The 60948-nt window shown below is 43.1% G+C and overlaps 3 protein-coding genes across 5 annotated transcripts in view; 1 reads left to right on the plus strand and 2 right to left on the minus strand.

Moving 5' to 3' along the window:
* The window catches only part of rftn1a (raftlin, lipid raft linker 1a), a gene marked incomplete at both ends in the record, with an annotated part of 36416 nt that extends 15654 nt beyond the window's left edge, over positions 1-20762 (plus strand). The window contains 7 exons of the mRNA XM_080442661.1: positions 12363-12471; positions 15764-16559; positions 16794-16997; positions 18791-18900; positions 19329-19432; positions 19940-20015; positions 20343-20762. Coding sequence (XP_080298787.1) covers positions 12363-12471; positions 15764-16559; positions 16794-16997; positions 18791-18900; positions 19329-19432; positions 19940-20015; positions 20343-20762 — 1819 coding nt within the window. The remainder of the gene's footprint in view (positions 1-12362; positions 12472-15763; positions 16560-16793; positions 16998-18790; positions 18901-19328; positions 19433-19939; positions 20016-20342) is intronic.
* Positions 20763-32047: 11285 nt separating this feature from the next.
* Positions 32048-50100, minus strand: oxnad1 (oxidoreductase NAD-binding domain containing 1). Its single transcript, XM_080443238.1, has 8 exons — positions 49977-50100; positions 48853-48986; positions 46395-46458; positions 46151-46254; positions 43357-43498; positions 40698-40943; positions 34873-34981; positions 32048-34182 (listed from the first exon to the last, which is right to left on the minus strand). Exons 2-8 carry the CDS (start codon positions 48969-48971, stop codon positions 34025-34027), a joined length of 942 nt encoding a protein of 313 aa, XP_080299364.1. The 5' UTR covers positions 48972-48986; positions 49977-50100; the 3' UTR covers positions 32048-34024.
* A 489-nt stretch (positions 50101-50589) lies between these two features.
* LOC308095115 (polypeptide N-acetylgalactosaminyltransferase 15-like) lies at positions 50590-60159 on the minus strand. 3 transcript variants are annotated; one of them, XM_080442057.1, is made up of 11 exons: positions 57886-58226; positions 56819-57836; positions 56068-56234; positions 55224-55428; positions 53582-53749; positions 53049-53166; positions 52052-52246; positions 51819-51950; positions 51490-51591; positions 51101-51244; positions 50590-50895 (listed from the first exon to the last, which is right to left on the minus strand). In XM_080442057.1, the coding sequence occupies exons 2-11, from the start codon at positions 57388-57390 to the stop codon at positions 50695-50697; spliced, it is 2004 nt and encodes a 667-aa protein (XP_080298183.1). In that variant the 5' UTR covers positions 57391-57836; positions 57886-58226; the 3' UTR covers positions 50590-50694. The 3 variants fall into 3 exon arrangements, with proteins under 3 accessions (XP_080298183.1, XP_080298182.1, XP_080298184.1); XM_080442056.1 differs by having other exon boundaries at positions 56819-57794; positions 57837-58226; XM_080442058.1 differs by lacking the exons at positions 56819-57836; positions 57886-58226 and adding an exon at positions 60070-60159.
* Positions 60160-60948: the final 789 nt, after the last annotated feature.

The raw sequence follows: 60948 nt of genomic DNA on the forward strand, positions 1-60948 counted from the left end.
CTCGATGCTGAATGTAAAAGAAAACAAGAAGAAGAAAAAAACATTCTGGTGACGGGGGTGGGAGTTATAGCTGGGTGTGGGTGTGAAACCCCGGGGAAGTGGGTTTTAGGCAGGTGGTCTGAGTGTATTTTACAGCCCTGACTACTGTCTAGTCTAGTGTACCTACTACTGTGATCCACTGACTGTCAGGCAAAGATTCAGCTCAGGTGAAGACAAACTCATTTGCACCCAGCTTGTGATGTCCTCTCACTCATGCTACAGTGGCACTCTGGTCTAGGAGAGTTGAGATGCTATACCGTAGGTGTGAAAGCAAGGCTCACACAGTGACAGGTACAATGTGAACACTGTTGATGTCATGTGGATTTACACTCAAATACATTATAATGTGCACAGTACGCAATCGTCGCTGTCGGGAAGAAACGGTTATTCTCCATATTTCATCTTTTTATGTTTCTTCATAAATGAATGCCCTAAGTAACAAATCTGAGTACTTCTTCTACCACTGCATATACACACACTTGCATAATATGGTATGTAAAAACATGCATGCAGAATATGTATTCACTGACAGACACACGTGCAGTGCACACATAACTGCAGTATATGAAGATGGTAATGTGATAAAAAAAAAAGCAGGACCACAAGGTGACAATACCGGAGGAAAGCTAAATTACGTTGAACCAAATGTCAGGGAAAATAAATGCCACAGTGCAAAATGTCAGAATAAATGCACTGCAAAAATCCTGAGTATATAACCCTCACAGTTAAATTAACACCCAGGGCTTTGTAGTGTGCAAAGTGGAGTGTGCAGACATAGCAATGTGAATTTGACTTCCAGATCACTGTGACACCAACTAGCTCAATTATCCGTGGCTCTACTGCAATGTTTTGTTGCACCAATTCGAGTCCTGCATGTCCACATGCATATACTTTGTCAGTATTCTTGCATCGCTTGCTCGTTTAACATTGGGTTCTCACAGCATCATGCAGTGTGCCAAAACCATCTCCTCATATGAACATCATACTTGAAAATAAAGTGTTTTTTTAGACCTGCTAGTGGCGTGGCGCTAAGGGGAAATCCTAGGCTACTACGATTTTTCTCCGCAACGTTCTGCTTTCACTATGCTCTGTTGTATTATGTTGTTGCGTTCCCGGAAATAGCTGATCTACAAGATCACAACGCGGCACATCTGCGACGCAATGTGAGATCGTAGACCGATCAGCTATTTATTTTTAGTGTGCGACACCGTAGTGCGACAAAGTATAAATCAGGCTTGAAATGGTTTAGTCTCGTTGCAAATCTTTGGTCTGCACCATGTCATGGAAAAATTATGCTAACCATGAAGGGTGAAGGCACAGTATAAGTCAAAGTTTATTGGAGGAAGATCATCACAGCAGGGCTTGGCAGCTTTGGCCTAGCCATGGGCCCTGTTGGGACGATCGTCTTCCAATAAACGTTGTCTTCTTCTTTCACCCTGCCTTCACCCTGAGTGGTTTGTATCATTAATAGAATTTGATAATTTGGCTCAAAGATGGTGACATCGGTTGGCCATTCCATCTGTCTGTCCACCATTTGAGTCCCGAAAAACATATCTCAAAAACTGCAGGATGTGATAGCAAGGCTAAGTGTACACACAGACATAAAATAACACACATGCAGAACTGCATTTGTGTGAAAGACGCGCACACACACACACACACACACACACACACACACACACACACACACACACACACACACACACACACACACAAATTGTATGAATGCAATTTTTTGCCATTTTATACCCTAACTCTAAGCCCCCAAAAATGGCCGTATTGTGAGCTTGCTGATTGGTTATTTTCGGCATGCAACACAGGCGTGCACCTAAGTATAAATGGGGCATAACGCCAACCTCTAACCTCTAAACCTAACCTCTAAACCTAACCTCTAAATGCCTCGCTCTAACCCCAACCTGAATCTTTTCCTAATTGTATAAGCCTGACTCTAGAGATCATCTTTAACCATAAAACAACCATTTATCTTGTGAGGTCCAGGAAAATGGTCCTCGCAATATCTATTTCTTAAATTCGACATACTTGTGGGGACATTTGGCCCGTATAGTAATACAAGCACACACACCGACATACGTACACACCCACACATGCACACACACACACACACACACACACACACACACACACACACACACACACACACACACACACACAGCGGTACACAGGTGGGTGCCAGGGCCGTTCTTTTGATGCCCCTCCTGCCAAGCCGTCCTGCTGCTTCCTGGCACCTGTCACCGTGGAGACCACTGATTGCATCATCAGCGTCTGCCAGAGAGGAACTGATCCGTTGAAAGAGAGAGAGAGAGAGAGAGAGAGAGAAAGAGGGAGAGGGAGAAACCATCTCTCCATCCTTTCATCTCCTCTCTTAAATCACGGCCATCCCCCTTTTCTTTTGTCCTCTCAGCCCCCCCCTCTCTCCCCCCATCCTTTTATCTTTGCATCAATGCCGTCCATTTTAATCAGAAACCCCTAAAAATGACAATTTACAATAAGAAGAATGAAAATAATCCTGGTTGATCCACCTTTTTTTTTTGTCAATGACACCCCGAGGCTTAATATGATTCTGGTCTCCCCTACTGACCTCAATCCAAATATGAGGAGACATAGAGTATCTGAATATTCCTTTTTATCATTGTGCCTTACAGTGTGAACAAAAGGACCCCCCCCCTCTCTATATCGTCGTTGTCGGGTGTAAACCTTGTATGTCCCAAAGCGTTACTTTCCAGGAAATGGGGAAAAGAACCATGTGTTTAAATGGATTTAATGTAGTTATTATTTAGTCACGCACTCTTGTTAATGGTTTTCTACTTTTTTTTAACTTTTGTGTGACACTGTAGTCTGACGAAATAGGACATTTATGAGAAAAAATAAACTAGAAAAGTGTGTGGTTGCCTGCCCAGGACCCGCAAACTTTGGGATCTGAAAAATCAAACTCATACATCTTGATCACATGACCCCAGAGATAATGTGTACCGATTGATGTGAGGTTTGGACAAAATCAGTAGGAGCAGTAGCAAAAAGTGGATTTTGCAAAGAAAAATCAAGATGGCGGAAAACTTGTCTGATGGAAATGGAAGAGTTCCGTAATGTTCCAAGGAATCCAAGGGAAAAAAGTTACACAGTTATAGGCCAAAACGTGAATCGGCCCGTTACCATGAGGCCCATTTGAAGAACGTATGGTGGCATTTCTTCCTTGGCCTAGTGGGAATGTGTGTTCACGTTTCACGGCAATCGGACGCTGCATTCATGATTTGAGGCATTTTGTACAAAACGGGCCACTCCTGCAACTTTGGAAGCCAATCTTAGCCAATCAGGACGGAATATAAAAAATCCGACAGATCTGTGACGACATGACGATAGAGATAATGTGTACCGATTTGCGAGATGTTTTGACAAAATCTGTAGGAGTAATATAACAAATTTGTTTAGCTAAAATCGTCCTCCTGGTGGCACTATAACAGGCCGATGTGAAACATTTGGGGCAGAGGTTCTGCTCTGGCCTCCAGGGAGTGTGTGTGCACAGTTTCGCGCCGATTGGTCCAATGGTGCCAGAGATTAGCTGCTCACAGACGGACGGACACACACACACACACACACACACACACACACACACACACACACACACACACACACACACACACAGACACAGACACAAGGACGGACGGACAGGGGTGAAAACATAGTCTCGGCCACGCCTTCGGCCTGTTGGAGACAAAAATAGAAATATACAACATAGAAAGTTGAAATATGGAGATACGAGGGTTCTGCCCGACAGCAACGATATTTGAATATTCCTTTTCATCATTGTGCCTTACAATGTGAACAAAAGACCCCCCTCCTGCTATATTCTCTCTCTCTCTTGCTAATAATAGGCCTATGTTGATCATGGCCAGTGATAATTACCTTTTTGTGAAGGAAAATGTCTTCCTGAACCAGAACCCACATTGTGTTATTGTGCAGACCTTGGCAGTATAATCAGAAGTGTTTGGTTGAATTCTGGACATGTCGTGTTCTAGTGTGTCTTAATTCAGTGGGCCATCTGGATGGGAGATATCCCAGTTGGTATGTGCAATAATACATCTGCTACATCAGTCAATGATAAACACAGCGTTTTTTCTTTTTTTTTACTACTTCTAAAATGAAACTGAACTCACAAACTCAACTGTCAATTCGTTTTATTTTTATTATTCTTTACAAAAACCTGCTTGTTTAAGAACTTGAAATGTAGATATGTGTGGGAGGTAGGTCATCTCATTAATTATCATGTGTAATGGTTTGAGTGTGTGACTGTACTGGTAACGTTTCTCACTGCAGACTATAATAATAATAAGACATTTTATTTCTAACGCACCTTACATTTGAAGTAAATCTTAAAGTGCTAAGACTATAGAAATACAACTATACTGCAGTGTGACATTGTCATGCGAAATTTGAAACTGCTCAATAATAATAACGGTGCAGCTTCATGTGGATCTCATGCCAGTCTATGACGCCAGTTGTCATGACATATCTATGAGTGCCTATTTGGACAAGGTTTCAACCTGATTCGACTGCCATTCACTTTTGGACAATCCAAGCCCCATTGACATCCATAAAAAAAAGTTAAAGTTAAATCCTATGTTAAAGTTGCCTAGACTCTAAACAATTTTAATGTAGGACCACCGGTCCACTGCCGGTCTACCGTCAGTCCTCCCACCCACCACGGTGGACATCACAAACGTATCATCCGGACTGTCGAGGCACACCGTTTCTCCGATCCGCACCAAACTTGGCTCAAACGCTGTTCAGGGGTCTTGTTCTGGCCCCACAGTGGTGGAATGAACTTCCCACTGATGTTAGGACAGCAGAGTCACTGCCCATATTTCGCCGCAGGCTGAAAACTCACCTCTTCAGGAAACACTACCCTTCCTCTCTGCCTGACCTACTTGTTGTTAACTAGTTGTACGAACGCTTGTTTTCTATTGCTGTATTGTTTATTGGATTATTGGATTGTTTATTGGATCTTGTTTAGTCGATACACTTATTTGTTTTAGTTCATGCTCATTTGATTTAGCTATTTTGTCTCATCTGTTTAAGGAAATAGGTAGCTGATATATTGCACTTTTACCTTAGCGCTAGGTATACTCTTGGTTGCTTGTTTTTGCAGAAAATGCACTAAAGACTTCTGGTGATTAGTAGTTTTCGTTCCCTACCTATGTTGAATACACTTATTGTAAGTCGCTTTGGATAAAAGCGTCTGCTAAATGTGTCAAGACGTTTTTCTAGTAGGACCCAAATGCACGGAAGTCAGAAACTTGAAGTGGAAGACAGAGTTTAATTGACAACTGAAAACATGAACAGACTGGAAACTCAGGATACAAACACAATAATCCAACAAAGCAACACGCCCAAACACAGGGCTTAAATACACACGAGGATAACAGGACACAGGTGAACTCAACAGACAATAAACACAGGGATTGGCTGGGGCAAACAGGACACAGGTGATACACATGAACCATAAATCAGGGAAGGTGAGACAAGACAGGTAACAAGCACAATGGAAGACAGGAAACACAAGAGCATACTTCAAAATAAGATTCAGGAACATACTTTCAAAACAACACAAGCAATGCAGATCCTGACATTACCCCCCCTCAAAGGGACGGCTACCAGACGTCCCACAAAAACAACAAACAGGAGGGGGTCCGGCGGAGGGACTGGGGCACTGCACCGGGGAACAGGACTGAACTGGCAGGGACAGGGCAGGACAGAGCAAACAGAAGAAGCGCACAGGACTCTTACGGGGCAGGGCAAGAACAGGACGACAGAGCAAAACTGGCTCGGGGCAGGGTAGTTAAGGACTGGGGAAACTGACCAAGTACGAGGAGAAGGACTGAGGACACCGGCAGGGAAAAGGTGACAAGAAACGCGCAGAAAAGAGACAAGACAGAGAACAGGAAACAAGCACACAGGCCTACAAGAAGACACACAAGGACAAGCACAATAAACCAGACAAAGAGACAGAACACAGACGAGCCAACAGGCAGACGGCTATCTGTAATGCTGATAAACTGGACAGAGAACAAGGAAACACTGACAGACAGACGAGAGGAAAACCAAGACATAGACAGTGGAGCAGACAGACAGGAATAGACAGAGACTACACACAACCAACGAGACTGACTGAGACCGACAGAAGGACGAACAAACATACCAGCAGAATCACACAGAAAGGCAGGTCGGCAGACACACAGACAGACATGCAGAAAGGCACATAGATAAACACATAGGCACAAGTTGAGACAGACCAAGTGACAAACAAATCAATTGACAGACAGACAGGCATGTGGAAAAACAAGTGGACTGACACATTAACAGGCGGAAAAACAAGTCAGAGGGAAGACTGAAGGACTGGGGAGTAGACAGACGGACGAAAAGACTTGCAGACAAACTAGCAGACAAGCAGAGAGGGAGACAGGCAGACAAACAGAAAGGGAGAGCGGCTAACGGGCTGGTTGGCTTCACCAAAAGACAGGACATTCCAGAGCGGAGCGTAGCAGAGGGGGGCCGGGGAGAGAGAGTAGCCTGGGGAAACTGAGGGACAGAGACCTGGGGAACAAAGGGGCTGACATTCTGAGAAACAGGGGTGCAAGGCTGAAAAACTGGGGGGACAGAACAGGGGTCAGGTGGCTTAACAGCCATCCCGGGGTCCGGCGACTGGAGTGCAAGCCCAGAACTCGGCAACTGAAGTGCCGGCCCGGGGTCCAATTGCTGGAGTGCAGGCCCGGGGTCCAACCACTGGAGTGCAGACCCAAGACCCGACGACTTGGGTATGGGACCAGGGTCCAATGGCTGGAGTGCTGAGTTGGGTTCAGCAGTGACAACCAGTGGCAGTTCAGAAAGTTCAACGGGGGTGTCAGTGGGGGAAACGGACAAGGGTCCCGGCAGACTGTCAGTAGGGACAGCCGACAGGACATCTGCTCGGGCATCGGCATAGTCCACTGACAAAGTCTCTGGCAGGGCGTCGGTGGGGGCAGCCGACGGGGGTTCAGGTGAGACGTCGGCGAGGCCAACCAACAAGGAAACAGGTGGGACACAGGCGGGGGCAGCCGGCGAGTACACAGACGGGACACAAGCGGGGACAGACAACGAGGACACAGGCTGGACACAGACGGGGACAGACAACGAGGACACAGGCTGGACACAGGCGGGGACAGACAACAAGGACACAGACAGGACACAGGCGGGGACAGACAACGAGGACTCAGACAGGACGCAGGTGGGGACAGCCAACGAGGTATCTGGCAAGACAGGCAGGGTGTTGGCGGGAACAGCCAACAAGATCACAGGCAAGACTGGGGGCGGAGTAACTGTAGCGCTGGGCAGCAGTGGAGCCTTGTGAACGATGGGTAGCGAGACACACTGGACACCGGGCAGCAAGGACTCCAAGGCGCTGGGCAGCGGGGACTCCAGGGCGCTGGGCAACAGGGAGTGTTGGGGGTGTCGGGAACCATGGCGATCACGCCCCCTTCTGGAGGACCCACGGATTCCCCTGAACACGACCAAACGAGACCCCTCAAATGGGTCTTGGGCTGGAGTCGGCTCAGGACAGACAGGTGCGGAGTCAGGACAGACAGGATCAGGGAACATCATGGAACAGGCAGGTGTAGGGACAGCCAACGAGGGTTCATCAGTACTAAGCAGCAGAGTGTCAGCAGCACTGGGCAGCAAGGTGCCGGGCGGCGGAGGGCCGGGCAGCAGGATGCCGGGCGGCGGAGAGCCGGACGGCAGGGTGCCGGGCATCAGGGTGCCGGGCATCAGGGTGCCGGGCGGCGGACGGCCGGGCGGCAGGGGGCCGGGCGGCAGAGGGCCTGGCGGCGAGCTGGGCGGCGGCGAGCAGGGCGGCGGTGAGCAGGCCGGCGGCGAGCTCAGCGGCGGCGAGCTCAGCAGCGGCGAGCAGGGCTGCAGCGAGCAGGGCTGCGGCGTGCTGGGCTGCGGCGTGCTGGGCTGCGGCGAGCAGGGCAGTGACGAGCAGGGCTGCGGCGTGCAGGGCGGCGGCGAGCAGGGCGGCGGCGAGCAGGGCGGCGGCGTGCAGGGCGGCGGCGTGCAGGGCGGCGGCGAGCAGGGCGGCGGCGACCTGGGCGGCGGCGTGCTGGGCGGCGGCGTGCTGGGCAGCGGCGTGCTGGGCAGCGGCGTGCTGGGCAGCGGCGTGCTGGGCAGCACAGGCTCTGTGATGCTGGGCAGCATGGGCTCTGTGGTGCTGGGCAGCATGGGCTCTGTGGTGCTGGGCAGCATGGGCTCTGTGGTGCTGGGCAGCACGGGCTCTGTGGCGCTGGGCAGCACGGGCTCTGTGGTACTGGGCAGCACAGGCTCTTGAACGCTGGGCACTGGAGAACCAAAAACTCTCTTCAGCTCTGCTGTGAAAGAGTAGTAACAGGAGCAAAACTCCCTTTCCTCCTCCCACACATCAATAGCCCAGGACAGGGCCTCTCCTGTGAGCATGTACCTCACATAAGTCAGGCGGGAATGTTCAGTGGAAAAGGCAGGTGCCTGGTCCTCAAAAACTGCCGAACACTGGGCAATGAAAGAGTCACAGGTCTCAGGATCACCTCCATAACGCTCAGGATGAGGAACGTGGGGCCCCTGGGTGGGCATGGCATGGGCAGGAGACGGCAGAGTGCAGGCAAGTGTCAAAGGTGTGTGCACAGACAGACCTGGACCCACTAGGTCCATTAGCAGCTTGCTCCAAACTGCTGGCATCTTGAATAAAACAAAAAACTAAACAAAAACTCTTCCTGCTGGGTCCAATAGTGGTTGGATTATTATGTCAAGACGTTTTTCTAGTAGGACCCAAATGCACGGAAGTCAGAAACTTGAAGTGGAAGACAGAGTTTAATTGACAACTGAAAACATGAACAGACTGGAAACTCAGGATACAAACACAATAATCCAACAAAGCAACACGCCCAAACACAGGGCTTAAATACACACGAGGATAACAGGACACAGGTGAACTCAACAGACAATAAACACAGGGATTGGCTGGGGCAAACAGGACACAGGTGATACACATGAACCATAAATCAGGGAAGGTGAGACAAGACAGGTAACAAGCACAATGGAAGACAGGAAACACAAGAGCATACTTCAAAATAAGATTCAGGAACATACTTTCAAAACAACACAAGCAATGCAGATCCTGACAAAATGACTGTAATGTAATGTAATGTAATGTAATGTCTTCCATGAATATAGCCACACCAGGGTTCACGTGTGCCCCCCCCCCCCCCCCATCAGGGGCCCCTGGGTGCCCTGGGTGCTTTCGGCACAGTTTTCACACTACTCGGCACCGGTACTATTTTTGGCCATGCTTTTGGTGCCCCCCGGAGCTTGGTGCCCAGGGCTGCAGCCCCTATAGCCTGTGCATTAAACCAGGGCTGAATATACAATATGTGAACAAAGATTTGTCCAATTCTGCATTAGCCTAGTGACCGTGTACACAAGAAATTTGACATTGATCGGTCCAGCGGTCTGTGAGATTAGCTCTGGACAGGCAGACAGAGAGACAATCATACACACACACACACACACACACACACAGACCCTCTTATATATGTCTACCACTTTCAGAGCCACGCAATAAAAGTGAGTAGAAGTACAGTCGACTGTTATTTCTCTCATACCAAATGGTGTACAACTGAAACGAAATGTTTTATGTGACAAAATATAAGTAGTAATGTAACAAAGGACTTATGACAAGGCAAAGACCAGTAATGAAGATGGTAATGTGATGAAACAAGAACAGCAGACCATAAGCTGACAATACAGGAGGAAAGACCCAAATGTCTTTGAAAATAAATGCCACGGTGCAAAATGTCAGAATAAATTCACTGGCAAGTATTCATTTAACCCTGTGAGTTAGGATATCGTGGTGTACAAAGTGGAGTGTGCAGCACATAGGAATGTTCATTTGACTTCCAGATCAGGGTACACCGTGACACCAACCAGCTCAATTATCCATGGATGTACAGCACTGCAATGTTGGGCTGCACCAATTTCAGTCCACTATGTCCATGTACTTTGTGAGTAGTCTTGCATCACTTGCTTGTTTAACCCATTCAATCCGGGAACGCATCTACAATGTCTTCTAGATCCTAACTGGTTTCTGAAAAACGTATGTTGCTATAATATCAGTGCAGTGTTTCCCCTAGCCAGAAGCTGAAGGTGTGGGGGAGGATGCGTGGCGTGCGCGCACGCCGAAGCACGCACGCCGAAGCGCGCACGCAAAAAGCGCGCCGAAGCACGCACGCCGAAATTTTTGGGGTTCTCAAAATACATATTTGTGCTCAAACACGAAGACATAGTACATGTGCACAGTAATGAGCAGGAAAAAATCTGTATAGTTTACATATGAATTGTCTCCAGATTTAGGAAAATATACTTTTATTAGACCTAGTATAGACAAACTGTCATACATAACAAAAAAGAGTGGTGGAGGAAGTACTCACACTTCTTACTTAACACATTACCTGCCAATCACGGATATGTCCATGATTTAAAAAAAAGAAAAAAACGTTTTTTTTTTGTTGAAAAAAATCATACTGTGGCGGCCAGATTTAAGGCGTGGCGGCCCGCCACTGCTTAATGCATATAGGGGAAACACTGCAGTGGTGCTCAAACATTACAGTTGGCCACGGACCCCCATCTCAAAATATTTAGTTTCAGGGCCTCCCCTCCCCCAGAAGCAAAGATTTGAGTACAAATGTTCGCTTTAAAACATATATATATATTCATACATATCAGATTTGCACACATTTTCACGATTCTTTTGAATAGCCAAAGAAATCTTGACACAGATGCATTCCCGGTCTTAATGGATTAAAGGGATATTTCACTTTCAAAAAAATTTTGGGTCATTTTATCGTCTACTCAGGCTTTTGTGAGCCCCCCAGACCGTTTTTAATTTGCTTGATTCAGTATTTAGACATTTGATATTCATTTTATCAGACACGCCCCCTTCCAATACAAACCCATTATAACTTCAAACTCCATTTTTAACCTGTTAGATTCATCAAAAACACCCGTCCTTGGTTCTGGTGACTCACCCTGCCCTCCTAATACGCGAGGGGGCCGTGTTTCTTCGATTACTTTTTTCATTGATTGATTTTTTTTTTTTTTTTCATATTCCAATTTATTATTTTTTTATAAATGGAAAAAGTTATTGAATAAACACGGCCCCCTCGCTTATTAGGAGGGCAGGGTGAGTCCCCAGAACCAAGGACGGGTGTTTTTGATGAATCCAACATGTTAAAAATGGAGTTTGAAGTTATAATGGGTTTGTATAGGAAGGGGGCGTGTCTGATAAAATTTATATCGAATATCTAAATACTGAATCAAGCAAATTAAAAACTGTCTGGGTGGCTCGCAAAAGCCTGAGTAGATGATAAAATGACCCAAAGTTTTTTTGAAAGTGAAATATCCCTTTAACATTGGGTTCTCACAGCATCATACAGTATGCAAAAAAAAAACTATTTTTTAGCCCTGTTAGCGGCGAGGCTCTAAGGATGGTGACCTCGGTCATCAGTCCATCTGTCCATCCATCACTTTGGTCCCAAATAACATATCGTTGCTGTCGGGTGGGAACCTTATGTCTAAAACTGTTACTTTTCAGAATTCAAATAAAAACAAAAACAGCAAAAATATCATATCTACATGCTCAAAACGTGTCGTTTGGAGCTTGCAGATCTGCTATTTTTGCTACTTGTGTGTGACACTGTGGTATGATGAAGGGCATTCATTTACGGGGGGAAAATATGGAGATACAAGGTTTCTGCCCGACAGCAACAATATCTTGAAAACTATTGGCTGGTTTACTGATTAATGGCCTTTCCCTAGCACCAGCCTCAGGCCAAAATATCAACTTGGTGACCCCGTGGCCTTTCCTCTAGCACCACCTTTAGGTCAACATTTTCACTTGCATACAAGTTATCTACAAATCTATTACCGGTAGTCAGATGAAATTAAATGATCTTCTGCAGTGATTATACAATACACCATACTGTGTTTTCTTTACTGTAATGGCTGAGGAAGTAAAATTGCCTTAGAGATGTGAAGGTTTAAACAAAGCAGGAGTCTCTCAGTTGCTCTCAGTAGGTTACAGATCTCTCTTAGCCATGCTGGCAAATATCGATTGAACATCTTTCTGTAGATCAGAGGAATGAAGTGTGTATATGTATAACTCTGCTCCATGGCTAATCTCTTGGGCTTAATGATCTCTCTCATTCCATTCTGCCTGGCCCTCTTTTCATTCTCTCCATCCGTAGCTCAGATAAGGGTCAGCTAAAGTGGGCCGGGCGCCGCCTGGAGACAGACGTGTGCGTGGCGGGTCACCAGGCTCCAGACCCAGAAGCAATCCAGAACTATGTGAAGAGGGTGAGTTATTTGTCTTATTTTGTTTTGTTTTTTTGTATTTATTTAATTACAATCTGAATCCAGTATTAACTCTTATTATTTTCTTCGCATATTATTTTGCTGTTGTTAGCACAGTCTTGCAGAACACGCTACACCAACGTTTCACTGCTTGTGCCTGTATGAGTGAATGACAGATAAAAAACCCTCTTGATTATTGTCTCCGCCGAAGGTGGAGAATATGTTTTCGCTTTGTGTGAGCAAACATTGTTAGCCAAGCTAACATTGGGCAAGCTCCACGTGACACGTGTCAATTTGTTGACACCAATGCCTCTGATTGGCTAGAGGGACGCGTGACGAAATAAAATTCTATAAATAGGTGTGTCACTTCAAAAAGCCCCTACTTTTTGAAGTGAGGTAAAACAGGATCAATCAGACTTGATTGGAACAGTACCTTCAGTAAGTCCAAGTCACCCGTCTGTGCGTGTGTGTTTCCCTCTGAGAACACCTAACATTGGTCAAGCAAAGGCGCAGAAGGCCAAAGCTAAGAAAGCATACTCATCTACAATTGTAACGTAGAAGAGGACTAGAGTTGAAATGATCCCACAACAAAGCCGAACTCTTAATACGTGTCAATATGTTGACATCAATGTCTCTGATTGGCTAGAGGGACGCATGACGAAATACAATCCTATAATAAAAAGGTGTGTCACTTCAAAAAGCCGTTTACGTTTTTGAAGCGAGGTAAGACAGGATCAATCAGTCTTGATTGGAACAGTATCTTCTAGTCCAAATCACCCGTCCGTGCGTGTGTGTGTCCCTTTGAGAACACCTGACATTGGTCAAGCAAAGGCGCAGAAGGCCAAAGCTAAGAAAGCATACTCATCTACAACAGTAACACAGAAGAGGACTAGAGTTGAATTTTTAAACATTAGAAGACAAAATATGATTTTTAAATCATTTTTTTTTTAATAAATATTTCTTTAACATACACCTTTTTATTTAAGTACAGTATATATCTTTTACTCTACTGTATCTCATTAGTTATTGCTATGATAATATAATTGCTATAGTCTGCTGGCGGAGACTTGTGCTCCGAGGAGCACATTTTCTAGTTGTTTCTGAAACTGCATGGAAACTGCAACCAAGTCAAGAAAGTGTAACTGGGTTAGAAAGAGACCCGGCAAAAGCTGTCCTATTCCCACCAGCTCTGCTGTAATACTCTCAATGATTAATGATGGAGGAACAAAAGGAGAAGCTAGATAAAGAATTGAAAGGATGCAGCAGTGGGCTATTGAAACGCTGCCTGCCATTCACAGCATCATCGCTGACATTTATCGCATGTAAAACTCACTTTCTCCACCAACAATCTTACAATGGGAAATGAAAATGTGCTCCATTGAATAGATTTGCATCTGAACACCCAGGGCGTACAAAGGGGAAACCTGATTGGATGGAAATGCAAGGCACTGAGGATAATATGATAGGCTCCGGCAGCGTGACATGAATAACCAATCAGATCACTGGCTGCCAGACGGTCCGTGATAACAGCACCAGGAACCACAGCAGAATAAAATGACAGACAAATTGACAGGCGGGTGTGCATACACATATATGTGTGTGTGCAAGATTCTCATTTTTGTATTGTTACGTCTTGTGTTGGAGTACATAAGAGTAAATGTATGTTTGTTCTGGTTTCTCACACATTGAATTGAACAGCTAAGAAATAAAACAGGGTATTAGCCTTTCCCAAGCTTATTTTTATTTTATTTCAGAAACCTCAGTTTGTGTGTGTGCGTGTGCGTGCGTGGTTGAATTATTACTTATTTTCATCCTCCTAATTTTTAACACATTCCATTGCCTGAAATAGACTGTCAGACATTCATAGAGGTGTGGCGCGCGTGTGCGTGCTTGCATATGCACATGTGTGTATTAGTGAAGTGTCAAGTTAGTGTTTAATAGGAAGCGATGTGTCTCATTATTGTCCACTGTTAGTTTGTTCTCTCTGTTGAGTCTGTCTCTGACTGTCATGCTAAATATCAACTGACAATTAACCACCAGCATGCATCAGGGGGAGGTACACACACACACACACACACACACACACACACACACACACACACACACACACACACACACACACACACACACACACACACACACACACACGCCACACACACATTGAGATAATGAGATCATTTGAATATTTGATCTTCTCGGTTGATTAGGTGGGCTGTTATTTTGCATCCACCCTGAGTTTGTCATCCTTTGTTTGTCTGTAAATGAGGCTGTGTAATAATTTATTGCCACACTGTGGTTAGCAAATATACAGTAATACAGTATGTGTATTGTTAGATAGATAATATGTCTATTTACATCTATATATCTATGTTAGGGTTGCAAACAGTTAATATGACTAATGGATGAAACGATTATTTAATCAGTATATTTGGATTTTCTATGTTTTTGTGTAGTTGTTTTTGTTGCTTTAATGGACCACAATGGCAACAAGTCTCTCTTTTTTATGTCATCCATTTTGTGTGTTTTTAAATATTTGTATTTTTTAGTCGATTATAAAAAAAACAATTAAAATATTTTTGTGTCGATACATTGATCGACATGAATCGTTAGGAATGAATGGGCCAATAGAGCGTGCCAACGCGTCGTCACCACGGGGGGGCGCGGCATAGTAGCGCAGACATGTTTGTTTTGGGCAATGTTAAGTCAACCTGGTTTATACCCCTCAAAGATGTCCGCTGCTACCAAAAGACACTTGTTGACGCCCCCTTCAGGATTTTTGGCACGCTCTATACTTGTTCTTTTTTTTTACTTCTGGGCATTGCTGTATTGCTGGGTACGCCGCCTGGGCGTTTGTGATGATGCCACAGACAGCTGTCCAGCCCAAGAACCTGGCCATGCACTGGTCCAGTGGAGAGAGTGCTCCAGTCTCCTCCAGGGGTTGTGACACTTGCTTTATGGCCACTGATCAGATTTTTTCCCCCAGTCTGTTGAGTTTTGTGTTTTCTCAGCCATGTTTTCTGATTTTACCTACATTAATATGAACAGACTTGACATTTATAGGGTATTTACAGGTTAATTTGGGGAGTTTTCCTAACCATTAATCGGTTAAAATGTGCATGTTATTTATGATGAAAAGCGGTTTACGTGCGTTTTCATACATCTTGTAGACTATAATACATCTGTGTGTGTGTGTGTTTGTGTGTGTGTGTGTGTGTGTGTGTGTGTGTGTGTGTGTGTGTGTGCGTGTGCGTGTGCGTGTGCGCGTGTGCGTGTGTGTACGCGCTGACCTCCACAGATCCAGGACATGGCAGAGCAAGGAGTGATGTTTGTAGGCTTTCTCCAGCAGCCTGGTGGGGGTCCCTGTTACCTGGGCCCCTGGGAACCTGATGAGCTCTCCTCCCTGCATTCTAGCCCCTCCCCTATACACAGGCACCCCTTCAGCGCCAGCGCCAGTCCAGTAGAACCTCCAGAACCACCCTGTAATGTCTTACAACCTGAACAAAATCTCTTAGAGCACAATCCCTCAGAACCTCAGGACATGGATCACGACCGTCCTGAACAGTGCACACAGGACTGCACACCTTCGGGGCCCAGAGTACCGGACCCCTTGAAACCCATCCAGAACTTGGAACTTGGGTCAGACGAACCGACGAAACAAATGCCGAGCCATGTTCTAATCCATACCTCAGAGATCTGCCCCAGTGAACCAACGGGCCCCACATGCCAAGCGCAGGACCATAACTCAGCAGAAGATCAAGGGGATCCGCCGTGTCCCGACTCACCAGTGAGCGCCGGTCGAGTCGGACTGCCGGACCGCAGTCCACCAGAACCAACAGATGCTGAACCTAAGCTCAGAGACTCAACAGAGGGATATTTCAGTCCAGACCCAGGCATTAACAGAGAGGTGAGACGATGTTCGAGCTCGGAGAGCTGGGTCAGCTCTCCTCTGCTGAATCACAGCCACAGACCAGAGTCCGATGACAGTGAGCTGAACAGAACCAGTAGAGTGATAACCCACAATAACAACCACATCCGAGTTAAGAGTTCTGAGAAAGAGAAGAAGAATGTAACCTCACCTCCGGTGCAGGCAAGTAAGTGGCAAGTTTACTTTTGATCAATATAAATAACGGATTATATATCCATTTATATTGATGCAACTCTTTATGTACCTTTACTTTGTTTGTTATATCTCCATAACTGTGACGTCTGTGTCTCTATAACTTATCATGCTGTGTGTGTGTGTGTGTGTGTGTGTGTGTGTGTGTGCGTGTGCGCGTGTGTGCGCGCGTGTGCGCGTGTGCGCGTGTGTGTGTGCGCACACCCAGGGTTGCAGCTCTTTGCCCTTTACAACCACACAGAGGAAACAAACAGTTCTTTGAGGTTCTATTCGCTCAGGGTTCCACTACGTATCCTAAAGGAGGCGGGGCTGACCACTGAGGTTGACGCCCACTGGCTGGATCACATGACTCAGCACTTCACCAGCGGCGCTCACCTCGTCGACGGGTTCTTCCACCTTGGAGAGAACAGTGGTATGTTCTCTTGTTCTAGCATTGGCTGCATATGTGGTGGTGTCCAAGTCATTTTGGAATTACTCAGTCACCAATTCAGTTTTAACTGATGAACATGTAATTGAAAGTAATCAGAATTGTCAAAATACATAATTTACTTAATTTTACAATATGAATCATCCAGACGTCGCTGGTCATCTGGGACCGGTCTGCTAACTGTTACCAGAGTTAAAATCTAACATAGTGAGGCAGCATTTAATTACACATAGTTGGAACAAGCTTCCAGAATATCTGAGACTTTCCCCCATGCTGACTGCCTTTAAATCCAAGCTAAAAGACTTTCACTGCCTTTTATTACATTTTCAAGATACTTAAAATTGCACGATGACCTTTAACCACTTAAACCCCAGCATCTGTATTATGGGGGAAACTTTCGCAGAAAATAGCAGATCTACAAGCTGCAGTTTACCTCCATGTCTGCCCAGACTCATGTAATAGAAGAATTTGAAACAATTTAATGAACATGAGAGGTCATAGTGACCTTGACCTTTGACCACCAAATTCTAATCAGTTCATCCAAGTGGACATTTGTGTCAGATGTAATGAAATTACCTCCAGGCGTTCCTGAGATATCACACTCATGAGAATGGGACAGAAAATGACCTCAATCTGGGAACCCATTCAGTATTGTTTTTGCCTCTGGGGGCATGACCTCCTTTTTTGTGTTAAACAGGAACTCGGGTTTGGCTCCTCCCCTTTTCAGTCTACTTCCTTCCGGGTGCTTCTGTGTTTATTCCTACTGACAAAATTACATGTTTAAGGCAGTAGAGAGATTACAATGACCTTGACCTTGACTTCATCATTTTATCCAATTAGATAAACTGTATGCGTTACGTCTTTTTTTCATAATTAGAGTGTGAATTCTTGAGTTATGGTCAAAAACGGGTTTGTAAGGTCACAGTGACCACCAAATATCATGAAATTACCTCAATGGGAATGGGACGTATGAACAGACAGACAAAACATAATGCCTCCGGCCATGGCTTCCGCCAGTGGAGGCATAACAAACTAACGGAGGAGTTATCAGTTGTTCTAAGTGTGTATAGATAACAAACGGTGCGTGGTAGTGGTAACTTTCCCTTGGATGGTGGTTGTTTTGATGCTTGCCTTCAGAACCGCAGAAACCTGTCATGCTTTAGGATTGAACCCTACCGGAGCCTTCATCCTGTGCCTCCTCTTCACTGTCTCCCACTCAGCTGTCCTATTGTCTGTCTCAATGCGGCAATAAAATACTACAAGGTAATGTCTGTTGTTTGTTAGTTGTTACCGTAGAGGCACACAGACCTGCTCATGCTGGGGTTGGGTGATGGATGACATGTGTGGGTGATATGTGTTTTAAATCCATGTCTTACAGCCAAAGTCCCTGTTCAGTCAGCCATGATATAAGTAGGTCTAAGCCCAGAGGATTGGGGATCAATTCTTAAGAGATTTGAAAGGGGAGTTGAGCTTTTAACTCCTCTCAGAGTCACAAGTATCTTCCTCTGTCTCTGTCTATAAATTGTCCAACTCTTCGTCTCTTACGTCATCTCATATCTCCACCAGGCCGGAGCCCCCGGAAGGCGGGGATTATGTTTTCGCCCCTGTCCGCCCGTGTGTGGGGGGCACCACAAATACTAAAAGTTGCCCTGTCTGTCGTACAAACCCTTATTTCCCCCTGCAACTTCATCTCGTCCTGACTGCTGCACCACTCTTTCTGACACTTTCTGTTTTTCACTTTCATCTATTTGTCCCTCCCTCTCCCCCTCTCTTTGCAGACAATGGCATTTCATCCGTGGATAGCGTGTTTATCTTTCAGAGCTCTGCTGAGGAGACTGTGACCACTTCCTATGATGCCATCGTGGTTGAGCAGTGGACTGTTGTTGATGTAGGTGTTGATCCGTAGCGGATTCAGATACAGTACTTTGCAGTTGCAGGCGAAAGCTTTGTTCAATCAACCATATGCATAAGTGTGGGGATAGAGGAAAGTGGTAACTCTGTGTGTGTGTGTGTGTGTGTGTGTGTGTGTGTGTGTGTGTGTGTGTGTGTGTGTGTGTGTGTGTGTGTGTGTGTGTGTGTGTGTGTGTGTGTGTGTGCGCGTGCGTGCGTGCGTGCGTGTGTGTGTTTTGGATTACTGCCTGTTAAGTGTGTGTGGTCTGTCTATGTCTATTGTATGTCATTGTCATGTGTCAGTTTTTTCAGCATGGGTGCATCGAAGTCGATGTGTGTGTATGTACTGTAAACTGTTGCCAATATGCCAGTGTGTGTACAGTATCATTTATGTGTGTGTTGTGCTGTCTCTCTCTCCTTGTCCAGGGTGTGGTGGTGAAGACTGACTACATACCTCTGCTTCAGTCTCTGGCTCCCTTCGGGTGGAGGCTGATGTGTGTGTTGCCAACACCAATCGTAAGGACCAACAGGTACAAATGCTAAATCACAACTCTGAAACACTACAACTCTGAGTTTAGGATTTTCCTTGCCTCACAATTGATAATCCACTCTGCATATACAGCATTTAGATTTGCGCCTTTGTAAGCTAAAACAGCATGAACTTGCCTAATTATTGTTTCTCTAACCGATGCTGAAGTTATTTTTCCCCCTGAATAATTGTCTTTGTATTTTAGATACTGCATATTGTGCATATTATTTAGCAAACGCTGAATGACACTGTAGCTGGATATGCAGAACAGATGGCATTAGATCTGACAGATCGGCATCATAATGTTCATCTCAACGTGAAATTGTTTTTGTAGCCTGTCTGAGCTGTGATCAAACATGCCGTCTGTTGAACCCTAATCGTCTTGTATACTTCTGCTGCATAGTGCACGGCAGGGTAGATAGAAATAGGCCTAGTTTTAGTAGCTGCATGTGTATACGAGCTCCTTCAGATTATAACAGTGGTAAAAGTGCCGCTCTTTCTTTTACAGCGATGGAAGTTTGTCGACAAAGCAGATCCTCTTCCTTCAGAGGCCAACTCTGCAGCGCAAGAGAAAAGACTTCAAGGTACGTTCGCCTTGCCTTTCCACTTTCCCTGACACATCTGTCACTCTTCCCCTTGTGTGTCTTTAGGCTATGTCTTAGCTCAAGTCGCAAAGAAATCAAGTTGCTAAATATGGGGCCCACTGTAAATATAAATCCTCTCAGCTGAACACTTCACAAAGGTCTAATAATAGATAAAGAGTCTGTTGTCTGGCTCAAACTGTCCAAGAGGGACGCATCAAAGGCGAAGGGCTTTGTAGTGTCTTGTCAGGCTCCTGCAGAGATGGAAAGGATGAGAAAGATGCAGCTCAGAGGCAGAAAGCATCAAATGCGTCTGTTTTTCTTCTTCAGATGCCTAACCTCAGGGGTCGCACCAAGGCAAAGAAACACGCGACGCCGGAGAGGGAGAGAAAGAACGTGTCCCCTGTGACAGAGAGAGAGATGGAGCAACTGCGGAGCGACACGAAAGAGGAGGAGAGGGAAGGGGTGAGGCACAGGGATAGCGGTAGAAGAGAGGAAACAAGCCCCCAGAGAGACGGTGAAGTGGATTTTGTGAAGGACTTGTCCCAGCCCACAGAGGACGGGGCTTGCCACGAAAACCAGGAAGAGGAGACCGAGATCGACAGGAGCCCATCGGCCAAGAGGGAGAAGACAGTGAGATGGACAGATGTGTGTCAAAGAGAGGACGGAGAGGACAGTGAGGACGTGAAGACGCACGAGAGAATCAAACGACAGCTGAGCGAAAGAGCGCTCTTTTCTGGCGTCTGTTGATCTAACTAACAACACAGGAAGCTAAAACCAGAGTAGACCATCTAAAATGTCTTGAAATTGGAATGGACGATATAGGCATGATTTTGCTATCCTGGAAAAATACATTTATTCACACACACACACACACACACACACACACACACACACACACACACACACACACACACACAGACACGCACGCACACACGCACACACACGCACGCACACGCACACGCACGCACACACACACACACACACACACACACACACACACACACACACACACACACACACACACACACACACACACACAGACACACACACAGACACAATCATGAGTTCAAGAGTGAGCTACTCCAGTCTTAGCCTGGTAAACACCCCCTCCCTCCGGAAATCTCATGCATTGCATTGCATTTGGTTTCAGGAAGGAGGGTCTGGGATTGCTCACAGAGTAAAGCTGCCCGAACCGCTGCGCATACGAACCAATCAGCGGCTGCTAGGGGCGGGATCATCCAATCACCTGCCTAGTACCTTGAAAAAATGAAACTCCGTCTGTCATCGATTCTACGCCCGGAGTCTCAGATGCAAGTACGCTGTGAAACAAAATGTGTGTCGCAAGCTTCTTCCATTTGACGGAGTGAGGTTACTCCAGTCTATAAGCTCGCAAGGACTAAACAGACTGATTTCAATGTATGTTGTTGAAGACATGCTTCCTATAACAACGGCTGAGTCTGTTTTGTGTACAACTACATTACAGTGATAATAGCTACAATGATAGATGGAATTTGTGAGTTGTCTTGTCTCTCACTGTGCCACAGCAACACTAAAATAATGTGTATAGTAATATTGTACCCCAAAAAAGTCGCGCAAAAGTTACTAATTACTTTTCTAATGCAGTAATTGAGTAATTCATTGACTTTTTGAGCAAGTAACTAACTAATTTAAAAATGTCAGTAACTTCTTACACAACACTGGTGGAAACCCAGTGGTTTCCAACCAGAGTCCACAGGGACTCTTTTTAGGCCACTGGTTTTCTATCCTACCAGGTAGTTGGACGTCTTCACCTTATGCCTCCTTGCTCCTTTGTCCTAACTGCCTAACAGTGGTGGAAAGTAACTAAGTACAGGTACTCAACCACTGTACTTAGGTACAATTTTGAGTTAGCCAACCTGTACTTTTTTCAATACTTGATACTTCTACTCCACTACACTTCAGAGGCAAATATTGTGCTATTAAATCCACTACACTTATTTGAAAGCTTTAATGAATGATAATGATTCAAAACAAAGTTACAAAGCTGTACAGAGCAACGTTAAAATCAACAAGCAACTTTAGGAGCCGTGTCCAGAGAAAGCACCTTTGAGTGAACAGCGCCTGTTTGCCATGCATTTCTAGTAAAGACGTGCGGGTGCGCTCCTCTTCCCAGCATCTGAGCATCCCGCTGGCGTATGCCGTTTTTTTGTTGCAACGCCCTGGGCGCTTCAAGCAGAGAACACTAGTTTAACTTTTGGAGAGGAGCGTTGCTCTTTTGATCCTCCTGGCCGTGTCTGACAACACGGTCATTTACGACCCGATGTTGAATCGTTATCACATCCATGGAAAGTCCACATTTACCGTTATTTCAGCTAAGCTATTTGTGCTAATAACGCAGATGACAGGACATTGGAGCACAGCAACAGTTGATAGGTTTGAACGTTGCACATGTCAATGACATCCAAAGCGCTGCTCCGCTCGTAAGGGTCTTTCTTTGGACACAGCCCCCTTAGTTAGTTACTTTTTAATTATTCTTTATTTATTTTACAAAACATACATTAACCACTAAGCCCCATGTCATACCTGTCCTAGACTATTCGGAAATAGCAGATCAAAAATTAATTAGATTTAGATTTTATTTTTCATGGGACATTCTGCATAATGAGTAATGTAAGTATATTTTGTTGCCAATACTTTTAGATTTTTACCCTAGAAAAATTTTGAATTCAGGCTACAACAGTATTTCTACGTTGTGTTTTACTACTTTTAGTAAAGTAAAAAAATCGGGAGTGCTTCTTTTCACATTTCACAGTCAAAGAGCAATCAAAGAGCAGCAGCACCAGTGCTGTCTCCTCCCCAAGGATCAGGGTTGGGATCCAGTGGTCGAAATGCTTCACTCGCTGTGAGGTTGTAGGCTATAGCAGCGATTCTCAACCTGTGGGCCGGGGCCCACTGGTGGGCCGTGAGGGTATTGCAAGTGGGCCACCAAATAATTGGCAAAACACTAAGATTTTAAAGATGATATAACATTAATATAAAAAAGTAAGATCACAATCGATTGATTGATCATTAAACATGCTCTGAAAATACCCACCCAGCCTCTCGGCTGCCGTGTTAAGTGGTCAGATGGGTGGGCAGTGAACGCTTTTGACATTTTCAAGTGGGCCCCGATCCAGAAAAAGGCTGAGAACCATTGGGCTATAGCACCCCACCTCCACCTCCCAACAGAGGTCATCCGTGTTGTTCAGTTCTCTGCTTTGGGTCAAGAATGTTGGTCAGTTTTGATGTGTCCTTACATGAATTGAGGTAATACCGTACAATGTAATGCAGGTCTCCAGTCTAAGCCTTAAGTATAGTTGTAACCCGTGCTCGTATTGACTATTTTCTGCTAAGAAGTAATGGGAGAAGAACTAAATGAAGCGATACATTGCCCTTATTTAGGTGGTATATTTACTGGACCTTGAAGTCACAAACTAAACTGGTTTCCTGTATAAGAAATGTGTAATTTGCAATTCTGCCGTGTATTTCTTCTGACCTGGACCACCTGGTGTTGTGTGTGAGTGCCGTGATATAGAAAAGTCTTTATATAGAGGCAGAGGTCAATAAACACATCAATCGAAATTACTCCATTTCCTTTATTTTCCTTGTGCGTTGTGCACAGTGCCGGTGGTTTCTTTCCTCATTAAAGGCAGGAAACGAGGTGGCAGGGACTCCAAAGTGAGTTCCTATGATGCCCGATGTCCTGCTGGGAGATGAAAACGAGAAGCTCGCAAACCATCTCTGGGGGATGTGTGGTGATCCCGGCCAATCAGCGACCTCCTGTAGGTTCCATTACAGAGCACTGTGGGATACTCCCCCCGCACTGGCATGACAACCTGTGTGTGTGTATGTGTGTGTGTGTGCGTGCGGCGTGCGTGTGTACTCGTTGGAGAATTGAGGGTGTCCAATGTCCATGTGTGAGAGCATGCCTGTGTGGGAGAATGGCATTGTAAGTGCCCAGAGAGATTTAAATACATGTATTTGAAATACATATTTCAAATACTTTTTTTGTATCTTGTCAACTTGAAATCTTAAATACCTAAAATACATTTGTTATTATGTCATTTTATTCTCAAATTGACACATTTGAAACATTTACACAGGTTTATACTGTGTGTGGGGTGGGGGGGGGGATTGGCCTACCCACCCTCAGAACAAAAGAATTCAACCACAAATGTGGCTCTTTTATTGCTACTTTTAACTTTTTAATGGATCCTACAGTATGTAAGTAAAGGCTGATAAAAGTGTCAAACTCCCAAAACCCACCAGAATACTGGAAATTACATCTACTCTGTTAAAAATGTCCTGTCAGTATGACCCCCCCCTCTGGAAAGAAATCTCCTCCTCCTGAGGTTGGCAGGTATGGTTTAGGTTATAGAAGCTGTCACTTTGATCATCAACTTCATGTTCAAATGTGTTCAAATGTGTTTACCTGTAGTCTACAGGTAAACACATGATCTACAGGCTGTAGATCACATGTCACAGTCACACTAAACAAAAATGCTGCTAAATAGTGCTAAAAGTGGTTCTTTGAATCGTGATTATGTTCTACTAGACTCAGGTTCTGGCCGCTATGCTACCCTCACACCTACGTGGCACCGCTGATCCAACCAATATGTCTGAGTCTGTGCTCAGGAATGTTTCAAAAACAAAGAAATCTCCATGAATTCAAGGCTTCATGGAGTGTGTAATTGATAGAAAATAAGTAATATTTGGGTGAACTATTCTTTTCAGTGTCTTGTTCAGGGACACTTTGTCAATTTGCATGCAACATGCAATTGAGAATGTAATGCTTAACTGAGAATGTAATACTTCACCCACCTTTGAGAATTTAGACGGAGAGTGATTTTTTTCCTTCTGGAGTTTTGGTCCTTAAACTTTCTGTTTATAAACCCTTGATTCATCATTTGAGCCATGGTTTGTACTCCTGACTCACATGCCATGCTAGCATGGAAGATGGAATTGAGAATGTAATAATTAACTAAGAATGTGATACTTAACCCACCTTTTTGAATTTAGATGGAGAGTGAAAAAGTTCTCTAGGAGTTTTGAACCTTTAACCAACGGTTTATAAATCACTGATTTATCTCACATGCTAGCTGGCATGGAAGATGCAATACAGTGTTAATTTTGAAGAAAAAAAGACTAAAAGACTTAAGGTTTTGATATTTAGACGACTAGACTAGACTAAGACTAAACAATTTTCAGAAGACTAAAATAGGACTAAAACTAAATGGTGTGTTATTCAAAAGACTAAGACTAAGACTAAACAATTTTCAGTAGACTAAAATAGGACTAAAATTAAATTTTCAAAAGACTAAGACTAAGACTAAATCAAAAACACTGATGCAATAGAGAATGTATTACTTCACCCATCTTTGAGAATTTAGACAGAGAGTGATTTTTTTTTCTTCTTGAGTTTTGACCCTTAAACTTTCTGTTTATAAACCACTGATTTAACGTTTGAGCCACACTGGCATAGGAAGATGCAACCGAGAATGTAATATTTAACCCACCTTTTAGAATTTAGATAGAGCGATGATAATGTTCTTCATGTGGTTTGATCCCTGAACCTTTTATTTATAAAACCCTGAATAATACCTCGAGCCACACTAACATGGAAAACTCACGTAAGAATGCAATACTTAACCAACCTCTTCGATTTTAGATTGAGAGTGAAAAAGCATATTAAGGCGTTTCAAAGCCTAAACCTTCAGCTTATAAACCCCTGGTATATCTCCTGAGCCACACTGATATGGAAGATATCTCTATTTAATGACTATAAGATATGACAATAACGGATTTGTATTTTGATGACATTAAACATCCCTCTGTTTGCTCTCAATGAAAGAGTAAATCTGGGTGCAGAGAAAAATGTTCCAACAGAACTGTTTTTTAACAATTTCTTGTTGTGTTCCTTGTTTCTTAGTTATACTTGGTGTTTTACAATACAGTTGTGTTCCTTTACATATTTTAGAAATATATCTTCTTAGTTCAGGTTTTAATTTACACTTGTGTACCTTTTGTTTTGTAGTGATGTCTGAGTGTTTCCTGTTTGCTGCTACCTGTCTTGTCTCACCCTGTCATTTGCAAATGTTGTTCACCTGTGTCTTGTTTAGCCCTAGCCAATCGTGTGTTGATTGTCCATACATATTCACCTGTGTCTCCAGTGTGTTCCTGTTTGCCCTTCCCTGCCAGTCTGTTTGTTGTATGTAGTTGTCTGTGAGTATCTTAGTGTTTGATCTAGTCTCCTTGATTCGGTGTATGTAGGCCATCTTCTTGTGCTTTTACAAGTGAAACTTGCAAGTGCCTCCCTAGTCCTTCTCGTGTTCCTTGTGTTCCCTGGTTTTTGTCATAATAAAAAAAAGAAAACCTTGTATCTGAACTAGTCTGCCTTGGTCTTTCTGTCCTGCACTCCCTCCTGACTTGCATAGTGACATAGCCTGGGGCACCATTCCTTTTCGGGTATATGATCCGGTCGGGAGCGGAAGTTAAAAAAATAAAAAGTGGCCGGATGGGCAGAACCGGAAACACGTCTCACCCCAAAATAGGTCCGATAATAAAATCGTTGATGCGGCATAGTTTCGCTTATTTTTTTAAATGTAAATGTGCGTGCACTATCCGGAGACTATTTAGCGTCTGTATTATCCCACGGGGAAATTCTATTCCATTTAAATAGGGATTGGGGAACCAAAACAAAGCGGCACCGCAAAACCGGATGGGCAGAATCCGGAAACAGGATTCTTTTTTTTTCCAGTAGGCGTGGCCTAGACCGGATCATATGGGTCTTTAGTAACAGACACCAGGCTCTCCTCCGAGGTGGAAAGACTGGTGATGCGAGGTTAATAGTGACAGCAGTCTTCATTACTTTTGGAGTCTCTCATTCTCCCCTTGGCTTGTTTGTCTTTTGGTTTGCATCCATCATCCAACTCCTTACTTCTAAGACATTTTAATTTCAATGAGCCCCATATCTCTGAGAGTGTACAAATGGACCATTAGGGGTCCATTTGGTTCCATTTTGTACACTCTCGGGAGTTACAGAAATGTAAGGGGACATTTAGAACCCCCTCAAGAAACCATGAGGGTCCCCTGGACCCCACTTTGAAAACCACTGCTTTACACACATCCACTACAGATTCTGCAGACTAACTCACTCATAACAATTAGTTAATTAGCCTTTGTCTTTATATTCATAATCAATTCTGTGTTTAAGTGTATTGCTCTTATTTTGTTTGAACTCTGAGCCAGGTTCACACATTAAAACTGATAGTTTTGGTCTTCTGAAATTGATAAATGACTTCAAGATATGACAATAAGGAATATGTGTTTTGATAACATTAAACATCCCTCTGTTTGCTCTCCAACCATCCTTTGCATTTTTTTTTTCAACAGATGGTTTTTAACAATAACCTAAAACTCAAAAAAAAGTTGTGTCATAATGAACCCTGATCATCAGTGAATCTAGTAGATTCAGTCATTCTGTCAGGGGGAGAGGTGTTTGCTGTAGACTTTCAACTTTTGACCTGCCACCTCTCCCTTAAACTTCAAATATTACCTCAAGTTTCCAATTAGTGTGAAAAGCCTGGTGGCGCAAGAGAAAAGGAGAGGCCTCGCAGGTGGAAGGTTGGGGGTTTGAATCTTGGTCTTAGTAAATCTCTATCTTTGCCCTTTTTAAGGCGAGGAGCGTGGAATCAGCCCGCCTCCCTCCTCACGCCCTCTTTTAGCTCCGGTAGGAGGGGGAGGAGCATGGGTAAAGCCCGCCTCCAGTGGGAGGTGCTTAATACATTTACATAATAAGCAAAGCTATATTTGTTGTATGTCATTGACATTATTAGTATTATAGCTGGCTTATTTGTTATTCTTTTGACCACTGTTTTATGTTTTTTTATTGAGGCACTTTGAAGTTTTGTATTGATTGTTGTTTTGGTTGTTTGAGATATTTTGTATTAGTTGTTGGAGTTGTTTTTTGTATTAGTTGAACTTTGAACCCTGAACCTTTGGTTTATAAACCTCTGATTCATCTATTGAGCCACGCTGGCATAGGAGATGTGATCGGGAATGTTCTACTTAACTCACCTTTTACAATTTAGATGGAAAGTGAAAAATGCTCTTTGGGAGCTTTGAACACAGAACTTTTGGATTATAAGCCCCTGATTTATCATGTGAGCTATGCTAGCATGGAAGAAGTAATCGGGAATGTAATACTTAACTCACCCTTCACAATTTAGATGGAAAGTGAAAAATGCTCTTTGGGAGCTTTGAACCCAGAACCTTTGGGTTATAAACCCCTGATTCACCTATTGAGCCACACAGACATATGAGGTGCAATTGGGAATGTAATAGTTAACTCACCTTTCACAATTTAGGTGGAAAGTGAAAAATGCTCTTTGGGAGCTTTGAACCCAGAAGCTTTGGATTATACGCCCCTGATTCACCTATTGAGCCACGCAGACAACATAGGAGATGTAATTGGGAATGTAATAGTTAAAGTAATACTAGGTAACGTTTTCAACAAAACTAAAGTTAAATTGTATATCTTTTGCGAGTGGCAAAAGTTTCACAACACCCACTCCGTGAATTTCACCCCCGGAAGCCTTTTATTTATATATTTTCTATTGAACGTGTACGGGGGGGACTTTCCCGGGAAAATGACGTTCCTGGCCAACGTCATGACGTCGTGGCCGACGTCCTCAGGAACTACCGCAACGGTTTCCTGTTTGGCCAGGAACTACCGCGCTATTAACAAAAAGGAACCTCACGCTGATTTTAAGATAATGTAGGATTGGAAGATCGAAAAAGAACAGAAAAAGAAAGCACAGCTCATGGTAACTAATGCTCCACTGGCTAAGAGAAACGATCCGTAGATAGTATAAAACAATTAAAAGATCGCTTTTTGAAACGCTTCCGGCTTCCGGTGAAAACGAATGGAATTCTGGGTAATGGAGGACTAGGGAAATTGTATGCAGTGACGGTAGTGACCAGCAGAGGTTGCTAAAAATCGTTATTTGTGATTCTGCATTGTACAACTTTAACTCACCTTTCACAATTTAGATGGAAAGTGAAAAATGGAGTTCTGAACCCAGAATATTCAGATTATGAACCCCTGATTTATCATTTGAGCCATGGTTTGTACCCCTGACTCATGTGCCATGCTAGCATGCAACATGCAATTGAGAATGTAATGATTAACTGAGAATGTAATACTTCACCCACCTTTGAGAATTTAGACGGAGAGTGATTTTTTTCCTTCTGGGGTTTTGGTCCTTAAACTTTCTGTTTATAAACCCTTGATTCATCATTTGAGCCATGGTTTGTACTCCTGACTCACATGCCATGCTAGCATGGAAGATGGAATTGAGAATGTAATAATTAACTAAGAATGTGATACTTAACCCACCTTTTTGAATTTAGATGGAGAGTGAAAAAGTTCTCTAGGAGTTTTGAGCCTTTAACCCAGGGCTACTCAACTTAAGATGGCTCAGGGGCCACTCAGCAAAATACCAAAAGTCCAAGGGGCCGCCATAAAAATGACGGTCCTATTTTGGATTTTTCGATTTTGTAACACACAAGAAAATGTACATTTTGACATCATATTCTTTTCACTGTACCAGTTTATTTTGTGTGTATGTCCAGTGGCATCAGTTCAGCAAAAGCTAAGGTATGGCAAGGTTAGGGTTGCCAACTCCCAGAGATTGAAATTAGGAAAAATGTGGGAAAAATGTGGGGGTCAAACCCCCCCAAAAACCCGAAATGCATAGAAAACTATGCATTATACCTGTAACAATTGACGCACCTGTATGTATGTCTGTCTGTTTGTTTTTGAAAAATGTTTTAGCAACCCATATATTTGAACGGAAATGTATATTTTTATCCTGTGCTTAAAAATTAAAAAAAAAAAAAACTTTTTTTTTTTTTTTTTTTTTTTTTGACCATGAGGGGGCCGCCAAGACGCTGCGTTCGGGCCGCATGCGGCCCGCGGGCCGCGGGTTGAGTAGCGCTGCACCAATGGTTTATAAATCACTGATTTATCTCACATGCTAGCTGGCATGGAAGATGCAATACAGTGTTAATTTTGGGGGGAAAAAAGACATAAAGACTAAAAGACTTAAGGTTTTGATATTTAGACGACTAGACTAGACTAAGACTAAACAATTTTCAGAAGACTAAAATAGGACTAAAACTAAATGGTGTGTTATTCAAAAGACTAAGACTAAGACTAAATAAAAATTTGCTGTCAAAATTAACACTGATGCAATAGAGAATGTATTACTTCACCCACCTTTGAGAATTTAGACGGAGAGTGATTTTTTTTTTTTGCTATTTCTGCTGAAACTGCTGTTTTTGCTATTTTATAATGTTTATGCTGAAAAGTAACAGTTTTGGCCATAATGAGGTTTCCGCCCGACAGACAATATATTTATATTTATATTGGTTTTCAGGACTTTCAAAAAGCGTTAAGAAAAATGGGGTCCGGGGACCCCCAGGGGTCCTTGGGGGGGTTCCAGGGGTCCCCAGAAAAAAAATATTATTAAATATGGCTCTTTTGTTGCTACTTTTAACTTTTTAATGGATCCTATGTAAGTAAAGCCTGATAAAAGTGTCAAACTCCCCAAATCCATCAGAATACTGGAAATTACGTATACCGGTACTCTGTTTAAAAAATCCTGGGGGGGGACCCCCAGCGTGGTGAAGAGCCCCCCCCGGAAAAAAATCTCCTGTTATCGGACGGTCTGAGGTTGGCAGGTATGGCACACATACAACAACGCCCAAACGCCGTGTATAAGCCGTCCATACGACGTCCGAGTCAGAATTGAGTCTACGTCGTTTCAACGTATTTTTCGCAAAATAGCTGCTGACTGAGGTCTGACTCGGACCTCGTATGGACGGCGTATACACGGCGTATGGGCGTTGTATTGTGTGTGCCCAGTGGATTAAGAGATATCTGTTGAAAAGACACGTCTTTTACAACGTCGATACGTTGTAAATACTGAATACTGGAAATTACATCTACTCTGTTAAAGATGTCCTGGGGGGGGGGCCCCCAGCGTGGTTAAGAACCCCCCCCCCCTCATGGAAAAAAATCTCATGTTATTATCAGACAGTCTGACTGAGGTTGGCAGGTATAGCCTCAGTGGCGCACCTCGCTAATTATTTGACTCTCCCCCCCCCCCCCCCACATTACTTTGGGAGTCTTAATTATTTATCTTATCTGTTATTATATAATCATACCCTGACTGTCCTCAAAGCAGTCAATTTAAGTTGAAATACTCCAGCACTGACCTATAAGAGAATTGGGATTTGAACATGGAATCTCTGCACTGAGAGTCTACAGTAGTGGTTTTAAAAAAATCGTTTTCAAATTCCCCAAGTATTGGTTAAATGCATTTGATCTCCAGGCCACAGTAGAATTTATTTTTATTTGTTTTGATCCACCATATCAAATTCAAGTTTATTGTGTATTAGACATACAATGAAAGGGCACACCATCCCAAAACAGACTGTAGACATATGTGTATGTATACATTATATACACAATATACTGTACACAATAACATAATAGAACAACAATGAGCAGAGCATATGGGTGAGTCAGCTGTTCAGCAACCTGAAAGAAACTATTGATGGGTGCTCACTGGTGTGTGATTTGATGCTCCGATAAAGTTTTTAAGATGGAAGGCCTGAGAATTGAGAATGAGCAGGGTGGCTAGTATCCTTAATAGTAATGTTTTGGGGTTGCTTTCTAACAGGGGCATAGTGTAAATATGCTGCACTCCCATTGAAAACAATTCCAAAACATAAGCTGCGCCCATGAAAAATATGCCTTGGTGGACACAGCCCCAGTCTTAAATCATTCAATCTGGGAACGCATCTGTGTCATTTTAGATTTTACCTATAACCATTATTTTATACTTTGGCTACAGACTTTGGCTACAGATCTACAAGCTCATAGCGCGGCACTCGGTGCCGCGCTATGAGCTTGTAGATCTGTAGCCAGCTTGTAGATCTGCTTTTTTTTTTTTTTATTGTGAAATATATGTACGGTACATTTTTTTTTTAAAGTTAACATTTGGAACTCAAATCTTTGCTTCTGGTGGAACAAAACATTTTGAGATGGGGGGGGGTCGGCGGCCAAATGCATATAATTTTGGGGGTCCTTGACGTTTTTCAGAAACCAGTTAGGATTTAGAAGACACATTTGTAGATGCGTTCCCGGATTTAATGGGTTAAACACAAGCATGCAGGTACAGTATATTGTATTGTATGTTGCCATGTACCATGCTGCACCACAACACAGCTTCACAGTGCTGCACATCAGGGCTCAGAGCCCAACTGCAACAACAAAAAGTATTCACCGGTTCACATATATGCAAGAGGAAAATATATATTAATATTTCCTCCACAGAAACTCTAACTCATCAGCCAGGAGGAGGGGATAGTCCACTGTTCTGTGAACGCAGATCTGCTATGGACAACTTTGGAAATCTGTGTTTTCACCGTAATGCTTTTAAAAGCTATTCTCTGGGATTTTTAGGACATGATACTTCTGAGTTGTGGCGCTTTTTAAAAATTCATAATAAAATAGTAATCAAATCATAGCAAGACCACAGCTCTACTGCTGTAAATAATAACAAATTCAAATGACTGTGTACAGAAAAGTACAGCATCATTGTGTAAAATTATTAAATATATATATATTAAATAACAACTACCCCAGCATTTATCAAAGTAATGGGCATGCATGTGTTTTGATGGAAACAAGTCATTCTTCAGACATTATGTGCAGTGTGAAATACTGTAACAGTACACTTTGCTGTTATTTGTATTGACCTCAACACACTCATCATACTCTTGGCAACATTGGCTCAGGACGTAGAACCGCCATCTGGGAGCCAAAAGCTCCACAGTTCGATGATCCCCAACTCCTCCTGTCCTGGCTTTGTGTCAAGGTGTTCTTGAGCAAGACGCTGAACTACCCCCAGTGAGCAGGTTGGTGCCTTGCATGGTTGGATGAAGGCTAAGCTACAGAAATGCAGACTATTAATTACTCATATGAGTTTCAAGTAAGGCAGGTGAGTTCATAAATAGTCTTCTCAGTGCATACGAGAGGAAACTCCCGCATAGATGGACTGAGAGTTGACCCCCACTGCAAGCTTTTGTGTTTGCACAGTGTGTATCCTACAGATGAAGGGATGCCACAGTTGTAGACCCGTTGTGATACTCCACAGGGCGACAAACCGCACGGCCAAAGCCGATAAGCTGCCAAATAGCACTGTGCACACAAAACAATCCAACAGGCTTCTGATGTTCTCAGTCTCAGTCTGGTCAGAATGTCAGTGGTAAAACGAAATGATCCATTACGTTTTCTTCCAGTCTCAGACAAGACTATAGAAACAGTTTGTGGGTTAGAGGTCTGTCTGTTGAGTAACAGCCAAGGAGAGGATGGTCCGCTGTTCTGTGAATGCAGGACGGTTACGGTGTGTAAGGTTAAATATGCCTTAGTGAAGAATGGCAGGCTAAGGGTAAAACATATATGTTGCGCTGTGGCGCATGCAGCACCCTGGGTTTAGGGCTCTAAGGGCCATATTTTCGCCGGTGCCTTACTCATTATCCCTAAACTTCTTTGCAATTTTTTACTATTTAAAAAACATTTTCAAATAGTTCAACTAGCCGATCGACATCGACACGTTGTGAGCTTGTAGATTGGCTATTTGAACTATTTGAAAATGTTTTTAAAATAGCAAAACATGGCAAAGAAGTTTAGGAATAATGGGGAAGGCACTGGCGAAAATAGGGCCCTAACTCTCATATGAAGCATAGATGTGTGCATTCACGGCAATCGCCAGCACTGCAACGCAACATTAACTCCACGTCACTGCCTGCTAGACTGCCCCCGAGGACTACAGTACAGATTCAGAGGCCGGGGGCGGGTTGTTTCGTGTATTTCTATTCCATGGGTTTCTGGGAGTGAGAGGAGGTCAGTGGCCGTGCTTCTACCACCACTTCTCAAAGAGGATTCTGTCTTTGGGCAGGCCAAGGTCCATGAGTGTCTGGGAGAGGGCCTCGATCATGGGTGGAGGTCCACACAGGTAGCACAGAGTCCTCTGGGGGTCCACGTGAGCCTGCAACTCCGCCTCTGTGATCCTTCCACCTGGGGAAGACAGTGAGGAAACACACCGATTAACCCTGGCTCAGTGTAAGGCTGTGTATCCACTAGGGATGGGACCTTTAAACGGTAACAGTGTACATGGAAGAAAAATAAATCACTATCCATTTAGGGCTAATTAACTGAACATTTAAAATAACTTGTATAATAGAAATAATTTAAATATTGTATATAATTGTACCTCATACAAGACACTAGTAATAATACACCTGCTTTCATGTGGAAACGAAAATCGGACTCAGGACCAGTGTACAGTAATGTGTGTGTGTGTGTGTGTGTGTGTGTGTGTGTGTGTGTGTCTTAAAAAGTACCATATACTTGGTTAAATTAGCATAGTTAAAGCTGAGAAAGTGTGTGCGGGAGTTTTTTCCCAAAGGGGATTTACTGTCAAACATTTTTGAGGCTGTGCATGTAGAGCTGTCTTTAAATCAGCATAGCTCCCATATATTTCAATTCAGGTTCAAATGCAGATTTATGTGGACGTGTGTCTATGATGTTTTTGATTCTCATCGAGTCAGGCGGTTGTGGGCGGCTGAACAGCGAATGCTGCCAGGTGCAGGTGTCATCAGCACCGACCTGCGCACCACCCACGCTGTGTGCATGGTGGCGACAGTTTAGGGTGTGTGTGCGTGTGTGTGTGTGTGTGTGTGTTACTGTGCATTGCCTGTTACTTACGGCTGAGATAGGGTTGGAGTTGCGGTTCGAAATCCGTGCTCTGCTGTGTGATGTGGAATTTACAGGACAACTTGTCAGGGAACTCCTGACACACCTCCATGATGGTATTCTGAACACACACACATACACACACAGTAAAAGGTATGTGATATATTCTGTCTGAAATTATGCATGCATGACATAAACTGAAACTACATACATCAGCCTACACTTAGTGCACACATTCCGAAGATAGGCATTTACGTAAATGAGTCTTCTGTTAAGATATGGTACTCACCCACGCACTTGCTGCTTCACTCGAGAGTATATATATATATATATATATATATATATATATATATATATATATATACACATATAAAACACATATATAAACGTGGGTGATTAAGAGACAACTAGAAGACCCCAGTTGTTCTTGTTAATGTATATGCACCTAATTGGGATGATGTTAATTTTATGAAAAGATTTTTGTCTTCACTTCCTAATTTGAACACTCACCGCTTGATACTGGCAGGCGACTTGAATCTTTTTATAAATAACCTTCTTGATAGATCTAGTTCTAGAACTGCCGTGCCCTCCAAGATGTCTCAAACCTTTTCCACGTTCATGAATCAGTGTGGCTGCATCGACCCATGGAGATTTCTGTACCCAACGGTAAAACAGTTCTCATTTTTTTCTCATGTACACCATTCTTACACACGTATAGATTACTTCTTTATTGATAGGGCCCTGTTGCCTTCCCTGGTCTCAGCTAACTACTCTGCTATAACCGTCTCAGACCATGCCCCTGTGATCCTTGATCTGACTTTTAAATCTAAGCCCAGAGAGACTCGCGTTTGGAGGTTAGATGTTGCCATGCTCTCATCTGATGAGTTTTGTACAACTGTCTCACAAGCTATTGATGTCTTTCTCATGACTAATAAGAATAGTGAAACCTCACCTTCATTGTTATGGGAGACATTGAAGGCTAATGTCCGCGGTGTAATAATCTCGTATACAGCACATGCCAACAAGCTTCGTTCTGTGAGACAGAGAGAACTGATGGCTCTCATCACAGACATTGATCGCCGTTATGCCATTGATCCGACCCCAGAACTCTACAGGGACAGAGTTACGTTTCAGACAGAATACAACCTTTTAACAACTAGAGATGCAGAGCGGCTCCTTCTCAGATCTCGCGGCGCTTTGTATGAACATGGGGATAAGGCGGGACGACTTCTTGCCCACCAGTTGAAGGGCAGGTTGGCCTCACAATCAATTTCACAGATTCGTGATGACTTAGGATCGCTGACTACAGACCCAAAACTAATTAATGATGCTTTCACATCATTTTATTCCCAACTCTATACATCCCAAGCGTCAGAGGACACTTCGGTAATGTTAGATTTTTTTTCAAAACAAACGGTTCCCCAAATTTCTCCAGAAGATTGTCACAGTCTAGATCAGTCATTGAGGCTTGGCGAGATTACATCTGCTATCCAGTTGATGCAGAGCGGGAAGTCTCCGGGCCCCGATGGCTACCCGGTAGAATTCTTTAAGAAATTTTCAGACCAATTATCCCCCCTGCTCCTGGAAATGTTTGAGGACTCATTACAAAAGGGTATTTTACCACCAACCCTAACTCAAGCCTCCATTTCTCTTCTACTCAAGAAGGATAAAGATCCCACGTGTTGCTCTTCGTATCGTCCAATTTCACTCCTTAATGTGGATGTAAAAATATTGGCTAAGGTGCTGGCTGGCAGACTGGAAAATGTCCTTCCCACAGTAATATCTGAAGACCAGACAGGCTTCATTAAAAATCGTCACTCATTTACAAATGTTCGCAGACTATTAAGCATCATTAATTCCCCTAGTTCTGGAATAAAGCCGGAAGTGGTAATTTCGTTGGACGCGGAGAAGGCTTTTGATAGAGTAGAGTGGAGGTACTTGTTCTTTACGCTGGAGAAATTTGGTTTTGGGGAAAAAATCATGTCATGGATACGTTTACTTTATACTAACCCACAGGCTTGTGTTACAACCAGTAATTCTCGCTCTACATTTTTCCCACTTACACGCGCGACTCGCCAAGGTTGCCCTTTGTCCCCCTTGCTCTTCGCCGCCGCCATCGAGCCATTGTCCATAGCGCTGAAGGCTGACACTCTGTTCTCTGGGATAAGGAGAGGGGGTATTGAGCATAGAGTGTCCCTCTATGCAGACGACTTGTTACTCTATATATCTGATCCAGTGCCCAGTATTCCATACATTTTATCCCTTCTTGACTCTTTTGGAAGCTTTTCTGGTTACAAATTAAATTTACAAAAAAGTGAGTGCTTTCCGATTAATGATTTGGCCCGTCACATCTCCCAATCCCTCCAGCCATTCCATTTGGCAAGTAATGGCTTTAAATATTTGGGCGTACATGTTACCCAATCTTTCGGCTCTCTTCGGGAACAAAACTTTACTGCTTTAACAACTAAGGTCAAAGCTGACTTACAGAGGTGGAACACTCTGCCCCTTTCTCTGGCTGGTAGAGTGCAGTCCATTAAAATGAACATATTGCCTAGGTACTTGTATCTTTTTCAATGCCTCCCCATATTTCTCCCTAAATCGTTTTTCACTAAATTAGATTCTACTATTTCCTCTTTTATTTGGGAGAATAAAACTCCGAGAATCAAACTGTCTTTACTGCAGAGAGTCAGAGCTGAGGGTGGATTGGGCCTTCCAAATTTTATTACTATTGGGCTGCTAACATTCACAAAATCGTTCTCTGGATTAGTGAGCCTGAAAGTTGCTGGTGTAGGCTTGAGGCCAGCTCTTGCGTGTCGTCTTCCCTCGAAGCCCTAGTTTGTAGTCCTATCCCCTTTGTGCCGTCAAAACACAGTGCTAACCCGATTGTTGTCTCATCGCTTAAGATCTGGGGTCAGATTAGGAAGAGGTTTGGATGGTCTTTACTTTCCATGTCAGCACCCATCTGTAATAATCATCTTTTTCTACCTGCTAAACTGGACTCTAGGTTTGCTGCATGGGGTAGAGAGGGTCTAACCTGCCTGCGAGACTTGTACGTAGAGGGTCATTTTGCCGAATTTGGAGACTTGTGTGAAATCTATAACCTACGACCATCTGACCGGTTTAGATATTTTCAGGTTCGCCATTTTGTAAAAACCCACTCTCCAATATTCCCTCAGTTACCCACTCGTTCAGGTATTGAACATTTCCTTCCTGCAACAAGTTTGGCTAAAGGTGTTGTCTCATATCTTTATGAAGCTATCCCTCGTGGAGACCTGGGCTTGGAAAAGATCAAGATGGGTTGGGAGGCCGAACTGGGGATCACCTTTTCAGATGATTGGTGGGAGCGGGCAACGGAGAGGGTTAATTCCTCCTCCTCTTGTGCGAGGCTTAGCCTTATCCAGTTTAAAGTTCTCCACAGAACTCACTATAGTAAAACAAGGTTATCTAAAATATATCCTAGTGTAGTGGACAGTTGCGATAGATGTTCACAATCACCGGGAAACCTGTCCCACATGTTCTGGTCTTGCCCCAAACTGTCTACGTTCTGGAAAACCTTTTTTGATGTTATGTCCGAGGTGTTGGAGACAACCATTCTGCCGTGCCCTCAAATAGCGATTTTTGGGATCCCTGAGGAGGATGTAGTCCTTACCAGAAAACAACTTACTGTTATTGCTTTTGCTTCATTAATTGCCCGCAGGAGGATACTCTTACATTGGAAAGCAGAGCCCCCTCCCTCGGCTAAATCATGGCTGATTGATGTTATGTCTTTTCTGAAGCTTGAAAAAATTAAATTCACAATTCGAGGATCCTCTGACAAATTCTATATCTATTGGCAACCATTAATATCATATGTAAGCAGATTACAATCATTATCACCTGACTGAAAACACATGGTACTGGGGTGCTTTGGTGGTGCGGATCTCTATTTGGTGCAAGATGCATAACTTAAGGTATTGTGAAGGTCACGGAATGAGCTAATTCAGCTCATTACTTATATAAATGCGTATACAGTTTTATTATTATATATATATATATATTTATTTTTGTAATATTTATTTTTTTATTTTATTTTTTTATTATATATTTCACATTTTATTGGTATATTTGTTTTTATATACATCACTGCTATTATCATTGATAATTCCTTTTTTCTTCTCCTCTTCCTTCTCAAATTCTAATCTATTCCTCGTTCCCTTGAACAGAATTTTGTGTTTTTTGTGTTTGTTTTGTGTTTGTTTTTGTTTTTGTTTTTGTTCCTGTCTTTTAACTATGTATCCTACTTTATTTATTTGATCTTGTTTATGTACATGTATTGTTGTTTGTATGTCCGGTCCTGTGGGGAGGGGTGGGTGGGAGTTGTTGGGAGAAAATGTAAAACCGAAGAGTTGTTTCAATTTTTGCAAATTTGAATACAATGTCATGTGTACTCTTTGAATAAATCTTGCTTAAAAAAAAAAAAAGAGACAACTAGAAAACCATAAGGCATCGGGAAGCATTTCCAGAAAGACAAACGACTTATCTATATAATAACTTTATTTGGAAGCTGTTCACCTAGTTGTCTCTCTGTCTCTCTTTGTGCGCTGCATTCAAGTACTGACACCAGTTGCGCTCCATATATTAATGTATCATATTATGATACAGCCGCTGTGTCTAAGGCTCATGATTTGTAGCCTGGTTCCAGACAAATCTGACATTGCAACAACAACAAAAATGCCCTTGGCAGATTAGGTCTGGCCCCTCTCAATAGAGATAGGATTTCTCTCCCTCCAAAGTAATGAGGGACCAATCAGGGCCCAGTATGCAAATATGGGGAGGGTTTATCACCAGAGGCATTTTTTTAATTAGCCCCTGGGAAATGCAGGTTCCACACAGAGATTCTACGCAGTGATATTAGTCTGGCCATATGCCAGGCTACATGATTTGCACTGCAATGTTAATTGCAATCGAATACATACTGTAGGACCACAATGGAAACAAGTCCCCAGGACTTTTTTGTGTCATCCTTTTAGCTTTAATGTCTTACTGTACCACCCGCTGTTTACATTTTGGACTATGACGTATTCAATCAATCAAAACAAAATGGTATAAATGTGACATCACGCTAGGTTTAACCGCGTTAACCACTAACTCTCCAAGCGTATACGTTTACAAAACGAATGCCCAAACGTTCATCTTTAACTCATTCACTGCCACTGACGTAAAAAACGTAATTTTTCCCGTTTACCAATCCTGCCACTGACGTAAAAACGTATTTTTTTTTTTTGACCCAAAGACCAAGGAGATATGATTGTTTAAAGATCTAGACTCCCATCCACTTCCTTGTTAACTTAAAACTTAAAAATTCTGTATCTCGGCTCCTGAGTACTTTTTTTTTTCGATGAAAAATCTCTGGCAGTGGGCAAACGCGGCCAGCAATAATTGTGGCAGTGAATGAGTTAATATCTGCTAAATAAAGATCAAGTTGCACACCTGCGGCATCAGTCTATCTGCGTCTGTTTTGCCTATCCTATCTAAAAATTGGCTAATGGGTACCGCCCGTCACTATGACTCAGACATAGCCATATATAGAGTTCACTATGACTCAGACATAGCCATATATAGAGTTCACTATGACTCAGACATAACCATATATAGAGTGCACTATGACTCAGACATAACCATATATAGAGTTCCCACTGCAGCTACACCCAAATATGGCATGTGTCATGCTGACTGTGACAGACCCAAACAAACCGTGTCGTCATGATATCAGACTAAAAGAAACCCCAAACAAACTATATCTTGTCTGATATTTGTGGTACTCCTGACAAAGGTGGAAAACACATACAGACACACACCTTGAAGAGCAGCTCCGGGGTGTTCTTAGCACTGTAGCAGAGGTGGGTGGAGCCTATGTGGTAGTCCCTCCCATCAGAGGCGTGGCTGAGGCGCAGCAGGTCAGCAGCGTGTAGCAGCATGGAGTAGAGAGGGTTGATGCCCACACCCCCTGCCACCAGCAGCAAGTCCACAGAGGGGTCAGAGGGCACAGGGTCAAAGAAAAAGTCACCGCCCACCCGCATGGCTACCTGGGAACCCAACGCACACTAGAAAGGAAAGACAGAAAGGGGAAATGGCAAGGAGATGTGGGAGGTGGAATGAGGGGACAACAAAGATAGACAAATTATAGTTAAAGAGAGACATAAGAAAATGATAATAGAGAGTGATGCAAAGAGAAAGGTGTCAGACCAGGGCATGAAGGCCATTGCCTGCGGGCGGCAGTGGCTCAGGGGTAGAGTGGCCAGGTAGAGTGAACTGGAAACCGCAAGGTTCCCAGTTCGATCTCGGGCTGGGGGGCTCCCCCAGAGTTAGTGTCGAAGTGTCCTTGAGCAAGACACTGAACCCCTAATTGCTCTGGATGAGCAGGTTTGTGCCTTGCATGGTTTCCTCCGCCATCGGTGTGTGAATGGGTGAATGTAATGCACAATCTATGTAAAGTGCTTTGGATAAAAGCGCTATATAAATGCACCATTTATTGCCGCTGTTGCCCCTCGTTTTGGCCTTATGCACTTCAAAAAATGATATACCATAGTAAGTACCATAGATAATAGGAAAGTAGTGCCATAGTAAGTATCATATATAATAGGTAAGTATCATAGTAAATAAATACCATAGATACTAGGTATTAAAGGTAGGGTAAGTGATTTTCTTTGGTCAGTAACAGGAGTCTTCATGTCTATCCAGCTCTTTATTAAACAGAACATTTTCAGGTCGGGATACCAATTTTATCCAGTCAGGATAGAGAACTCAGTCAGGATACAGATTAAATGCCAAATGAGACAAAATTGGAACTGGAACACTGTAAAAATGAAACTGAAAAATGGGTACTCTCTCCTGATTGGCATGACATTTTATCACCTACCTGAAAATGTATTTTCTGTTTATTAAAGAGCAAAATATAACTTTTTAACAAAAGAAAGTAAGTATCACAGATACTAGGTAAGTACCATATTAAGTACCATAGATAATAGTAAGTACCATAGATAATAATAGGTAAGTACCATACAGTAGTAGATAATACAGTAGGTAACTACCATAGTAAGTACCATAGAAAGAGGTAAGTACCATAGTAAATATCATATATATTTAGATAAATAAGATATTTGGTACTTCTCAGGCAAGATTAAAAAAAGAGTAATAATACAGACATATTTTGGAGGAGCATAGTGTTTAGGAATTTATAATAACCTAATTTTAAATTCCCAAATTTCACTTTCCTCAGTGGCCTCTTCTGAGAGCTGAAAAACAATTTCCTGTTCTGTGTCAGTTTAACATTTAAGACTGGCCTCCTGGGATGCAATGGAGAAGAGGATGCCTTTAGAGCAGTGTATAAACACACACATGCACGCGCGCACACACACACACACACACACACACACACACACACACACACACACACACACACACACACACACACACACACACACACACACACACACACACACACACACACACACACACACACACACACACACACACACACACACACACACACACACACACGTTGAATACCGTTGAATGGGTGGTGTATGTTGGTACACACGCACACACACAACAGAGGGTTCAGTAAAGCAATTTTTTAAATAAAAATAGGCCGAGTATCATTCCAAAATAAAATACTTCACCTGTTTAAAATAGTAACACCTGCTTATGTTACTCTTAAATAACCAAAATAACAAAATGATGCTACTGTACTGTACAATATATACTGTGAATATCAAAGGACCACTTCACCCATATTCAACCTTGTCTTCATATAATTGGTCCTCACTAATGTGCATTATAAGATGCATTCTACTCACTCTGTGTGTCAGAGGAGGGCTGAGGACAGTTCAGAAACCTGCCTCAACTGTCTCTACTAAATCAATTTAGTTGATTATATTATATTGTATAGTATAATGTTCAACACGCTTCTCGATTATTCGATTAATGCTCCACTATGTAACCATTTTTTGTGAATAAAATGTTACTTTGACCAATCTCTATGCTAGAGTATGTTAATAAAATATAATTAACACATACGCGGTGGATGTATTTGGTCTCCCTGCTTTTCTATTGAGAAATGTAGACCCTGTGGTAGGGCATGACAACTACTAGTTGACAAGTGGTACTACCTGAAGGTTAAAATTCCATTTCTCCCCTGAGTAAGTAGATGTGCTCCCTTAGTTCAGTGGTTAAAAATGTCGCAGTTGGGCGAGGGACCCGGATGTCAATCTCCGGTTGGACATGAAAGTTACAGAGTACAGCCTTTGGCTAAATGCGGGAAAAAAAATAGCTTGAACATCTGACCAACTTCTGGTCAATCACAGTAGCCAAACATTTTGCGAATAGTCTAGGAGGTGCAAGAACAGCCAAAATAAGTTTGGAGATGACCCGCCGAAGTGTCATTTTGTAGTTATTGCCAACCCAGTCGAACAAAACCGGGCTGTTTGGATGGACTAGGCCTTCATGTCCACTTACCACTGTGTGGATCCAGTGTGCTGGGGGGTGTTTGGCGTATTTGACAGCCAGCTCAATGACCCCTTCTCTCTGCAGCAAGCCTGGGCTGGAACACATGGAAAACCCTCCAACTGTCTGCATTCCAGGGATGAAGAAGTCCACCCTGCACATAGAGCAATGAGGAATTGATTGTAGCCATTTTATATAATAATGCGTGTGTTTATTTCAAAATGTATTTAGATTCAAATCATTCTTTTATTTATAGGGGTCAGTCAGCAGCCCCAATCCCATTTCATAGATTCAAATTGTTATTTTATTTATAGAGGTCAGTCAGCAGCCCAAAATCCCATTTCATAGATTCAAATTATTTTATTTATAGGGGTCAGTCAGCAGCACAATCCCATTTCATAGATTCAAATCATTATTTTATTTATAGGGGTCAGTCAGCACCATAATCCCATTTCATATATAGTGTATATCGCCACTGCTGGGCGGAAACCTTGCAAACTGTTACTTTTCAGGAAATAAAAATAGCTGTTGTGAAGAAACACAGACAGACTATTTTGGGCATGTCATTTTAGGTGAAAATGTAAAAATAAATTACAACATGTTTTGCAACACGTGAGCTTGTATATCAGCTATTTTAGCTACTTTTGCGTGACATTGTCATACGTCAATACAAACCTCTAGTACTGTACCCCTCCCCCTCGATTCTGATTGCTAAAAAGAATCACTTTCGAAATGATGTACTCCGTACCGTCTCATAATGTCAGTCAAGTTGCGGAGTTGAGAGAGCACCCAGAGGGAAGAAATAATGCAAAGCATTTGGAGGCCCGACTCCACCAACACAATGACCCATTGTAAGAACCCTCAGAGGGATAATAAATATGGATCTGCAGTGGAAGAATGCTCACATATGTTCCGCCCACCACCTCGCACCTGGAAGATGGAGAGTGCAACTCTGTCTTTCTCAGAGATGCAGAAATACTCTAGGATTTCCATCCATTTACATTTATTACCAGCTGCCGGGGGCCAGCTGACCGGCTGTTACATATCTCACAACCACCCACCCACAGTATGGGGCTGCTGTACTTTTTGAAATTGAAACAGATAAATCTGCATACCAACGCAGCTCCTATTAAAAGGATTTTAATCTGCAAGAATAGTGACGCTTCGAGCAACGCAGGCTCATCCTCAGACTTCTGGTATAAACAGGAAAGTCACCATCAGTCTTCTGTATGGATGCACACCGATAGTATATGAATTAAACACGAAGTGTGTTCACAGATCCGTGAAGTCGAAGTGCCTGTGTTGTACTTCCGATGCGGTTGATTTTGTTTGACTGACACATCGTAATGTGGGTGAGTTTTCAGTATTTAACTGAGCCACTTACAATAAATGAGCAGGTGTAGGTGTATACTGCACAGTGCACAGTGTCTTGCCCAAGGGCAGTCCAACAGAATACGTGCCTGTGCTGGGCCACCATCGCGTGACCTCTCTGTTACTGGACAGAAACGTTTATTTTTGAAAAATGATTTTGCATGATTTGACTGAGATTGGCAGTCGAATCAGTCTGATTCGACTGCCAATCTCTCAGTCGAATCATGCAAAAAATATGTTATGCAATAGAGGAACATTCCATTAGTGCTGTAGGGGTGCTTAATGTCTGATTTAACATATACTTGCTTGGTTTCTCCCAATAAATCATGATATATCCTATTTTTGGCAAACTATTAGTTTATTAATATGACAAATTAGGCCAATCTCTAAGTCGATTAATGAAAAACTTTCTTTTTTTCATGATTTGACTAAGAGAACGGCAATCGAATCAGTCTCCCTGGATCGATTAGTCGACTATTCGAATAATCGAGGTCAGGCCTAACTTGATTTAAAGCCAAATGTGAGTCAATCTTGGTGCATTACGTGCTATAATTGCATTCTCTTTTCGGTCTTCTCCCTCCGGGCTCCCAAGCTGTGGAATTAACCAGCCCCCCTAAACCCCAGTCGGGAGGACTGCAAACTTCTGCTGCAGTCTCCAGACTCATACTTCGCCCTAGCACTCCTTGTTTCTTTGCATCAGTTCTTGTTGCCTATTTAGACAGATGCTAGTTATGTTATCGACATGTTGTTTACTTGCCTGCTTTACCCATTTATTGGCTGACTAGTGTTTATGACAAGCCACTTACTCATCTCCAATCTGGCACTTTGTAAGTTGTTCTGGATAAGAGCGTCTGTTAAATGCTAAGAATAGTACAAGTGTAATTGTTTATCTGATACGGCACACTGACTGAGATCTCACACTCAACAACACAGTAGATAAGAGTCATATGGAGAACTGTTACTTATGTTTACTTTCTTTGTTTGAAGACATTATACGAAATACAATTTCAAGACAATGGTTCCCCCTTGTGGTGAAGAGAAGCATTACGGTGGACTGTGGAAGAGTAACAACAGACTGTTACTCAACTTTCTGTTACACGACTTGCTTGCTTCTGTTCTGGGCCAGACAGAAATGTATTACATGAGCTGTACTGGTCTTCACTATGGTAATTTACCAGTGTAGTTCTTCAGAAGTTATATTTTACTTTGTACTTTATTAATTATTTTGTGGTCTATATCTTTATATAAAAATGACAATAATAATAATAACTTGAATGTATGTAGTGCCTTTCAAAAACCCAACGCTTTACAATATAGAACAATAATTGTCTCCGCCAGGCCGAAATTATAATTATGTTATTACAATAATAAGAACATCAACAGCTGCCTTTTTGTAAGCAGTCATAAGTCAATGACAGGTCGCTTCTCAACTCACCATTGTCCTGCTCTGAAGTTGAAGTCTGGATGAACTGCCAGTCTCACGCGTTTTACTGTGTCTGACTCGTTCATGATGCCACACACCTTTGCTGGATACACAGCCTGAGGTAGAAAGACATAATACTTAAGTGTACACATAGGGATGGAATACCAACAGATTAATTCACAAATAACCATCATTGCTTAATGTTGCTACAAAATTTCTCCATTCCAGTGCCAAAACATTCAAGGCATCAACTTACATTTTGTCTGTTGTTGTTGGCTGTTCTTTCTAAATGGTCCATTTGTCTTTTAGATGACATTTTCCTGCCAAAAATAAAGACAGTTGTTTTTGCTACTGGCACATGTCTCTACTGGACAAACAGGGTCACATGTCTCTAAAGGACAAACAGATTCACATGTCTCTTGTAGCGGACAACGCAAAACAAGTGGACTTTTACCTCACTGTCAGCTTGCTCCAACAAACTTCAGGTAAATGATATGCTCAAACTTGGCAAGTACTTCCGGGTGCAATAGGCTAGTACTGTACACAGTAAAGTCCTCAAACAAATGAACCCTAACCAATGTGTAAATGTTGGAAAATATACAAACATTTTTAACATGGTAATGATCATGACGATTATGCAAAAGGTTATTAAGATTATCTCAAATAATTGGCGATTAGGCGATTATGTAATAATTGTGATAGGTCTAACTCCAAAAGTGTACAAATGGAACCTTACAGGTCCATTTACTAATGTCAAAACACAACTTACTTTTTCCTGTCAGTTGTCTTGTCTCTATGATGCTACTATACTACCTTGTACTAGTGCACTAGACGAGACCAAATCTGCTATACTAACTTGTACTAACTAGTGCACCAGACTGTAACAAAGTTACTATGCTACCTTGTACTAGTGCACTAGACTAGCCTGGCTCCAGACCATAGACCCCGCCCACTCCACTGAGTGGAAGCTTCATGAAGCTTCAGTCTGATAATCAGGCTAGAACAAAGCTACTAGTAGCTTAGTTCTAGACTAGTGCACTAGTACAAGGTAGCATATAGCCGCAAGCAAGCAAGCAAGCAAGCAAGCAAGCAAGCTAGATAGATAGATAGATAGATAGATAGATAGATAGATAGATAGATAGATAGATAGATAGATAGATAGATAGATAGATAGATAGATAGATAGATAGATAGATAGATAGATAGATAGATAGATAGATAGATAGATAGATAGATAGATAGATAGATAGACAGACAGACAGACAGACAGACAGATAGATAGATAGATAGATAGATAGATAGATAGATAGATAGAGATAGATAGGTGTGTCAGGATTTCGAAAGTGTTTTTAGAATCGGCCTCAGGTTTAAATGTGTTAAACAATGATAACTAATTAGATGATGACTAATCTCCTCAAACACAGTTATTTATAGATCGATATCATTCTGGAACTTGTTACCATCTCATATTCATCTTACACAAAATAAATTATCATTCAAGATAGCTTTAAAGACACACTTGTTGCAGCAGACCACATGACCGGAATCTTAATCTTACGTTGTATTTAATTTTTGTAATATATTGTAATTATGTATTTTTCATGTTTTTATATTTGTATGCATCTTAAATGGACCCCAGAAAGACTAGCTGTCACCTCAGCGTCAGCTAATGGGGATCCATTCAATAAACAATAAACAATAGCATCCTCTTTGTCACTGTCAAGTCTTTGTTTCATAAAAATCCACCGTTGTCATGTTATGAGCAACTTTCTGTCAATAAACTCTGCAGCGATTATTTTTCTATGTATTCAAGTTTGGAAGCACTCGTTGCAAATCACTCAACGTCCTGCTTACCACCTGTTTCGAAATTGCACACATGCAGGTTCTAGTTGAGTGATTTACAACGAGTGCTTCCAGACTCGAACACATTGAAAAACAATCGCTGCACTGAGTTTATTGACAGAACGTTGCTCATAACATGACAATGGTGGATTTGTATTAAACAGTGACTTGGCAGAGACTAAGAGGATAACCCAAGCTATTCCTTCAGGTGCAATATTGGTGAGTTTATCGTCGTTTAATAGTATCAATCAGATAGGACTTTTCTGTTTCATGAATGGGCTGTCAATGGAGGGTGTTGCAATTTATATGCAGATTGGCATCTAGTTGCTTGCAGCCTTTTGATTGATTGAGTACTTTATTAACAGTTTGCAAATAGTGCAGTGGCACAATTTTACAATGATGCTAAAAGGTACACAAAAAAAAATGTCCTAGGGGCTTGTTTCCATTGTGGTCCTGTGTATTCAATTCATCAAAAACATTTAAAGACATACAATAATATACAGTAATATACAAGACATCATCAACATTAGTAGCAATAAACGTATATGTACAGTAAACAGTTGGGGGGGGGGGGGCTATGTAGTGTATTTAAAGCTTTAGCTACTACCTTGTACTAACTAGTGCAATACAATACTAGACTGGAACAATGCAACTATACTACCTTATACCAGTGCAAACGGACTGGAATAAAGCTACAATACTACCTTGTAATAGTGCAGCAGACTGGAAAAAAAGCAACTATACTACCTTGTACTAACTAGATTAGTGCACCAGACTGGAATAAAGCTAATATACTACCTTGGCTTGTACTTGTGCACCAGACTGGAACAAAGCAAAGCTACAAAGCTGGACATTTTCTCGATGAAACCCACCTTGTGATGGAGCAAGGACACAATACCCTGGAACGGAGCAGACCACCTGCTGCCAGGGTGAAGGTTCGAGCAGCTGTGGTTAGTATACAGGGGACGCTCATCGTGGCCTGCAGCAGCATGGGTCCACACAGGAGCTAGTAAACAACCACAAAAACATAAAGACAGACACACTTAACAAAGCATGACATGCAATGTGGGACTGGTGCTGGTCCATAATCAAGAAGATAACGGTATGACGACAGTGACATGTCATCTTGAATACCTTCTGTATTCGTTAGTAATGTGACCATATACTTTAGGCAGAGCTTTATGTTAGGTGGCAATCTAGCCCTGATACATTACTGTCATATATTATATGACAGTCATGGATGATCTTCAAAATAGTATTTTGCGTTCTCCCTTTTTGGCCCGTACAACTACACAAACTTTCGGATTTCAAATATAAAGTGCTTAACCCATGGCCACGGATGTTACAATTATGTACGGCCCCTCAGAAGTACCCATACATTCCGTATTGTTCAATAAAAAGCATTTTAATCTAATCGGTGGCCATTTTCTTTGTATTTCCTCCATGTGCTTTCAACTACGCGAGCCTATTGGTTGGGAGGTGTATTGCACTCTGATACATTATAACTCTATGAGAAAACGGCAACCGATCGGATTTAAAATTCTTTTCATTGACGAAAACGGAATATACGGGTACTTCTGAGGGGCCGTACATAATTGTAACATCCGTGGCCATGGGGTAAGCACTTTATATTTGAAATCTGAACGTTTTGTAGATGTACGAACCAAACAGGGAGAAAGTGCAAACACTATTTTGAAGATCATCCAAGACGGTCATGAGTCATGACAGATGACCGTCTTGTGATCCAAGGCTAGGTGACAATCCAAAGTGAGCACGTTGACGATTAAGTTAATTCAAATTAACGTTACTTTAACTAGATTCGGCATCCGATCCAGCTGTCAAAGACCAGGGTGTCAGTTGTCAATGCTTGTATCGGTTGTGAATCCTCTTAAAAAGAGCTTATACGCGTTATAACGTTCATAGACTGTTATGTACACATACGCCAAAACCGCTAACTAGCGTTACTAAACTGTTTTTTGTTTAGTTTGTTCCTCACCAAAACAGGATAGAATTTCTCAGAAGATCTTCATGGTTATGTATGTTCTATTAGATAGCTACATAACAGACAGACAGACACCGTGGTGGTTGACTGGGTGACTTCTTGGTACCCGGAAGTGATTGGTGTGTGTTTGGCTCCCTCTGTGTTGCGCAGACTATGTGCAGATGCACCGTCTACGGGCGCATATTGTGTAAAAGGTAGTTTATCACATAGTTGATCAGTTTTCCTCTTGAAATATGATTCGAATGTAATATGCAGAAGTTAATTTAAATATATATATACATCAGAGGGTTAGGGTGATTCTGTTTTAAACATACATATTATTTTCCATGCAACTTAATGCAAGATTACATGATGTGGTGGTGGTGGTGGGTCTCTAAATTGGATGATTACGAAATTGTCATGGCTTCCCGATTGTTGTGCCATAATTCTATATCTATAATAATAATACAAGACATAAGCACATAGTATGTTTTATTCCGTTTTTATTCAACCGTCCATCATTTATTAACATCCCACTCACACACTGAAGCTGTATTTGCAATCCTTAAAACAGGAACAACAAGAATTATATAGTGGCTATAATTGGAGGATGACAAAATATATATTGTATACACAGTCTCATCATGGGGATATGTCTCTATATATTTTGCCCACAAAATATGTGCCTTGGATTCCATGTCTGACAAGTCCACCATTTCCCTCTGTGCTTTCATTAAGCACCCTTGGGAGCCACTAGCTGCTCGAAGTGCCACTGTTGTCGGGAGTGATGGCTGCAGGACCGTAGGAAGAGGCCTGTCTCCGTCTTGGTGCTGTTACCTCCCCTACCCTGGCCTCTCTCACCCTGTGGAGCCCCTTCCTTCTTCACAGCCTCCAGACACAACTGGGACTGTAGATGCACTAGCTGTCCACTCAGCTGGAAGGAGGGGGGAAAAAAGAACATTTAGGCAAACATCTACCATTTCTGTCAGCAAAAGTTTTGAGTTACACCACACATGAATCTGCTTCGCCCAAATAATCTGCAGAATTTCACTCTAAGAATGATGCTTTGGGTTATGTACACCATAGGGATAGAAGTGAGTCTGTCCAAGGTTATATCATAAACCTCGACCCAGGCTGACCTTTATGACCGTCCATTGGAGTGTGCTGATGTTTGGCTGCGGGGTAGTGCACGGGGACAGGACCACCCTGTCTCCTCTGGCGTTGAAACACAGGATACCGGCAGGACCCCATCTCACCTCTCCCAAGGAGTTCAGCTCACAGTGCTGCAACACGATGAAAGAGATACATTTTTGGGGTCTCCATTCTCGGATTCTTAACGCGGACCGTGACTCTTGATTTCATATAATGTAAAATAGGTTTTTACCGCCTATTAATGTGTAGAGACATATGTTTTCCATTTTTATTCCTTTTATGCATGATTTGATTTAAAAATACATTGCGTCAAATCTTAAGCACGCTTTTATGTGAGTGCTATTTTGTCATCATCTTTGTCATGATCAATGGTTACCTGGTTGCCAGTGCCGCTGCAGGGAGCTATGTTCATGCTTCCCCCCTGCAGACCTTGTCCTCGAGGGTAGTCTGCACAGTAGCTGGTGCCAACGTTGTAGAGCTGCAAACATGCGAGCATGTTAGACGATACAGCTACTCCTGTCTACTATAGAACTATATGTGTGCAGTCTTTAGCCCATGTGTGTGTGTGTGTGTGTGTGTGTGTGTGTGTGTGTGTGTGTGTGTGTGTGTGTGTGTGTGTGTGTGTGTGTGTGTGTGTGTGTGTGTGTGTGTGTGTGTGTGTGTGTGTGTGCGCGAGCGCATGTGTGTGTGTGCGTGTATACGTACCTCTCCTGACAGTGCAGTTCTGTCCTGGGGTATGTAGAGTTCTGGGTAGACGGTAGTCAGGAACCAGTGGAAGGTACGACAGCCCAGCCTTCTCTTCAGTCTCACACGCTCTGTGATATTGGGGCTCTCGGACTGCTCAGGGACATAAAAAATTCACTGTAGATCTCCCTATATGTGTACACATGTATGCGTGGTGCGTGTACGCGCACAAAGAGACACACACAAACACACACCTGCCTAATGAAGTGAGCCAGCGTGTCTCTCCTATAGTAGATCTTGCTGTAGGCGTCCATCCAGGTGTCTGCGATGCGGATCCTGTTCTTTTGAAGCAGCTCCTGGTCGGCCAGGGGGATAGGCAGGTGATGGTGGTGCAGGTGGGCCACCCGTGAGCAGGGTACCACCTCCATAGAGCCCCCACACAACCACACCTAGGATTATATCAAAGGCCAAGACAAGATTATGTGAGCTTATTATACTGTACTACACAGCTAAATGAACACTGAGGATTTTTACTAAGAACCGTGTTCCTCTCCCTTATTGTAAAGCACTTTAAAACAATACTTTGAAAGCACTTTGAGTATATTTGTATTAAATGGTAAATGGTGCATTTATATAGAGCCTTTATCCGAAGCTCTTTACAATGTGCATTACATTCACACACGGACAGCGGAGGAAACCATGCAAAGCACCAACCTGCTCATCAGGAGCAGTTAGAGGTTAAAATGTCCTGCTCAAGGACACTTTGACACTACTGTAAACCTGTCTGTCTGCCTGTCTATCTGTCTGTGTCCCTTTTATGCCCATGTATGGAGATCCCTTATGTCCCTTATGACGTCATAGTACTGACATCATAGGCTGGCCTCCAAGTACTATGATAACAGGTACTGCTGTAAGTACCCTGACAATGGGTACTCTGAGAGCAGGCACAACGGGTATTGCATAACTGGGTAGGGCATGCATTCTCAACTTGCATCATCCCCTACAGTACATAATGTAGAGTTGTGTTATTATTTGATATCCAAATAATAATCATTATTATTATTATATCGTAGGGTGGCCGGCCAATGTGACCAGCGATATGTTTATTTAACGGTCTATTAAGATTTGAATCGATCAATGACGACATATTCTGACAGAGATATACATAAGTCACAAAATGGGAAACGACAATTGCAGTGTGAAAAAAAGTGTGTCATTTTAGCAGTAAAATACATGGCAGCTTTCCTTTACCCTGATTGACAGTTCTATCTGCTCCGCCCCCCGTAGCAGCATGCCCGGGTCATAGGCTCCCACACTTTGGAAGAAATGCTTGTCAATGACCAGGACTCCACCTCCTAAGGCCGGACTCCTATCAGAATGAGATTCAAATTCAGAATCAGTTTGTTTGTCAAGAACAAAACGTGTGAAGGAATTTGTCACAGAGTCCTACCAGGGATAGCATAGGGACTCAAATTCCTTACTCAAGTAAAAGAGAAAATAATGATTATGAATATTATTTAAATTAAAAGAATGGATAGACAGATAAGCAGACAGACAGATCTATATAAATTCCCACAAATAACTGTTTTATCAAAGAAATCCTCACGTACAGTACAAATACTTCAAATATTATACTCAAGTGCAATAACATGGTTATTGTTCTTTATTACTTCCCACCTCCGGGAACAATTTACAAGGTATCACATTGCATATACTGAACTGTAACATAATTGGTACAAGGAAAACAGGTGAACTCAGATCAGTTTTAAATAGCTTTCTCTCACCGGACGGGTTTGATAACCGAGTCTTGGTCTGTGTTTTGAGGCTGAGGGAGTGATTCCCAGCGGAAGTCCAGTCTCCAGTCAAACACTCCTCTGACTGGCCACTGGGTTAGATTGTACTGGAAGGTCTGCCAGTCTATCACATCAATAACAGGGGAAACCACACGGGTCCTAGACAGAGTCACGACAGAGAAGCATTCACTGGCACATTTTAGGCAAAGGGGGAAAGGGAGTATTTACCGGTCCCCGGGGGACGGGGAAATTACTTTTCCTGCACTCAGCCAGCATACAGTATGGCATCTAAGGTGACTCAGATGATGTTTGGGTTTAAGTGTCTTTCTCAGTGACACTTCGTCATGTAGACCGAGGGTTGAACTGGTGACCTTCTGATTCCCAGGCGGCCTCTCTCAACCATCCACGGCCGACCAATTTAATTTGTTATCCAGCTCATTATGGCTTTCTCCATGCTTCCTGAATTTTCTACCATCAAAGCTGATTGATATCTGTGTTTCCGTGACTCAGAAAAAGATTATGCTGGATGCGTTCATCACTCTCTCCGGGTTCGGGTTTAGACAGCTTGTGTTTTATACAGCAGCCAAGTTCAACATAAACACACTTTCCTTTGTTGTGGTCTGTTTTAATTTACAGACAGATGCGATTTATTTATGCTTGTCTTTTCCTTTCTTTTCACAAGAATGACTTTGTGGTATGATGGCAAGAAAGAAAGGAAGGAATGAAGAGGTTAAACGAGAAAAGAAAAAGAGACAAAGGGTCAAAAATGTGTCTGTTGAGTGGTTGCAGACTTCAAGCCTAATTACCTAATTAGAGCCACTCCACAGGCAGTCTGAGAGCCAAATCAGGTGAGCTGAGGCATAAGTTCACGCACTCATCTCCCACCTCACTAATGAATACACACACATTCTGAACCCCAGTCTCCCCTCTCGCTGTCTACTGTTACAGTAAGTGTACAAGAATTTGATGAGGATGTCTGTTAAGTTCATGTTTGTAAAGTTAAAGCGATATATTCTATCATCTTGTTGAGAGAGTTGGATGAGGTAGAACCCAGGTAGAACCCAACCTCTCAATGGCTCATAGTTAAACTAACACAGGATTATCTTCAGAAAAAAAGAAAGGGTCTGCGTGCTCCGAAGTTCAAAAAAGCATAGCGAAGGTGCTCTTTGGTAGGGGACTGAAAATATGCAACAAAGGAAAAAAAACACGGCACTCTTCTGGTGAATAAAGTTAAAAAGCCTTTATTGATGTGGCTATTTCATAATGGATTTGTTAAAAACTGGGATAACCCACGCATAGTTATGAATAGTTATGAAAATACCACACATAGTTATGAATACCCTGTAGAAGGCTGTGGGGGCAGCTACATATTCATAACTATTCATAACTAAGCGTGGGTTATCCCAGGTTTTTAACAAATTCCATTATGAAATAGCCACATCAATAAAGGCTTTTTAACTTTTTTCACCATCCTGTAACACAGGATTATTACTGGGCTGTGGCTCAATATACATACATGTGCTTTACGTGTTTGCTGGTTTTGGCATCTGTTTTGTCAATATTCAGGACTGCTCAGACACCTTTTAACAGCTATGTAACATCACAAACAACGCACGGCTACTGCATATTGTACCTGTCCTGTGCCACTCTCTCCAGCAGGGGCTCCAGCCAGCCTCTGTGGCACTCACAGTGTGAGTCCATGAATACCAGCACCTCACCCGCAGCCCTGGCAGCACCCAGCGAACGACACCCACCAATGCCCAGGCGCCTGGTGCTGCGAATCAAGCGCACCCCGTCCAGATGAGCTACATATTCACTCAGTACACTCTTCAGGTGACCTGGGAAGCACGGGGACAGAGACAGACAGAGCAAAGGACAGGTGTTCAGCTAAGAAATCTAGTGCAGTGGATCTCAACCTGTGACGAGTCCCCAAATGATTTTGGGGGGTCCCCAGATGATTTTCTTAATGTGCAACATTATTTTCTCACTCAACAGTAAACAAACTTAACATACAGTAGGCTATAAGTGTATACGGGTATCTGCACATTATTTAGCACTTTTAATACTTCTAAAATGAAAAAAAAAAAAAAAAAAATACTGTGTCAAAGGTAAGAGTCAAATACAATTTCAACTCCTACAATTCTTGTCAGGGTGGGGGTCCCCAGTTCAAAATAAATATGACTATTTTGGGGGGTTGCGGCCTGAAAATGTTGAGAACCACTCTAGTGGCAATAGATGGATAATAGATGGATGGATGAATGGATGGGTCAGGTGGACGGATGGATGATGGATGGGTCAAGCGGATGGATGGATGATGGATGACAGACAGACAGACAGACAGACAGACAGACAGACAGACAGACAGGCACACTGTCACACACACACACACACACACACACACACACACACACACACACACACACACACATTGGTAGACAAACTCACTTGAAAACAAATTGAACGAAAACATAACTCACCATGCTGGCTGAGGTCGTCCACTAGCAGGACCTCATGCAGGTACCGCTTGGGCACGGTCTCCAGCACGCTGTGCACGGTGCGCAGCAGCGTGGACCAAGCCTCGTCGTGGAAACAGATGACGATGCTGGCAGAGGGGAGCGCCTCGCTGTATTGCTCTCCCAAACACCTGTAAGTGTAGTTGAGCATTTGAAAGAATAAGCTGCAAATTGTACAAAGGGAGTAACCTGTGTTTACAATGGTAACAGGATAGGAAGGTGGGCACTAGGGACATCTGGGCACCTCGATGTAAAATGACTATTTTGTCCAAAATGTTAAAACATAAAATATTTGAAAAATGGTTTTAAGTAAAGTAAAGTATACATGATTAGAACATGCTTAAACATTCGACAATTAAGGTCTAATATTTCTGCAATTGCTACAAAACCCATATAGGCTATCCAGTCATTTTTGGGCATAAACAAGAAGTTGAAGGATAAAATTAAGTCTGATAATGATGTAGCCTATAGTCCATGTTCACATCATGTTTCATGTAGCTTACATTACTTAAGACCATTTTTTCCCCCAAATATTACATTCTTTAACATTTTGGACAAAATAGCCAATTTTACATCGAGGTGCCCAGATGTCTCTATAGTGCCCACCTATCCTGTATCCTTTACAATTAAATGCAATGTTGGGTGTGCAACTTCTGTGTTTATTGCGCCGTCTTTCGTCGTGCGCCCTTGGCCATTCATTGCACCGGTCACTTACGCAGGATTTCGCGCTTCAGGCAGTCTGCGGTGCAACGAGATCCGCTCGCTAATCACCTCATTGAACCCGTATTTCTGAACCGCAGCCAGCTCCATGTCCTTCTCCAACCCTTCCAGCTTTAGCCGAACCGCCTCCCCCACCATAGCACCGTGCGTCAACGGTGTTGGAGCGCTCGTGTCCTTATTTGGCCCCGGCATAAGCATCTTGTAACTCCCCTTCCTCTGCGCTGGGACCGGCGGGTTCTTGCTGGCCTGCAGTGCCGACGGCACGAATAAAAGTTGGTCCTCTTGGAGGGAAGTGAGGGGCGAGAGACCCATGCGAGCCTTCGATGCCGGATCCCGAGAGTCCACGATGACCTCGAGGTCCGGTGGTTCAGGTATTCCTTGGTGTGGGCGGCGGGGAGGGTTCGGGGCTCTCTGGTGATGATGATGATGATGGTTCTGGTGGTCCCGGAAGACGAGGTCGGAGGAGAGTCCGAGGGCAGCCACGGCGATAGCGAGTAACAGCAGCCAGAGGCAGCAGCACATCATCCGTCGCCGGGGAGCTCGTACTCTGCTGCCCCACAGCCTCATACTGGGAGGAATGGAGTGAGGAGAGGGGAGGATTCTCAGAGCACTCAGGAGAAGTTAGTGGGGCACCATACTCTGGTCCACATGCTGAGATGATGATGACCTGTCCCTTTCTTTGACATCGACCGCATTGTGAAGAGATTATCCTAAAACTGTGGATTTAGCCTCACAACCCAACCCAAGCGTCCATTAACCGTTTGAAGGAATACCAAAACGCTCGCCCCAAAACACAGTCGCCCCGGGGCAAATCCGGCGACCTCGGAACGGTCGCCACCTGATATTCCTAAACGTCACCTCAGTAAACTGTGCCTAAACCTACCTTATTCCTAAACGTAACCTCAGTAAACTTTGCCTAAACCTACCTTATTCCTATAAACGTAAGCTCAGTAAACTATGCCTAAACAGACCTTATTCCAAAACGTAACCCCATAAACTATGCCTAAACCGACCTTATTCCTAAACGTAACCTCAGTAAACTATGACTAAAGTTAAACCTACCTTATTCCTAAACTTAAACTCAGTAAAACTATGCCTAACCTAATCCTAAACTTATTTCTAACCTTATCCTCAGTAAAACAAAGAACCGCTGGGGGCGAGCGTGTTTTGGGGCGAGTCTTCTGGTTACCGTTTGAGGAGCATCCGTAATGCGTCGAACTAGTGAGAAGTGATAGAAGCTGTAGTTTGGACTGAAGACACCCTCATCTTTGGTGTTAATGACAGAGGTGCACCAGGTCTCTCATCCGGAGCGCCTCGCAGTCCTAAAGCCCAAGTTTGAACCGATAAATAATGGACTTTATTACTTTACTTTAGATGCAGCACCTGATGTCCAGCAACAAGTTCCTGACTTCATTCTGCTAAATTCCTGTTCTTAAAAAAGTAGCCTTCCCTTGAGTAGACTGACTCAGATTGATATCTGACCGAGCATCATTTAAGCTACATTTTATTTCTAAGGGGGGGAACGTCTCAGCGGGCCAATAGAACGCAGAACGGCCCGTTTAGTTTATTTGTATGAGTTGATCTCTGCTGGCGCGTCATCTCCAAGATGCTCTCAGCGGCCAGCTGGCGGCGGGCCTCAACGGTCCCATGACCGTCTGTTTGTGCAGCTGAAAGCCTCGGTGTTACACATATATTTGTAACCTATTAAATTCCGTGACTCCAGGGGTCGCTGTTTCGACCAAAAAGGAGAACTATAATCGCTTTCACCACTTATAATAACCTGATATGCTACATACATTGCTACAATAATAATAAACAAATCCAATACCAGGAACGTTTTCTTTGCAGGTGACATGTAGCTAATTAACTTACTGACCTCATGCTTGATTTAGTGAAACTGGCCAATGGGCATCGATCCTGGCTCTCGGCAATGACTTTAATTTGACAGAATGTCGAACAGCGACACGCGGAGTCACAGAATTAGATAGTTCGTACATTTCGGTGTAACATCAGCGGCCGCAGCAGCCACGACCTCCCCTGTTTTCATAGCGAGAGTTGGCAGCCTCCGCTGTTGTTTTCCTCTGAATGGAGACAGGCAGGGAACTGGACTCCAAGCAGCAGAGCTCTCTGTCCTGGTCGTTTGGACAAGAAAAAAAAACCTAGGTTAGCATAGCGCTATTTCCATCGAGTTTGGGGGAAATTAAATGCCAATATGGGTCAGCGGGATCTGTTGTAATGACTTGGGGTCATTGTTGACTTAAGCTGTGAAAGGCCATTGCTGGCTACCACCACCGCCTGCTACTTTTGGCAGCACTGCCTGGCTTTGAAGCCAATTTGGCTGCATTCATTGAGAGACCAATTCCCCCTGTGTTTGTGGTGTCTGTGATTACCTTGAATGAGGAGGTGGGGTTAGGCCGGGGCTCCCCTTTGTGTGTGTGTGTGTGTGTGTGTGTGTGCGCGCGCGCGCGTGCGTGTCTTTGCACGAGATGACAGGGCAGATCAAACAGTGGCTTTTGATGGCACTGATTACAGTATACAGGGGGCGGAGACACCTGGAGAGAGATAGAGAGAGAAGTTGAAAGACTAGAGAAGAGCATGAAGACAGGAAGGGTGTGTGTGAGAGAAATAGTAATAGATATGGGAAAGATGTAAGTCTTTCACTGACACAAATGAATTATACATTATACAGTATTTGTACATATCTGTCAGAAGGAGGGGGCAGAGACATACAGAATAATACAATCAATAATCAATGCAATCATACAATTTCAATATATTAGAAAACTAAAATAGCGGCCCGGGCAGCTGGCGTAGCCGTCTGGGCACCTAGGTTGGTAATCCGCGTATCGCAGGTTCGAGTCCCGATCCCGGTGACCTTTGCTACGTGTCACCCCCCCATCTCTCCCCATTTCATGTCAGTCTACTGTATAGTATATACCTATCAATAAAGGCAGAAAAGACCCCAAAAATATATTTAAAAAGAAAAAGAAAACTAAAATGGCAAAAAAACAACAACAACGTGGGTACTCTAAATGGAACCTGTTACAACTCAGAGAAAAGTCATAAAGAAGATTAGTAAGAAGTGGAAAAAGGATGGCATGGATGGCGTGAACAAAAACAAAACAACAACAGAGCGGCACAAGAAGCCTTAGCACGAGGGAACACACACGCACCCCCATCCCTCCCACTACCACAAAAACATACTCTAAAACAATACACATATACACTTAAGAGAAACACACAGACCTTGTGGGAATGTTTTCAGGGCACAGGTTTGAGGACGAGAAGTTGGCCAACATGTATTTCCAGTACTGCAGTGCACAGTGAGCACTCCCATATGCCCTGTCCTCTGGCCAAAACACATTGAATTGAAATTTCCACTGCCAGCACATTTCCAGACTACCACACACACACACACACACACACACACACACACACACACACACACACACACACACTCACAGTCCGGGGTCCAGGCCAACACACATATTCTGTACGCACACACTCACACAATTACAGCAGGTCCATGGTGCAGTCCCACGCATCCTCAGGAATGTGCCTGCATTCCTCACTCTTCTAGAGGCCAACGCTGGAAATAAGAAAGCAGAACAAGTACTTCCATGCATGCATCCTGCACTCACATACATATACACATACATATACTATACATATAAATAATAACACACTATAGGCACGCACACACAAACACAAATATGCACACATGTAGAGGCAGATGCACTTACACACAGTTACCTACTGTATACAGGCAGGTACTGTACACATGCGTACATATATGCATACAATATGAAAGCACACAGAACACAGCTGCACATTCTAAATCACTTTCTCACACACGCACGTGCGCACACACTCACACTCTATCTCTCTCTCTCTCACACACACACACACACACACACACACACTTGTGTCTGAGTTGTTCATATTTCTGTTTTACAGCCAGGGATGTCCAGCGCTCTGTCTGGGATGGAGCATGGGAGAGAGACAGAGAGAGGAGGGAGGGAGGAGGGACAGAGGGGGGAGACGGACGGACGGACGGACGGACGGACGGACGGACGGACGGACGGACGGACGGACATCAGACAAACAGAGGAGGCAGATAACTGC

Source organism: Gymnoscopelus braueri, assembly GCF_963280865.1.
Source record: "Gymnoscopelus braueri genome assembly, chromosome: 11".
Taxonomy (NCBI): domain Eukaryota; kingdom Metazoa; phylum Chordata; class Actinopteri; order Myctophiformes; family Myctophidae; genus Gymnoscopelus; species Gymnoscopelus braueri.

Excerpts from the sequence above, each read along its gene's own strand:
- oxnad1 (XM_080443238.1), bottom strand. The coding sequence starts at position 48,971 with ATGCTGCTGCAGGCCACGATGAGCGTCCCCTGTATACTAACCACAGCT. Across the intron at positions 43,499-46,150 it reads AACTTCAGAGCAGGACAATG|GGTGGACTTCTTCATCCCTG; the intron begins GTGAGTTGAGAA and ends CTCTATGTGCAG. Across the intron at positions 34,982-40,697 it reads CCCCGGAGCTGCTCTTCAAG|AATACCATCATGGAGGTGTG; the intron begins GTGTGTGTCTGT and ends GTGTGTGTTCAG.
- LOC308095115 (XM_080442057.1), bottom strand. The coding sequence starts at position 57,390 with ATGAGGCTGTGGGGCAGCAGAGTACGAGCTCCCCGGCGACGGATGATG. Across the intron at positions 56,235-56,818 it reads CCTGAAGCGCGAAATCCTGC|GTGTTTGGGAGAGCAATACA; the intron begins GTAAGTGACCGG and ends CTACACTTACAG. Across the intron at positions 51,951-52,051 it reads TGGCTCACTTCATTAGGCAG|TCCGAGAGCCCCAATATCAC; the intron begins GTGTGTGTTTGT and ends GTCCCTGAGCAG.